Source organism: Manacus vitellinus, unplaced genomic scaffold, assembly GCF_001715985.3.
Source record: "Manacus vitellinus isolate BGI_N305 unplaced genomic scaffold, ASM171598v3 scaffold_12_pilon, whole genome shotgun sequence".
NCBI lineage: Eukaryota > Metazoa > Chordata > Aves > Passeriformes > Pipridae > Manacus > Manacus vitellinus.
Window position 1 is genome coordinate 9,182,345 of NW_021938949.1, and position 72,089 is coordinate 9,254,433.

At 43.1% G+C, this 72,089-nt stretch overlaps 1 protein-coding gene across 1 annotated transcript; it reads right to left on the minus strand.

Moving 5' to 3' along the window:
• Positions 1 to 662: 662 nt before the first annotated feature.
• Positions 663 to 54,188, minus strand: FAM20C (FAM20C golgi associated secretory pathway kinase). The gene is given in 13 exon segments (XM_008928140.3): positions 663 to 1,831; positions 2,622 to 2,681; positions 2,780 to 2,861; positions 4,211 to 4,320; positions 4,899 to 5,079; positions 12,031 to 12,146; positions 13,914 to 14,006; positions 42,994 to 43,072; positions 51,799 to 51,974; positions 53,741 to 53,796; positions 53,798 to 53,835; positions 53,838 to 54,041; positions 54,044 to 54,188. Coding segments are annotated over 13 exon segments (1,593 nt in total). The 3' UTR covers positions 663 to 1,578.
• Positions 54,189 to 72,089: the final 17,901 nt, after the last annotated feature.

The following is a 72,089-nucleotide window of genomic DNA, read 5'->3' on the forward strand; positions in this document are numbered from 1 at the left end:
ATGAATCCCTGAGAAGAAAGACATCAAAAGAAACAAACGGCAGCTTTGAATTATAGTGGTGATGAATATTGTCATAATAAATTCTCTCCTCACCCAAAGGAGCAATAAGGGATTCCTGCTGTACCACACCATGTTTTCACAAGTCAAATAAAGCCACGTGTTCAATTTATAGCTTGCTTTGGGGCTGAAAGTCTCCACACATCTCCCGTGAATGCAGCTGAACATGATTCAAAACTGTTTGGTTAAGAGTATAAGAATAGCATGTTTCTAGCTAATTTAGGCTAAGATTTTCTAGGTTGTGCACGGGCTTTTGCTGCCCAAGTCAGAGGCATTGATGTGTCTAAATCCTCTGGGCAGCATGTCAAGCCATAATCTTTCAGAGGCGTTGCTCTACAGCTTGTTTCTACAGCTATAATTGCAGGAGGAAGGGATGCTGAAATGACAGTCAAAACAATGCTTTCATATGAAAGATTAGCCATTTCAACACCATGGTCCTTATCAGAGTTGCAGTGTATATTAATCACCAATTCCCCACTTCTGCTCCATTTGCTGCTGCTACAAAAGGGGATGACAATTTAAACAACCACTTCTGGGACACTTGGCTGATGCACGCAGCTTTGCTCTGAACAAGATGAATGAATCCATTTACACACAATGGCTACACATTTTGCCATATCTTTATTGCACTTTTACCACGTTGCAAACAATTCCACAAAAATGCTGCAAAAGTAAGCCTAGAGCTGCTGAAAGCAGCTTTTTACCCATATATGTATATATTTACACAAAACTATCAAAAGCAAAATTGAAAAGTAGCAGCTCAGCTATGATAGTCTAGAAAGATAAGAGCTGCCACCTCCTTATGGACAAATAGTACAACTTGTCATTTTACATCACTTTGTAAAACCAACATTCAAGTATTCCTGTCAATGCACAATTAGTGAAATTCCCTTCTGGTAACCACTGTATTTATTATTATTATTATAATTATAATTATTATTATTTTTTGCCTTTAAAGGTTCTTAATGCCTTAACCCTTTAAATGCTGAGTAGCTGGGGGGAAAAAAGCATTCAATTTAAATAAGATACAGTGGATTAGAGCACTTAAAGGGTTAACACAAAATACTAAGTGGACTGTCACCACAAATAAAGTGTGAGTCACAAAACTATGCCATCCCTCTTAGTTAAATTTGGTAGGTAGGTCTGGGGTTTCATAGATATACCATATATAAATACAAAATATTAAGTAAAGGCCTCCTTTCTATACAAAAAAGGACAGGAGGTGTTTTGCTATCAGACTGTTGTCTGTCAATGATCTGAGTATTTTCTGAATCTTTTCATAATCTCTCTTCAGGAACTAATGAAAAGCATCACATTAGACTTATTTTTTCTTAATGAACTAATCCTTTGCAGAGTCTACACTTTACCTACTTTGGGAACAATTATATCTCATTTCTGAATTCACTGAATTCACAAAGTGGCATACACAGTCTTTTGCAAGACTTAATTTTTATTTTCTTTTTCTTTTTCCTCTTTGAATCTTCTTCACTCGGCTGGTAAAAACGTAGTCTTGCGATTTCACTACCTCTCGGTCGTAACAGTGTTAACATCAGTGTTAAAGTCATTTTCAACCACATTGTCATAACCATCCTTTTCTATACAGTCACTAACAGCCTTGAGGACAATCCGTAGCCGCCTGTCCATCGCCTCCAAGTGAGGCTGGTAGAGAATCGGAGCTATTTTATCTTTTAGCAAAGATTCTTTCATCAAGAGACTGAGTTTGTATTCCTCCTTGGCTAACAGCTGTAATCGCAGATAGGTAGACTTCCTTATTCTAGGAGAAAAAGGAGAGGAAAAAATGCAAATCAGTATTTTCATCACCCTTGGTCTTGACAGGGCTAAAAGGCTTATAGTCAGAATTGCATTAATAGTGTAAAAAGCGTATTATGTGAGCTGAAATGATGAGAACCAGGCACTGTCTCAGTCCTAATGAGCAGCTGGCATTGTCACCTGGCCAGTGATCCCCAGGGGCCCTTAGAGGTGGAGAGGTTTTGGAGCACAGCTCGGTGTTGAAGTGCAGGCAGACCTCGTGTTCCTCAGCTGGGAAAGGCACCAACAGGAGCTGGTGCAGCATTCACAGGGTCATGTCCATCTTGGCAATGACACACGTGGCATTGAGCAGGGGGATGGGTGATAGCTCACCCTGCAGGGATGCCCAAGAGACTCCCCAGACACAGAGCTCACCCTGCATCTCAGCTGTGCAAAGCTGAAACTCAAAATATCACCTGTCCTCTCTGAAAACCCTGGCTATGGGCACCAAGGAAAGCTGTGGTGAAGCACCCAAACAAGCTGGGATAAGTTTTGCCACTTGACTTCTGTGGATATTTTGTCTTCAAACCTCTCTTCTGACAGCTCATAGCCACACTCCTGCAAGGTCCTGATCTCAACAGAGCATTTAATGTGTCAATGCCAATGCTCAGGGACAGCTAAAGTCAGGCTCCATGGGTAGGATCACACCATGTCCTCATCTCCATGGTGTACAATTAACAGAATCACTTGAACATTTTCAGTCCTGTTAGTGGAAACTGTATAAACCAGGAAACAACTCCAGAGGTGAAACATACCTGCAGCACTGGTTTAAAGGCACCAATATGGAAAGTTCATCATGGGAATATTTTCCAAACCTATTTAAAGATAAGAGCAAGAACGTGACAAAGGATGTTTTAAAGACTCACTTTTTCTTTTTTTTTTTTTCCCCAGAAAGATTATTAAAGATATTTACCCTCTTCCATTATCTAAGTGGATAATAAACGTTTCATTTCCAAACTTCTCAAAGGTTTCATAGTGATGTCGATCCATGTTACCTATGGAATAAAGAGGAAAACAGGTCATTCTCACCCTGGTTTGCTGCTGAGCCTGCAGGTCAGGGCAATGCAAAGGCCCCAGTTCAATGAGAAGCCCAGTGCTCCTCACACATGACGGTTGTGAAGGGCAGGGAAGGGAATGGATTTACTGAGCTCATTCGCTTCTCCCATGGATACCCCGAAGTGTGTGATGCTGGAAGATGGTGGAAACAAGCCCTGCTGCTCCAGCCTGGGGTCAGCACGGTGTGTGAAGCAGCCACAGCACATGTGATGCGTGAGCCTTGGCTTAGGGAGGGGCAAATGCCTCAAGCAGGGCTGTTAATCCATAGGACTTTGTTAATATTGCATTAAACTCTTTGAATCCTGACCAAACATCCTGGTTTTCCTCTATTAAGAACTTTGCCCAAATTTCTGACTGCCTGGAAGGCCAAAACAGTATCATGGCTCTAACATATGGATCAGGATGGTTCTGCAGTTGTACAGCTGCACAGCCCCTTTGGGCACCAAGGCAGGCAGCCGTGGGACCTGCTCTTTAAGGTCCATGTGCAGAGTACTGGTGCCAAGATGTGAGTTTTGTCTTCATGGCAGGGGTCTGGAGCTACTTATAGATGCCACATATGGCTCCTGAGCTGTGACTTGGCCTCTCCTGCTGCAGCCTATTGCAGAAATCTCAGTGGGGGCAGTGGCAGAGGATATGTCCACGCTGGCATCTGCCCAAGGATCAAGTATGCAGGCTGGCAACTTACAGGTGTATTAGCTACAGCAGAACAGATCTCATATGAGAATGTCTCAGTGTTAACCAATGACTGGGCTTGGAATGTGTCACTATTACCCAGTTGTTAATAATTATTTTATTCTGATTCTGTTGCATAAGCAGATAAAACCTTCCTGATAGATACCACGGCTTCCTTTGTGACAAAGCAATGCCTCTTCCCCCCCTTCTCCCCGACATTTTATAGAGCAAGGAGCAGAGAACACCACTGCAGGATGAAAACAAAGATCCAGTAATGAGCAGTCCTTGCATGTGCCTCCAGGAGCCATACATTACAGTGGTAAAGCACTCACTAAAGCAAACTGTGAAGCCCTTCACTGTTGTGAAGGAGACTGGCCTGACCTGCATTCATCATCACTCTGCATTTCTGAACATCTTTGTTCCTTTAATCTGCACTGATGGGAATACATAACCATGTAAATCTGCATTTTCTCATAATCATCTAGGATGGCACATACACTAAATGCAGCTTCAGCCACGCTTTAGCAAACTGCTGAGCTATGCAAGCAACGTAGAAAGAAATGGTTCTTATTCTAATTAAATGTTGCATTTAATTTTTGAAAGAGATGAAACATACCCATTAGGAAATCAAAAACTGTCATATCCATTATATCCAGAATTCTGGTCCCACTGTCATACGGGGGAGTTTGTTTAACCTCTTCACAATAATCTGGATCAACTTCCCATCTGGAAAAGGCAATGTTTTGATATTTTATGTGACATACAAAGCTTACTGAAAATTACAAAAAAAAAAGTTATTTTTCAAAGATCTAGTTGTGTCATGTTGGACTGAGGGCAGGGTCAGGTAGAGGCAGCAAATTCCTCAGGCTGCTTCCAGCAATGCAGGCAACCGAGAAAGATTGTGACTGATGAAGAGGGAAGAAAACCACAAGATTGAAAACTATCTGGCTAATAGCTTCAGGATTTAGGAGACTAGCTGCACCATCAGTCATATGATGAAAACATCTCAGACTTGCTTAGGGCTGCTGATAGCAGTGAATCTTTCTCCCTCTGATAGGACTTAAGACAGGTCCCGTTGCATCCTGTCAATGCCACTGGAGGTATTTGTCCCATGAGGGAATTATGCCATTGAAGGTCCTTTTGGGTTCAGGACCATAAGCTGGAGCTCCTGGCATATTAAATGCCTTGTCCCTTCCCAGGAGATGGAGAAATACAGACGCTGTCCTAAGGCCAGGACAGCCAGGGCAGTGACTGCAGCACTGGTTTATTTTCCCATTGCCCTCCCTTTGCTCACCACTACTCACTCTGCTTTCTTGCGCTTGTGGTAGGAACGTCTCCAAGGGTTTCTCCAGGTTTTCCTTTTTGCTAGAGACAAATCTGGTAGGAAAGCAGCCAGAGACCCTTCAATCTGATCTGGTTTTCCACACAGGGCGTGCTCTGTTGAGCAGTAGTAGGAACATTCCCCATAGAAGCAGATGTTGTTGGCTGGCAAATAAAGGAAAAGAGTTATAAAACCTACCCTTAAATTAGTATTTGAGAATTCATAAAAGCACTGATGTATGTAGGAGCAGAAATAAATCCAAAACCCTGTTACCACACATAGTTTTCTTCCACTGAAACCACTAGAAAGACATTCATTTCAGTGGCTGTGATCACGCCCTGTGCTGAGCTTTCTGTGACTATTTCCAGTCTATTTATATATTCCAAAACCACGTTGCTTTTTTTTTTTTTTTAAATCCTTCTCTTTCTCCTTTTTTTTCCCCCCAGACTGATACATTCTTTGGGTTCTATCTGTCACCCCAGGCTGGAACCCCAAATCCCACAGCTGAACAAGTGGCACATGCCCAAAATTAAGTAATTTTTCAAAACCTTGGCTCGTTTCTTTAAGAACAGAGAACATTTCATTCATTTACTTGTTGCCTTGTTGGTGTGAGAAGAACTGGCAGTTTTAGTACGGAGAATTATTTACCATGCAGGCTCCCGTGGGGGTGTGTGTAGAAGGTGGAAATAGCACAGATGTAACTCTGTCAGCACACATCCCAAACACAAATTTCTTCCTCCACACCTCACACTACTCCAACAACCGCAGAAAAAGAATCTGCAGCAGGTTTTGGAACTTGTGTTACCTTAAAACCTCCCCAAAACCGCCACCACCTATTTCTGTACCAACAGGAACACCCACCTCTTTACAGGAACACCCTGCCCACAGGAATTCACTGAAGGTGAGAGAGAGCAGCTCATCCCCAAAGCCCACCAACGCTGGGCTACAAACAGGAATAGGAGCACACTGCTGCTCTTGTCAGTGTGCTACAACTCTTTTGACATTGCTTTATGCATATAAAATGTCATTAGAGGAAGAGTGTGCCCTTTCCTCATGGTAATGCATGAAGCTGAGAAGTCACATTGCATCCTAATTCCCCACTAGGCTTCTAAATTCAAATATTATTTCTGAGCTCCTCACTCTTTGGGCAGGCTCAGTATAAAGGAGGCAGGAAGGGCTGGGAAAAGAGGGAGGTGATTTTCTGGCTGCCACGGAAGACCTGGTGGCTCGGAAAGGTAAGCTGGTGGGTTTTCATCACAGTGATGCCCTGCAGCACGTGGCCCTGCACATCACTGGAGGCCTCTGGTCCAAGCTACAGCTCCAGGCCAGCTTCTCCAGGTTAAAAACGTCTGCAGCCCTCAGCTTCTCCTTGTGCACCAGGTCCACCAGCTCCAGGACTGTCTCAGTAGCCTCTTTCAGACTCATCTCATTAATCTAAAATCAAGTATAAAGTCAAACCCCAGACAAACCCAATCTAAGGCAAGTCCTGGGCACGGTGCCCTGCAGTCTAGAACCATTCATGGGTTTCCTTTTCAAAAATGGCAGCTGGTCTTGGCACAGCTTTTGCAGGGCTAACACAGGTGCCTCAGCTTCACCTTTAACCATCCTGGCAAACCCAGGAAGGCTTCGTGTCTCCCTGTGAACCTGTTCCATCATTCAGGATGATGGTAAAGAGTTGTCCAAGCAGTTGTGGGCAGTACTGCTGGCTGCAGATGGGCCATCAGGAACGTTGGGATATTCTCAGCCAACAAAAACTGGGGGAAAACATCTGTGATTTATATCCTTAAAAGAAATTATTGCAGATAAAATATTTCAAGGGGTTCCAAGCTGCCACAAGGGATGATTTACAAGAAATCACATGCAGATGCTGCTTGCTGCAGGCTAAAGCAGAAGAGTTAGGGAATACAGAGATCTCTTCTTTCCTGGGCACCAGCTGCCTCAGTGGGAAGGTCAGGTTTTCCCTGTGCTGCAGCCAAGGTTTGTGTTTCCATGGATTTTAAGCAGTGGGGCTTGGGCTTCAATTCAGCTGTCTCAGCATCACCCCCTCATCTGTGGAGGGAGGGAACCACGTGGATTTATCGTGACCGCCTGGCACAATTTATGTTCCGGGCTATCTGTGACCTGACTCCCACCTGGCAGCAGGAAGCCAATGCTCAGTTATCTGACACCACAACAGTTTTGCAAAGAGCAAAAGGCCCAGCAATGCCCCCCACCCTGTGCCATCACAGCCTCTGCTGCTCGCTATGTAAATCTGACCTTTCAAAAAAGGAATTGTATTAAACACAGCATTTTGCTCAGTGGGAAGATAAATACTGTGTTTAATAGTTTGCTTCTGAATTTAAGTTTGGGAACAATGAAACCCTGCTCTGTGTTGTCAATGAAAGCAACTGGGACTAATCATTTGACAGTAATCACACACTGGTATCCAGATAAATCTCGAGGAAGGCTCGGGGGCTGTGGCAGTGATGGCATTTGCTGCTGCAGAGTGATGCAGGGAGCACGTGTGCTGCCTGCACCATTCCAGCCACTCATCCTGCTCATCCCTGCCAGGATCCACCAGCTACTGATCTTCCCACAGAGCCCCAGTTCCCTGCACCAAGACATCCAGTCCCCCCAGCAATGGCAAGATGCATCCTGTCATTAAGGCAGTGAACTTGCAGTAAAACCAAAAGTGTATTTCTCACCGAGAACTGAGAAGTTTTTTTCAATGGCAAAGCTTTTTCTGCCAGCAGTTATTCTTCCTGTGGGCTCAGACCTAGTCTCCACAGCTCCTGTCCATTTTCTGGGGAGAGTGGAGGTGAAAGGATGCTGTATCTCAAACTACTGCTAATGAAATTAACTGCCTTGATTGATACAAAATAGACATCTTATTATGTCTACCTTAGTTCTTATATACTGGCAGTAAGATGAAGCAGCCTGAATTATCTGTGGAAACATTCATTTTTAAGGTTTCTTAAAAATGTAGGAAAAAAAAAAAGAGGTACCAAATATAGAAACCCACAGTTCTCATTTAAGACTTCAAGGTGCAGCAGCAAGGCTCTTTGAAACCTAAGTAGGTGACCCACATTCTGCACAGCAGGCTGAGGGTGAAATTCCAGCTAGAGACACAAGCCCAGCACTTCATGGCCATCCCATGCTGAGAGTAGGATTTGGCTTTCCCAAGGCAAAATAACAGGGAAAGGGGAGATGAGCTCCCTACTGGAGCATGGTCCTTCTCCTACCATTAAAATTGCCCAAATCTTATGTTCCTCTCACCAGATAAAGATGTTTCTGTATAAGTACACCCACAAAAGGAGAAACAGCCAGGAGTTTGTGCTCCTGCAGAGTGGGTAGAAATGGCAACAGCAGCAGTGCTGGCAAAGCAGGCAGGGAGGGATGTTTATACTTGCTGAAATGTTCAAATGCTGCGAGTTTGCAACATGCAAACTCCTTCTTCATTATAAAGCAAAATTGTTTCCCCAAAGCACTAGAAAGGCAAGAGAATCCCATGTTGCAATGTCTGATTTTCATTATCTGAGGAGGAATGGCTACGATTCATAATGAAATGCATGCAAAAATCATGGTCTGGTGATCGAAACTCCAACTAATTACAACAATTAAGAACCAGAGTGTCTGAGTACTCATCTGCACATTTTCTGGGCATCATCCTGATAGCTGAACAATAGTTCTCAGGAAGAAAAGGAACAAGGGAGGATACCTTAAAGCAAATTGCTTGGCAGAGCAATTCTTTCATTGAGCTTTGCGTGACTGTTAATAGAGGACATTTAGCAAGCCTGTCCAATTGGAATACTGGAAAGAATACTGAATATTTACTAAAGCAATGCATGAAAAGATCTTTCCTTTACCTCCTCAAAATAATAGGTAATTCAGAATTGCTATTGTATGCTGAGAAGGGAAAAAGAATCCATAATCCCTTGGAATTGGTTAATATGAACAAAAATATAATGCTTACTAGCTGTGTAACATTGATTTCTTTAAGCTGCTGCCTCAATTACTTCCAAAACGAAGGCTGACATCATTAATATGTCTCTTTTTTCCTAGCAAATTACCATTCATTTGTGAGAGTAGCAGGGCTACTGCAGTCTGCCCTACTGCAAAGGATGTAAAATTAATTTAAATAATTACTGACCTAATTCCATTTTTCATGTTTAAGTCCAAGCTGCCTGGAAGTGCACTTTTCTGCAATCTGCTTCCTCTCTGAGTGCAGCCTAATGCATCAACTGACCTGCCTGCTCAGAGCCATCACCACTTTCCAGTGGAAGAAGGGATCCTGCTCGGCGCTGTGCTCTGAAGTACAACTGCCTGCAGCTCCCTGGCTCTGATTTCCATGTCTGATGGGACAAGGGAAGTGTCCCAGGAGTGGAAATGCAGTAGGTTTCTACCAACACATCCTCATGCTGGTCCAGGGAATAACACAGTGCAGTGATGAGCATCATCAATGCCCACCCTCTGAGGGTTCCCACTGCAAACCATGGGCTCCCATCCCGAGGGGGAGAGCGTTCTATAAAATCCATTTCATTTAGTGCTTGTTTAATTTTAAGAGAGGTATATGTGTGCATGGAGAGGGAGGGATTGCCAGCACGACCATTAATTGTCACTGAGCACCTCTGGGGATAGAGATGTAGTGACAAAGCCACCTGAAAGGGAGTCCCAGAAGGTCCTCAATAGGTGCACAGACTGTATTTGTGCAAGTATGATATGTCACACTTCAAGTTCTCAGCTTGGTGAGCAGTTCTTCATCAAAACCAACTGCCCTTCATCTGCCAGAGGGGACAAATCAGCCTCTTCCAGTCTTCCCCAGGTTCCCTTTTCCCTCTCCATCCTCACCTTTCCAGACCACGAGTCTCACCCCTGCACCTGCCTCTTCCTTCTCTGCCCTCAATCTGCTGCTTGAGCTGCCTGCTAGGCTTGTGAAGTTGTTTCTAAATGCTTACTTTAGGATCTTTATTATTTTTTCATAAAGCATTAATTAATGTCTGCCTTTTAAGGTCAGTATGAAATACAAGACAAAGGTTGGGCATACGCTAATGAGAATCTGACTAATTAAACTGGGGACTTGTAGGGAAGAACTCTGACAAGTAACCAGCATGATTTAAGCAAAGTATATTGATTTAGGAAACGTAAAAGGGAAAGAAAAAATTAATTGCTTAAGCACTTTATTCTCCAGAAAAGCCTGATTCATAGCTAATCAAGTATTTTAATTGAATTTATCTGAGGCCTCTAAATAAATTTGAATAAAGGATTATGTTTGGATCATCCCTTGGATGTCTGGAATTTCATAATGACAAGATAAAGATCTTCATCTGAACTGGCAGCCTTAACTCTGTGTTGCCCTGCTCTGGCTGCTGTAAGCTTCTCAGTACTTGAGAACAGTTTTGTAATTCTCAGAAATCATTGAAGTTCACCCCTAAGCCTTGAAATATAATGTGGGAAGATTAAAAATCAAGCAAACCTACTAATCCGTGTCTTTCTTACCAAAATGGGAATAAAATTACTTATGTTTTAAATGAGCCAAAGCACCTTGTGCACTTAGACAGTCACAAGATTTTTTGCCATCATTTTTGTGTGATTATTTGCCCACAAAAAGCCAAGTCAAAAAAAAAAAAAAAGTAGAAAGAGAGAGACAGAGAGGGAGGGAAAGCAACTGATGCAAATACAAGAATGTCTGCCCATCAGGTTTGGTGAACACACGCTGTCACCATGTACTGTCACCGTGTACTGTCACTGTGTAGTGTCACTGCTGTCACCGTAACTGTGCCTGTAAAATTGGAGTGCTCATAATACGGGGCAAGACGAAACCTTCTGTAATTATGTAACGTATTTTACAAGGGAAGTTACTGTAATAAATAACTGTCTGCTCAACCGTGTCCTGCAGAGCTGAACACAACTATGAAGCTAAAAATAACAGCCGTAATAATGACTTTATTGGGGATCTGAAAAGTGTGATAAACATTTTAAGAGCGAAAGCACTGCAACAACAGGGCTCTGGTTTCTCACTAATGGCAATAAATTGCAGTTACATTGGGAGAAACTGTAATTAAGTGTTTGGATCTTGACTTTAGGGACCTGGGATAAACAGCTTCTGGCCAATCACACACAGAGCAAGGGAAGAGATCTCTGGAGGTTTCTGCTCCAGATTGCCTCTTACACAAGTCACAGCCTGGGTTCAGCAACACACATTTGCACACAGCTGAAATAGTGTGAGTTAAGCTACTGGAACACAGCACTATGCTTTAAGTTGAATGTTAACCTACATATTCTACATGTAAGAACAAACTTAAGCATTATTTTCGTGCCTTAACTCAAAGCTCTTGTTTCTCCATCTCAACATCTCAGATGCTACAGAGATATTGATATTTTTTCCCACCCTTTGGCCATTTTTCCCAATTCCAGTTGTACCTTTTGGTGAGCAGGGCAGAGTTTTATCCTGTGTTTGTAAAATTCCCACCCTGTGGAGCTCCATCCTTTACTGGGTCCACAAGATGTTGTGAAAGAGTGAAGAGTAATAGAGAGTGGTACTGGTTTCTGGATCAGCCCTCTAAGCAAGAGCGAGAACTGGGGACAACTCAGATCGTTTCTAGTCTGCCCTCTGCCCAGCAGAGATTTCAAGCTGAAGGCAGGATATGTCATGCATCTTTCTTGATTTTTTTTTTTTCAAACTCCTGTTGTAATAAAACCTAAATGACTCTGAGAAAATTAGGTTTTGGTCCTCCAGTCAAAACCAGAAATACATTCATCTGACCAACAGAAGTGACAGATCACACTGCAGTAGGAAAAAAAATCTAGATAACTAATGGGCCAGGTAATAAGGTTTAGGGTAAACTGAGAGCAACAGAAAATTGCTTTAGAAATTGTTCTACATAAAACATTTGTTGAATACATTGCTTTGGCGAACATAAAAGCCTGTCTCTGAGGATAATTTGTCAAGGGGAAAAGGCAGTCAGTTCAAAACAATACAGTCTTCTTTGTAAGCTATGTCTCCACATTTATTTTTATTCAAAGGTCTAGGAGACAGTTTTATTAGAAATATCTGAGCAATTAAGCAATCTACACATCGTTCCCTTAAGTATCTGTTCGGCGGGATAGAAAGAATACAGTGTTATTTCCAAGACTACCTGGTGAGATGAAAAACGTTCTCCACAGCTTCTTGTCACGAGTAACATCCCGTATTTCCCTTGTCATGTTAACCAGTCTACCTGCAACCGGTGGCACACGACGGAAATCCAGGATCCTGGAAGAGAAAGAAAAGAGGTAGTTTATGTAAAGGATTAAAATGTAATGATAGTGTTAGGTCTTAGGAAGCTTCATTACACTCTGAAGGCACATTTGTCTGTGGTCCTTAAGTAGCAAAAAGCCCATCAACTTTAAACTGGATAATCCTTCATATAATATATTACAAAATGTGTCCTGAATGTGATGAGCTCTGACTTGCCTACATAGCATGGAGCAAAATACAGAAGGGTGTGGGGGGCATTGTTCCATGATAAAAATGAAGACACATACAATTCCAGAAATAAGAGACAGTGGAAATTTATTTTTTCACTTTGTGCTACTTCATGATTGTTATGACATGCATTTTGCTCACCAGTTTTTTAAGTGACTTGGGGAATGGGATTTCAGCCTCTTTCTTCCATAAACACCATGTAATTCTTTTTCTGACAGCCTTAGTATGTGTTTGATTTATTTCCTTCTGCTCCTCTCTGTTTTAATACCCTTACACCAACCTAAACAATCTCCCTGAGACTAAAAATTTTCCCACGGGCAAAGGCTGGGAGAAGAGGTTCTTTCTACCCCAAACTCCCCTGCCTTAATAGATCATAAAACTCCCTACTAAGCACTGCTATTAGATACAGTAAAAGAGCAAAGGCCCCATACAAAGTCTCCCCATAGGCGGGATTTTTATATCCACTGTCTGCTGTTCAGATTTTCTACACTGGGTAGCAACTGCTTTTCCTGCTTAGTGTGTGGATATTTAACATACCCCCCGTAGGAGCTCCACTAATGCTTTTTTTCTACAGCACCATCTGCTTAAAATGGCAATATAAAACACAAAGCAGAAGGGATCAACACCGAGGTCAACAACAATAAAATAGAGAAGATCCCTGAAGGATCTCATCAGGATGGCTCCTAACAGCAAACCTACCCTGTGCCACTTGCTGACAGGTTCCCATGCCCCAACCATCATCCCAGAAGGCAGCAATATTACACAACCCCCCAAATAATTTGTTGCCCCAAAGCTTCAAGCTTTCTAAAGGATGTTTCTCAGCACTTCACAGTGTGAGAGACACTTCAATTCTGACTCAGTCTGTGAAATGCCATTGTTCCTGGCCCTATTGTTAATCACTAATTTTTAATTCCCACCCCTAATCTGGGCAGGCTGAGAGGGCTGCAGTCCCTTGCCAGTTTTGGGGTATCCACCATCTCCTGCACTATCTCTGCCTGGGGGGACATTTTCAGCTGACAGGACCATGAGATGACCACCAATGTCCTCTCCTTCACACTAACTTGGGGCCTAAATGTGCTCCTGATCTGGGACAGTCCCAGCTTTTTGCTGTGAAACCAGAACTCCCTTCCCACCTTGATTACTCCCCTCTGAATGCTCACACCACTCCCCACATCTCACTCGGATCTCTGTGCCCTGGAGCTAATTGGGGTGAGCCAGACTCCCCTCACACTTACATGACACATTCCCCCAGAGATGGGTCCTCTCCATATGTACTTCGAGATCACAGGGGAAATTAATTTCTCAGCTTCTCTTCAATATAACTTCTTCTTTTTGAGAATTACTTATTGCCAGGCTTCTCATTCCCAGAGCAAGTCGCATTTCCTAATTATTAATCTACCCTTTCATCATCTGCCATTTCATTTATTCATGAAGTTTGCCCACCTTTGTTCAACTTTCCACTTTTTAAAAGTAATTCAGTTACAGGGCTGGCCAAGTGCAGCAACTTATCACAATATTTCCCCTTTTCTTCTAATGCAAATCCGTTCTACTTGCCTGTCCAGATGAAATGCTGCTATTTCTGCATTATGTCTCTCATAGTCTGAGAAATAAAAAAAGTCAGGCGGGGTTTCTTGTTCTCTGGTTTGCCTGCAAAGGAAAACAAGGGAAGTGTTTTAATGAAGGGTTAGCATTTCTAAGGAGCAGTGCTCAGTCATCAGCATGCTATTCAGGAGTTCAGAATTGTTTGCTTAATGGAAGACCTTTAATACCTCATGTGTGCATTATTTGCCATGCAGCCTTCATTTTATCTTCTTTCTTAAACTACTGTGACAAAAAAATGGGAATTCAAGACTTGTGCACACAGTCTGCTGTCACAAAGCTGTTCCACTCAAGATTCTCGCTCTATTTAACAAGATCTGTTTTATCACTCTCAAACATTTCATTAGTGATAGTGGTGAAGACAATGACATTTCATTAAATTATCATTAATCGTAATTAATTTCCAAAAGTAATAATATTTTTCTTTCATCTTTGGCAGCCATGCACCTCCTATCTAGAATATGCCTCTCTTTTTGTGTTACTTGGAGCCAAAAGTGACATGTTTTTCTCATTTCAGAAGCAATGGGATCTTTGCAGTTTGATGGCCACGACACATGTCGTGTTTCAAAGAACATTAACAAGACTGTGCTTGAGAGAGGGTGCAGAATTTGTTGTTTCTTCAGTTTAAGAAACAATAAAAAGTGTCATTCTGATGGAAATAGAAAGGGTAAAGCTTCCACACTGCACTCCATGGAAAATACAAAGTTCCATGTTAAGACAGAAGTCTCACTTGTGGCAATTTCAGTCCTGATGGAACACAACCCGGGCAGTTGACCAACACAATGTCTGGGTCCCACCTCAACCTGCATTATGCCCTGTTTTGAAGTTTTCAGTGGGAGATAAGCACAGCAAAGCTGTCTGCAGAGCATCTGCAAGGGAGGACAGTTCCCCAGGAGAGGAAAACAAAGCTCTTTTTCATTCCCCACTGCCACAGGTGGCCCAGCTGACAGCTCATGCGTCACTCCTGCTACCTGCTGGCAATTAAAATACAGCTTCTGCATGGGGACCGTGGTGCATCAAAGGCTTTGGGGTGGTGCTGGTGCACAGCTCAAACCTCCAGAGAATTTGCAATAAGCCTTAATTATGGGGTTTGTTGGGAAACCAAAGCTGTGTCCACCCACGACTGTGACTACCAGAGATGGTATCTGCCCACAAACCCTCCTGGGGCTCTCCACACTGCTGGAGAAACCGGGTAAGTCTTGTGGGTTTTGGCTGAATGAAGGCTTTGCTATGCACCCAACAGGGTTTGAAAGCCTGATATTCTTTCTCAGACATTCCTTCTTATATTAACATCTTGGCAAGGCACTTGATCTTGCCCTAAATGATGAACAATTGCTATCATAGAGACAACATCAAGGTATTGTCCAATGTAAGTCAAGGTCAGAGTGGCCTTGAACACCCCAGTGACGCTCTGGCCAAAACAGCACTGACCACAGTGACAGTGGTGGCCACAGAGGTGGCCAACACTTGGCAGAAGTCCTGATAGGGCCCTGCTGTGGCCAAAGGGTTCACAAGGACACAAGCTAAAAGTGAGCCTGGCATAAAATAAAAAATAGCATTTTGCTTTGTCTCCATAAAAAATGCAAAACTGGAAGGAATGAGCACACCCACAAAGAGGAATATGGAAGAGCAGAACCTCTGGCATCCCACACCATGCACCACACAATCAAGGCAAGAGTTAGGAGAGCTGCAACCTCACTGTGCATGTTCCCCTAAAAAAATGAAGGAATGAGCCCTGAATATAAATTCAAAGAAAAAGATTAACAGATTTCTTCTAGGCATAAGATTACACATTTCTACATAACTTTCCCTCCCCTCCAGATTTTAAAATAGTTGATTTCTTCAACAAGTCAAAGAGAGAAAGATTCAACCCAAGGTTTTGCAAACTTTACACATATCAGCACAGCTGATAAGTTGCAGAAAATATTACTAATTAGCTAATCAATGCCATCTGCTTTTTATCTCCCAAATGCTTAAAACATATCACGTTTGTTCCTTTACAAGAAAATCCTGCTCCAGAAAATCAGAGTTGAATAAGGGCTAGATCTCAATCTTGCAAGCACAGCCATACCCCCAGCCCAGCTCCCCTGCAGTCAGCACGTCACTGCCACGATCGTCCGGTCGCTCCAATTCCACTTTTCTCTTTACTCCCTGCCACCCCCGGCAATGGCTGGGGATATTATTCATTTGGGAGTAAGTACAGCTGTCCTGCAGGCTTAGGCTTGTTTGTACATATTTTTCTGCTGTCATAATGTGTTATTAAGTGGTAGCAGACCCTCCTAAGAAATCACGGAATTTATTGTCCTAAAACCTTCAAAACTGGACACCAAATCCACAGTGAGATCTAGACAATGGAAATGCCGGTATGTGAACCCGACAATACACCATGAAACAAATTCCCAAGTTTCTTTGGTGCTTCCCCCTGCTTAGCTACAAAAAACCACTCTCCAGCCACTGTCCACATTGTCCCTGCCCATGTCAAACACATATGGTACCCACTTCTCTGTCTCTTGAAAATACTGTGTTACTCAGAACATAGACTAGAAGGAGGATTTATCAACCCCCAAGCTGCTTTACAATCCTTATGTTCCTTTGCAGAGCTCTGCAGAACTAAGATGTAGCAGATCCAAACACCCTGAAATAACCTTGGAAAACCCCTTCTGCTGACTTCTGACAATATTCCATGGACAGAACAGGAATCTTGTTCCTTGGATCTGACTTTAGCTAGATAGACTTTTATTCAAACAGACATTTATTATTAATTTGATGTCTGCAGCAGCACCTAAAGAGGTTCCTTGGTAAGGTGCCATACCAGAAGGAAACACTAACATGTGAGAGGATTGTAGCCCAAGGTAGACAACTGAAGCCACATGAGCCTAACACAGCTCTGAATCAATGCCATCCATGGAATGTCATGAGAATGGCTTTAACAGGGTTAAAGTGCACTTACATCATAATCTATATTTTTTACTTTAGCCAACTGCATTTATACATAATTTTATTTTATCCACGTTAAAAATTTCTTTTCTGTTTTGTTTTGTTTGTTGTTTGGTTTTTTTTTTAAATGCACAATCTGATCAATAAATTGCCTTGTTTGGTGCTAATTCTTCTAACAATCTATTCTGATATATAAGCATAGAGTTGGAAGATCAAACTGCTCTCAGCAACACAAATGAACAGTCAACAAGTCCTATCAGTTCCTCTGAGTTTAGATCACAGTAGCTGGTCCCCAGTACCCAAGTGACAGCTGGAAAAGGGGCAAGCACTGAGTCCCTGATCAAGTAAAGCATCTTATAAAACAACACTGGAACCAAGCCACCCCACAGCATGTTTTAAATCAGAATTGCATTTTAAAAGGGGAAAAAACCCAACATCCCTCAAGTTAGTTTGGTTTTTATCACCTGATGGCTATTGAAGGTTATTGTCTAATAAAATGACACACACAGTGAGTGAGATATTCGAGCAAACAGACCAATATGCTGAGCCCTGTGCAGCAGTGCACGCTTCCGAGGGACAATAAGTTACAGAGCCAGCAGTGACACCTCACACCGAGCAGGGACAGGTTCTGCACAGGTTGCAGACGGTGGGAGAGGATTTCTGGCGGCGGCTCTTATTTTGCAAACAGTTGGAATCTGGTGATCCTCTCTTTGGAGAAGGATTTGGCAGATATTTATAACGGCAGGCTGGGAAGCTGTGGAGGAGAGACAGATGGAGGTCTGTTGATAGTGCACACAGTTAAAAATTACACAGTGGCACCAGCCCAATTACAGCATGAGGAAAAGACAAATCAGCACGGTAACATGTGTAGAGGAGAAGTAAGAACTAAGGGGAAATCAAAGCCCATGGAGATTTCCCCACCATGACACAACTCACAGAAGACACGGGAAGCAAAGAATGATTTTAAACAGGACAGGGACACATTTGTGTTGACACAAGACAAGATGCAACTGTGATCTGATCTGGTGGCTAGAAAAGCAAATCATGCCTACAAACAGAAGAAATGAAGCTGTTCTCATAAATGAACAGTCACAGATAAGTCCGGTGAGTCAGCTCCATTCTAGTTATGGTTGGGACCACCTGGTTTGGTGTTCAGCAGTATTTGGATATATCAACATAGTGATTTGCATGCAGAAATACTTGCAAAGTCTCAATCTTATCTTAAATGTTTCTGTAAACACTTTTTTTGCCAATTACTTGATCCCCCAGACCCAACATTAACAATTTCTTGTGGCTTTTCTTTTTGCTGTTCATGAACCCCCTCACCACAGGACAACTGCAGACTGCAGACTCTCTGGCATTTCATAAAATGACATTATAGAAACTAAACCTTTAACATGGAAATCTATATTTAGTTTCCATGACCACTAGCATACACCTGTCTAAACTAGGATTAATACCCACCGGGGCCATGTATTACTCGAAAGAATCCTGCTCAGTGCCAGACTTCCTCTGCTCTGGGGGGGTTCTATTATCTGTACAGTAGCCAAAAAGCTAAAAAATAGGGCAAACAGGCCAATCTGAGCTAAGTGTTATCCTGACAGACACATGCTGTCTTCCTGTGCTGCAGTCCAGAGACATTTCAGACACCTTTTGTGTCAGACCCTCGTAACTTAACTAATGAGAGGATGTGCTGCTGATTTGAAAACATCTCCTTTTAAATAGGTTACACTCCTGTTCTGACACATAATCAGGGGAATCAAGCACTGGGATTAGGGATGATTAGGGATCACAACAACGAGCTTTGCTGCAGCAGGGAGTAGGTTTGCTTGGGTCAGGCCATTTTGCAGACAGAGCCCCTGCCCCTCTCCAGCCAGGGGAATTCGGCAGCAGCAAAATCACTATGAGATACAAGCCAATGAGGCTTTGTAATTGCATTGGCAGGGACACGACTGACACTGATAAGAGCATAACTTGGCTATCGTAACAGATAACAGGAGATTAACTGGGTCTACCCACAGCTATAGGTTGCTATTCTTCTCCTTTGGAAAGCAGCTTTCCTCTCTTCCTGTGGAGTATTTAAGGTGTTTAAAATACCTGTCCTGAAGCCGAGTTGCAGGCTCAAGAGTTCACACAGAGTGTTACTTAAATGATAAAGTGTAGTTAATACAAGACTAAAAGGATAGTTAATGCAAGACTAAAAGGTGGCCACTCAGCAGTTAGCTGCTGTTTCAATTATTTTATGGCCTGGAATGGAATTGGGGATTTTTCGCATTTGGAAGCTCCACAGTGGGGCTTTGTAGGCAGCCCCTTCTTCTAACATGCCACTGAGGCACAGATGCTCCATCAAGTCCAGAGAGCCTTTCTTCCAACACAGACAGGCATGAAATCTCCCCAGGCCTCACCAATGAACCTCTTCTTTGTACTAATGGAAAACTCAGACTGGAAGTCCGGTGTCTGCTTGCAAGATTTTCTCCCTCCTTCCCCTCCACGCAACACTTATGTCAAATTGGATTGTGCAGCAGGGGGATCTACAGTGCCCTGAGATCATCTAAAGCTTATTATTCTAAGTGAAGGAGGCAGCCCGTGGAAAAAAAATGGTGTCTCTGAGGCAGCTGCAGTCCTTAGGAGGGTACTGAGATTTTGCATGCAGAGCTGTATCATCTGGGAGGGCTTCCAACACATTTGGCACTGGTTAAAACAGGTGGAAAAAGTGCCACTTAATTTTATAATAGATTTTAGTGGCTTAGTAAGTCCTTAGGAAGAGAAATGATACCGTTAATGCAGCTACATCTACAGTAGCAGAGATATCTGGTGCCTGTTTCTGACTCCTTATGGAGTCTTGGCAGCTGATGGCTCTGGCTTTATCAAAGCATTGTGCTACAAAGAGCACTCCCAGGGACGATAGGAGATGTTTACAAGAGCAGAATATGGGCCAGAAAACCAGTGGCCAAGGCAGGAATGCAAAGACATGCAATTTGAGTGGTACAGAGAGGATGTTTGGCCCGTTTCATCGCCATCAACAAAATGACAATATGGGCCTCTGCAGGATATTCAGCCTTCTCCAGTTTAAGTAGCATTTCTGCTGCTAGAAAAAAAAAGGAGAGAATATTTACTGTGGCAGAAAGACAGAAATTCACAGAGGGATGTGATAGCAATAGGAATAATTAGCAAACTGCCAAAAGGATAAATACCGAGATCATGCTATTGCGTGCCAGCCCCCGAGTGCTTTTCTCCTGAGCAGACGGAGAGAGCTTGACAACAGCACATGCTCAAGGACCAGTTAGCTTAATATAAATCATAAACTTCTTATGCAGAGAATGACAATAAGCTTTTGAAAGAGCATTTGTATATATAAATATCTTATTACCTGGCACAGAAAGACAGTGGGGCTGAGAGGGACAGAAAATCCACAGGGAAACAGCATATTAGGGTGGGCTTTCTGTTTCCAGTGTGGAGTAAAAGAAAAAAGAGGCTCAGGAGGTCACCTAGCCCTATTCCCTGGCCCCAGGGTGAGATCAGCTAGAACTAAACCATTCTTGACAGACGTTGTTCTAACGTGATCTTCAAAATGTCCTTTTATGATCCCATGGCTACAGCCCCCTCATCCTAGTCCCCGTGTGCTGGCTTTACTCTTCTGCTGATTTCCAATCTTGCTTTTCCTCCTGGCAAAACCATCTCAGTAAGACCTGCTGCAGCTGATCCATGTGTCTTTCTGAGGGAATACATGCAGCATAGGCACCAGAAAAACTGGCTCCCACTCCTGAAACTACCATCCCCAAGCCAAGACCTGGCAGTGAACACCTTTAGACTGCAGATTCCTCAGCTCAGAAGCCCCTTCTTTACTAAGCACAATTAATTTATTTTTAATTCATTAAAATCCCAACCAGCCCAGAGCCCTGAAAGTGTATTTTAGGCTTTGCCCTTAAAAACCAACACTGTTACTATAAGACAAAGAAGCTACCTCTAATTCCTCTACATAGATCAGGGCATTTGTGAAAACATTGTGCAAAAACAGCCCCTTGCTTGAAGCAGCACCAGTGGAAGGCTCCTGCCATCCCATGCACTAGATGTATACATATATATATATATAAACAGATTTTCACCTGAGCAAAACACTGAGTTACCACTCCTGCCTACACAAGCAGATATAATATGAAGGGATGAAAAATAAGGGCAAATAATATGATCCAAGAATATGAAAAAATAATTTTATACTCCACTAAACTATAAAAATAACAATAAACCCAGACATTCTCCTCTTTTCTGAGTGCTTTTCTGTTCCTTTCAGTGGTCTGGATTTGGTATTAATATCTCAAAATGCACCCTCTCTATACTGTTGCCTTCACTGACATTGTGCTGACAGTAAAGTCAAGGCATAATCTCACCAATCATCATTTCATTGTCTACCAGCACAGAAGAATAGCTCTTTTTTCATTCACTCTTTTGTGCTTTCAGATGTATAAGACATGAAGAGAATCTCTGATCAGCACAAAAAACGTAAGAGTTTGATCAACCAGGGAAAATTTCCTTCAGCAATTCAGAATATTACTTCCAGCTCTGCCCAGTAAGTAGCTGTCTGTCACTGTGGGAAAAGAAAATGGAAAACAAAAATTAGTGTAAGCACATTTGTCAGGATGTCTTCCCTTTCGGCGCGACAGCCAGCGGTCCCTTCCTGCCCCCAGGAATGTGGGCAAGGAGGTGGGGTCTCAGTGCTGAGTGCTGAGCTCTCAGCCTGGTCAGATCTCAGTTTCACAGGTTGTTTGTGTATTATTATTATTATTATTATTATTATTACTATTATTTAGAAGGTGGCTGAAGATAAAGCAAAATGAAATGCTGTTACAGAGCAGGTAAGCCCTACGAAACCAGAGGAATGGGCTCCAGCGCTGCCCAGCTCCGGATGGATGTACACAGATGCACTTAACATATAATCCAGCACATACAGCAATATCTATCACCACCTGCTGTGGTATGGGCATGATGTGACCAGACAAGTAGGATCCTTCTTTATAACATTTGCCTGTATTTCCCCTGCACCCCGCAAACATCGATGAGCCACTACGATGCTATTTTATGCCTTTCTTTAAAGAATCTTCAAATTTCAGAGGCAGGCGTAGTGTTAGAAAGCATGCAAGACTAAAACACTTGAGGTAAAATGAGTTTTTCCAACATCATGGGGTAGAGGCTGATCTCAGTTATTACGGAAAAGCAGCACCACTGAATGCTGGGGTGAGCGAAATAAAGATGCTTTCCACGACCGCTTTGGAGAGCTGTGTACGGGGCTGCTTCTGTTGTAAGCAATGACACGCACGGCTGATTTTTTGGCCAGCAGTGGGGATTGAAGTGTGTTTTTCTAGAATTAGAAGCTCAGGTCTTCGTACCCTGATTTAAAGAAGCCTGCCCCCTGCCCAGGGAGCTCAGTGGGATGTATACAGTCCATACTGGAACGTTGATTGCGCGAGAGGCAGCACACGGCACGCGGAAATCACAGGGGTGCAAAGGTGGGAGTCGGGCTGCAAATTCATCTTTGTCTCCCTCCTTTGGGATGCTGGTGGGAAGAGGGAATGTAGGACGGAGAACAGATGAACACTGATGCCACAGTGGCTAAGTGGCAGTGCTTGTTGGCTAGAAATGTTTTTCTACCATCCAGAACAAGCAGGGCTTGTACAGAAAAACAAATGAGTCACAGTATGAAAAGAAAGGCAAGGTCTGGGAAGCTCCTGTCACCAATTTACTTTGCAGATAAAAAAATTCTTGACCCAGAAATAAGGTTTGGTTCATCTTTGAAGTAGAAACTTGACTTGACATACAGGAATGGAAAGATTAAAAGGTACTTGACAGCACAACAAAAGAGTTCCCTGTGCCAATGTTAACATGGTCAATGCTGTTGTCACAGCAGGGAGAAAAAAGCCTCACAGAAATTAAATTAAATAAGCAGGAGACATCATTAATGAGGTGCTGCAATGATATTTTGAGCCTTTCTTTAAGATATCTTCATTAAGAAATTATATCACTATGAGTATTTTCTGCCCCTGTATGGCCTAGATTCTTTTGTGCTCTTAAGCAAGCGGTGTGAGCATTTTTGCCATGCCAAGCCCATGATATCTGTCATCTTTCCCCTTGATATATCCCTTTGAGGCTCCACTGTACATTGTCTGCTCACCACAAATTGCAAACATGAAAAATGATACAGCTGCACAAACTATTTTTGAAAAATTGTCAGAGCAGGCAGAGCTCTGTGTGAGCCCAGTTACCTGCAGCCTCCTTCTGGAAAAAGACTGCAGAGTATTTTCTACAGAGGTTTTTCAATACATAACATTTCTAGAGGTCTGAGAGCGCAGCAGGAAAAATATGTGTAAAATTAGAAGTCTGAAGCATTTCTTCAGCCCCGAGAATGTTATTTAATATGTCTGGGGTCATTAAGGGTAGGGATTTAACGGAACAATAACATTAAACATATTAGAAGCATAGCAGAGCTCAAATTTCTCTCAGCTTTTTGGATTTTTTTTTCTTTTCACTGCACGTGATGCATGTGCCACTGAAATTCCAGGGTTCACAATAGGTTTCAGCTCAAAATAGGTTGGAAAAAGTAATTACTGAGAGTCTGATGTATTGATATGTAATTTATTCCTTTTTATTCATGAGTTTCCTTGTTATCATGATGAGAACCACGAATGCTAGTAAGCCTGTCCTCAAAATTTCCCAGGAAGCAGGAAAATATTAGCCCCATTTTTCAGCAAAAGCTGCAAAACATGGAGCTATTAAGGATTCAGCTCTGCCCTAAGCGAAGCACTCGAGCCTCATTAAGCACATGCTTAACTTTGGGCACACATATAGCCAGTGAACTATGTGTGTCCTTGACAGTCAAGCATAGACTTTAATACTTCCTCGGAGCTGTTTTGTGCTCAGCACTTTGCAAGAACAAGCCAGTGATCAGCACCAGATCCCTGCAGCAGTTCTGGCCACTCCCCCATCCACTTCCACACTCAAAGTTGTTTTTTCTTCTTCTTCCTTCCAACTACAACAACAACTTCTTTGGGAAAATAATGTGCTATTCTGCCAAAAGTACAAGTCAGTTTGGCCATGGGCTTTGGTAGATCCCAGATATCACCTTTCAGGTTGACACAGCCTTGGCTGATCATTTATTCCATGAGGAAGAGTGTACTGGGTTGGGTGCTCTTTTTTTGTAGCCATTTCATAAAATAATTGTGCTGTTTTACAAAACTATAAGAAATTTACTTTCTCTCTAAACTTCTCCTCTTCCAGATGTAGTGGAAACCCCCTCCACTAATCTGCGCTTTATATTAAGGACACCACTTGAGTAACAAATTACCTTGGAAATTACACATCAGGGTCCTTTAAGCTTGCAACTGTCTGGATAAAGGGTGGGTTAATGCTCTGCAGTCCACTGGGTTACTCCCAGGGGAAAATCAAGGCATTTTAGCATCTCTTCTCTATCTCCCCTGAGAAGGAGGATTTTAACCTCCTGGCCTCCACACGGGCCCTGCTGCTGGGAGCTGCAAACAGTCCCTGCTCACCACAGAGCATCATCCCTCTCCTCTAATTCTAGTTATAGACAAAGCATTTCAGGGAAAGAAAATGGAGGTGCAGGTTTTGAGGAGCATCACTTAAACAACAGTGGATGCAGGATTTCAAAAGGGCTCAGTATTGGCATAACCTGCTCCATTAAAAAAAAAAAAGACATTGAAATCTCTGAAAAATATCCCATATGAAAAAATCAAGAGCAGAAGGATGTTAGGGGAAGTGCTCTGGTGCACTACAAGGGAAAGAAGGCTCTGGCTGGCTTGGCTGCTCAGAGCAATCACTGTTTTATATAAACATCTCCCATCAAGCGCAGTGCGTTCTGTGAACTCCCACACTCGAGGTGCAGAGGAATATTCACACTTGGTGGATCACAAAAACACATCCACTCAGAGCTGGAGTGAAGATAAAGAAGGGAATCTGTGTGTAAGTGTGTCTCTCAGTGTGTGCCTGTGTACAGGCACAGTGTGGGGAACACTACTCTGGCGAGGCTGTGCTGAGTTTGTGCTCCATGCAAAACAGGTGTTCTCCCCTTCCCCACACTCAGACATTAGTTTCAGCTAATTTAAATTTTAAAGTCTACCTATGCTGAGGTTGCTTGGTAAGATAAGGGGAGATTTGAATAAAGTGTGCGATAAAAGTGTGTTCAATAAAAGCAGAGCTCAGAAAAAACACACGAAAAAAGAGGCAAGAGTAGAGGGCAAGAGAAGGGAGGAAAATACTGCAAAAGATGTGCAGTAAAAGCTTTAGTGAAATGACATTGTTGCCAGATTTTTTTTCTTTTTTTTTATGGAGCTGATTTATGACATGCAGCTGCTTTTCTCTAACAGTGCATGTCTGGTTACCTCTCCTTGAATTTTTAACTGCATTTAAATGTCTACAAAATGTGAAGCTTATCTACTGTATGTACAGTGTGATAGCTATGTGTGTGCATAGCCCACAGGAATTTGGTTTCAAAGACAGAACTATGTTTTTCCTAAAGCCAAGGACATTTGTATTTCAATTTTCCTACCTTTTTATGAGCTGCAAGGATAAGTATATGGTGGACAAAAGTGATCACATAATTTAATCATTTGACTTCATCATCCCATTCCTTCAACTTACTGCTTTCTTCTGGGTCTGATCCAACTTTCTTTCTACACAGTGAAAGGTCTCCCATGAGTTCAAGGTGAACTGGCTCAGGAAAGACAGAACCAGTTCATAATCTGGGACTTCACCTGCCCATACTCAAATTTAAAGGTCAGTGAAGTCATGGGAAAAGCCTCCCACTGACTCCAGAGGATTGTGGAACAGATGCAGACTAAATCAAACAACTAAATGAGCCATCTGTGACAGCAAACACCCTGTCCTTGTCCAGGTGTGGATGAGGGGGACAGAAGACATAACCTCTGGTTTTAGTGTTTAGTTTAAATACGTCCATGGTATCTTCCATAGCTCTTGCTAATATAAAGATCAGTAAGATGTAGGATTAAGCAAGAGCAAGAGTAGAAGAATCTTAAATTAATATTGGAATTTCAACTCTGTCCACAGCACACTGTGTGTCTGACACTTTCAGGACTGAGATCTTGAATAACAAAGAATATACAAACCATCTTCCTGTGTTTTATTACAGGTCCCTCGAGTTCCCTCCTTAAGCAATCCCCAGTAGGCTGCTATTACCAAATACCTGAGTAAATTCCAGTAAAGCTGAGTGAAGATCTTAATTTTATCCCAAATATTGGTAAGAATTAAACCTGCCTTTTTTTTTTCCTGAGAACTGTTTTCCATGCAGCTCACAGGCAATGATTGTATTGACAGAACTTCTTGACAGCAATATGAATGTCAAGAAAATATTACAGGATTAGTTACAGACAGCCAGAGCACTTTGTGACTGAATTGGTTTATTGGTAGAAGAGGAAACCAAAGGAAACAAAATAATGTGGGTTCACTGCTTGCTTCCAGGAAAATGTCTAAAATGACCCAGAGGTGCAAAGCAGGATTAAATTTGACATTCCATTTTCTACACATATACAGATCTTTCTAGTCACCCCTTTGGTTTCCAGCATCACATACACTGGTGTTGCGCTGACACATGGACCCCATTCTCCAAATTAGGGATTTCACCTACACAGCTACTGTGCAGTCTGAGAGCATGAGATGGAGTGCCCCAGGAACGTCAGGACATCACCACCTCCAGCTCCTACCACCTGGCTCTGGCAGGGAGCAGAGGACAGAGCAGTGGGGACACTGAAAACAACAAAAAACCACCACCCTTCCATAAAGTCCTATAGAAATTAAAGACTCAGCTGCTCTGAAACTTTTTCACCCAGAGGAGAAAATAAGAGGACAAATGAAGTGAAATCAAGTCTTTTAGGCCATTTTTTCCAGATACACCTTTTCTTTCCACAACATACAGTCAGTCTTTAAACTACATCCTAAATCCGATTGCCTTTGCATCAGACCAGTAAGCACTCTGGTCAAATAGATCTATTTTTGATATGACCTTAATAGTTAAATCCTCCCATTAGGTACGTGCACACAGCTCCTGTGGACATAGCAAGACTTTCCCTGCATCTTGCAGTGCTGTTTCACAAATGATTAATATTCAGTTCTGCAAGTTTAATGAAGACATTGTTTCCACTTATCTACAGGTCAGATGGCAATTGCAAAACAACTTACTTGTTAGATGGCTGTAGCTTGCCTGCTGATATGTCTGATTATTTATGCATAATATCCATTTGCAGATAGATGACCATGTTAAATTATATGCCTTTGCCTTACTATTTCATGAGTTTTAATGGTTTTCCATTCTTTGTTTACAGGAAAGAAAGAATAACCACATGCTAATGACGTGCTATACCTGTGTTCTACATCTGCATCTTTAAAGTTATTGGAACTTCTTTCTAAAGGCATGTCAAAGACCAATGGCCTGAAATTTTTGATTTTTATGACAATAAAGATGAGAAGGAAGACTGAGGCCTTTTCTTTTTTCCAAAGGCAGCAGGATTTTTTTTTATTTTTTAACTATTCTGAGATCCAGCCAAAACTTTTCACACACGAGCCTCGTGCCCAGCTGAATTCCCTCCTGCACAAAGCCCCTTTGTACCAGTTACACCTAACTCCAACCCTGAAAACTAATTTCTTCCAACACCACTGGCCAAACACATGCACTCCACATGGGTACCACCTTTGAGGGATGAGAAAACCTAACCTGGGTTGCCAGAGAGCAGACATGGTCCACTTCCAGACCAGAGTTCGTGGCTCCAAATTGGCAAAGCCCATCTGAGTGCACTGCAAACAGATGGGAGGGAAGGAGGAAAGGCACAAAGACCTACAAAGCTGCTTTCTGGGAGCTTAAAGTCTGTCTCAGAGCTGAGACTCACTGACCCACAATTAGACAGGCAGCCCTGTGGCACTTGGCATTCAGCTTCTCCTCCAGGGACACGTGGGGAAGCTGAGGTTTGAGATCCAGCAAGAAAGGTCTGTGAATTGCAGGAGAATTTTCTTGCTTCTACATAAATGCAACTACTACTCTAACGTTATTTAACTAAAAATAACCAAGTCAGTTCTAGCTCCAAATGTGATCAGCCCATAAATAGTTGGATAAACTCCTTCCAGGCACATCATGTACTTGATTTCCATTTCCAACACGCACTAAAGCTCTGCTTATGCATAAGTAATGCCTACGAGTGGTAGATGGTAGATTTGCCCTCTTAAACATACAAACCACTCTCACCTTACTGAGCAAAGGGACAGGATGGTGCTTTTCCACACCGTGTGATCTCTGCTGCCTGAACACTGCAAGAGCCACTGCTATTTTTGTAGAGGGGAGTTTTTAACACCTGAATTGGAGATTTCAAAGAGCAACATGTGCTCACAGACAAAAGCGAGTCCGTGGGGAATTTGTGGGGACCTTGTGTTTCCAAAACTGCTTAAAAGAAGTCTCATTTTCATCATGCTTATCAACTGTGGGTGTTTGGAGCGGCAGGGGAGGCTTCAGAGCTCCTAATTTCCCTTCACCTTATTTTGCACTTCCAAGTCCTAACCCTGGGTTGCAAATTCAGAGCCACTTTGATGGATCACAGTGTGGCTGCCATGATGTTAAGTTAAACAACAGTCTCATTCCACGCTATAATTACTGCAAACAATTTCATAGTCTAAGGGGTGCTTTGCAAGGTTATGTATTTGCTAATGCTGCTTCTGTCACTGTTCATCACATGAATATTTTCTTTACCTGCTGTGTCTGTGTGTGCCTGAAAGAACCGTGGCGTTTTTAATGGCATAATTTCCTAGGATGAACTGCAAATCAGCACAGCATGGTTTGCATTATTTATATGCTGAGTCCTACAAATGGCAGGGAAAACACTGTAGATTTCCTGGAAATAAATATATTCATTATCCTGAAACCTTGTGCACAGTGGATGGTATGTCAGGAAAAGAATTTAATTACTACCTCAAAATCATTTTCATTTTGCTAGATTTGTAACAAAAATAGAATGTCTAGACATATTTTAATCCAAAGACAAAGGACTCCTTACCCACCCAAAAATATCCCATGTCGATAAATGTAGAAACATGACCTACTGTTGCTGCTAATCAGGAGAAAATTCTTAGCATTTTTACAGCATGAAATAAATTGTAGATTGAGCCAACTGGGAATGCTAATGACAGAAGCTATAAAATATTTTGTAACATCAATTATGACTAAAGGAAAAGGACTTGCACCATAGATCAGCAGAATATTTTGCAGCCGTGCTTCATTTAAGACCACGATTCCTGAACATGATTTGGGAGTTGATTTGCCAAGAAGAATGTTCAGGAATATATAATTGGCAGCTATGCAATTGTGGTGCTTCTGCAATTCAGTTGTAGCTGCAGAATTAGCTTCGATGGGAGGGCGCAGATCTGTGGAACCCACCTGACAAACCAGACTCCAGAGGAGTTCTACAGATCATATTAGAATCAATAATAAAGCATCTGATTTTGGTTAAGCCTTAAAATGGTTTTGTTAAATCCAGAACTAAAAAGTGATCTGAGAAATAACAAACCCCTCTTTTAAAAATTTGTTTTCACATGTTCCTTATTGTTATGCACAGACTACCTCCCTGACCACACTTCATAGGCAGATTCCAAGGAAATGCCTATTTCTTCTGCCTTTTGACATGCAGGATTTATCAGAGGAGGCCACTATTTTCTGCTTTACACGTCACATATTTCAGAACATCATTGTAACTTCACCACCTTGTCTTTAAAAACCTGCTTCTAAGGATCCTTCCATCTTGATGGAATTGCCATTTTACAGGGGACTGAGACAAGGAGAAAAGTTACATGGAAAAAGCCAAAGCCAAACTTATATTTTCTTCAATTCTCTTTCTCCCTGATACAAAAATTGTTTCCTTGCCCCAAAATAAACCAACCAGTAGATTCTGAATCAACACATTTTGAAAGCACCTGTTTCCCTCCCTGTGCAGAATACATTTCCAGTATCTATACACCACAGGAAAATAATTTCCCACCCAGATACTGCTTTTATTCTTCACACCACGCTTGCTGCAGCTCCCCATTAAAGACAGACAATATTTGGTCACAAGGTGGTTAAATTAAATCTCTCCTCAACACAGAGGAGTTATCCATGTTCAGCCTACAGTGTTCCAGCCAAATAATGCCTTGCTAATGATGTCTGCAGTTAGATGACAAATCAGGCTATTTAAATTGCTTCGGCACATACATCCTTTACAGGCAGGGTATCCAGGTAACCATCCTAGCATGGCTTCAAGGTGGGAGGGAGAAAGCAAGAGCTAATTTCTTCAGCTAGGTGGAAAATTAATCCTGAAGAGATTTGTCTGGTTTGCTATGATCAATTTGAAGAAAAAAATAATGATTATTTAAAAAGGTTTTTTTAAAATACGTAGTTAGGTAAGAGAGGACAAAATCCTTGTCTTTCAAAAATACGGTAAATTCTAGTTCTATTTCTGAAAATAATTAAAAATATTTAAAAGCCCTCAATAGGAACATTTTTTGCACTTTAGTACAGGTTAGTATCAACATGCTTCAAATGACAGGAATTTCAGATGCTGCAGCCAAACACCTTTTCGTAAGTTTAACGTTAACTAAAATTTAGAATAATACATTGTCTTGCTTGTTTTTTCTTTTCCCCTAAAAAAAAGTTCTGTAATACTTTTAATACTTGGTTAAGGAAATGTCATTGCTGACCAGCACTCGATGCTGTTATAGCTCCACTTGAGAGATGTCTGTTCATGTCCTTGAGTGCCTTTGAGAAGGTTTTGCTGCATTGGTGATGTTGGTTCGGTTGGAGATGGGGGATAGGGCACCTTTTTCATGCCCTGGCCTGGGCTGAGGCTTGTTCAGGGTTTCAACACGAGCTTCTCTGTCAAGAAGCCACATGGAGAGGCAGGAGATGGGACAGGCTTCCAGTCTGGGGGCCCTGAATATCTTTTCTGTGATTCTTCCCTTGGACCTCCTAAATATTTTAGGTAGGGTTAGAAGATTCCTCCAGCTGAGATAAAATGCTGAGATAAGATGAGAGATCAGATTTTATTTCCTCTGCAGGCCAGGAGGGCTGCAGTATTTGACCCCACACATGATAAAGGGGTGGGGAAGGGAAGGGACCCTCAGAGCCTGCACCATCCCTGAGTGGCTCAGCCATGGATTCTGCCTTGACACCTGCCAGCTGTACAGGCACTTGCCATTTGCTAAGACAGTGAAACTACTCAGGCCCCTGTGCTGTTCCTCCTGTGGTGCAGACCATTTTTTAAAGTATTCATTAGATCTATGAAATGGGAAAATACAAACATCTTCTGATATTCCCTTTCCTTGAAAACTATTTTGGAAATTATGACTCATTTACTTCTTTTCCAAACAGGAGAAGTAATATTTTCCAGCACTCCCTGAGGATGCATTTAACTAAAAGCTAAGCCAGATGCAGAAATGTCTGCAGAGGTTTTCATTCCTTTCATTAAAAAAAAAAAAAACCACAAACCCAAAACAACAAAACTGTAAAGTAAGAGTTAAAGTATTACTGGGTTTTAAAGCACCGTTGGTCTTTTGATTACCCTCAAAATCAGATCAGATCAGAGAAAACACAGCATATGACCAACTAGAGAAGGTCACATTGCAAAAGAATGCAGGTGGTCTCATTTTTTAACAGCAAACGCCATAGAAGCACAAATCTTCCAGCCACCAAAGAGACTCTCCTGGTCTGACAATTGCCACATACAATATCTGATGAACTCTGATGTCTTACTGCTCAAGGATAAAAACCCAGCATGCAGGGGCTGTAGGAACATCTACACAGTCAGAGGGAAAAATCTTGTATTATTACAGCAAGCACTTATTTTATTCACCAGAATTAAAACCCCTTTGCAGACAAAAGTGGGGATTTTTTTTTTCATCCCACAAAGCAATTTTAGATTTCTATAGAATCATTCAAAAGCAATTAAAATCCTGCTTCTGTTGATGGATTTGTATTCCTTGCTTGCAGTGATGTCAGGCTTTGAAATTCAGGGCTGTTGAGTGTAATTCTGTGGGGCTCTGGAGTCACTGCTGAGTGCCAGAAAATACTTTCTGTAAGTTCACATATATTAAATGGCTTTGGTAACACCAAAATAGTTTTGTAGACATGTAGTTTTTAAAATCTAGAAGATATTGCAATAAAGAATTGGTGAAACATCTGGTGATTCAATACAGTTTTTAGGGGAAGAGAGAGATGAGAGAATCCAATAATCTAATAACAGTAAAGAAGGACCTGGAAGCTTTTCCAAATTGTGGTACTGAAAGAGTGACAGGGAAAATTTAAAAAAAAAAAAAGGGAACAAAATCCTTCACAAACAAGCAAGTAAACAACCCAAACCCAGCATCTACATAAAAATGATTCATAGTCCTCATCCATTTAAAGGTCTGTGTTATTTAAACAAGTAAGTGAGCCTCCAATACAAGTGTTTGTTTTGGCTTCATTCTATAAAACAAAGGAAATTGTTGTTAAAAATGTAATTCAGATGTCAGCAGCAGGAGGCTGTTCCCAATTGCAGAGACACAAAATGGCAGGATTAATACTTCTGGGCCTGGAATTGAATCAGAGGGATGAGCACTGATATACAACCCTGAATAAAAGGAGCAAGCCATGCCAAACATAATGGGGTTTTGGGCACCTCCTGCAATGCAGGTACCATTCTGATCCTTGAAAAGGTCCTTCTCCTGCCAAAGGATGCATCACATAATGGGAAAAGTATAGGGTCAGCAATATTGGATACATAACCTTGCCAAAACATCAGAATAACACTGATCAGTGATTATGGCAATTGGCTTCTCAGCACCAGAGATACTGAGACTGGCATCATGCCAAGAGTCTGGTGTTTGTGGGTAAACAGGGCAATTTCTGTCCTTAGGCCACATTTAGGCTACAGAATTGCTGCATTGTTGCTCTTTGAAAGGGAAATTAGTTAAATAAAGCTGTAATCACGCTGCTGCCTGACACAGGAGATTGTTAGTGGTCACTAGGCAGAACTGGCAGAAGGTGTGGACTGGCTCAAAAATGATGAGATCCATGGACACCAGCAAAGCCCAGCTGAAATCAGCATGACAAGAATTGTCCCTTATGCTGCTGTTGCAGGTGCAGCTCAGCCCTTAGCAAAGTTTGGGGTGTGGAGTGCTGCTGGAAAGGAGGGAATCACAATGGAGCTAACCAGGAGAGGCAAGACTGGTTTAATGTCCTAATGTTGGGCTTCTGTAGCACAACCAGTCTAAAGGGAGGGATGGGACCATCCACACACAGAATGAGCATTATATCACAAACAGATCCTGTGTCTTCACAGCATCACACCCTGCACAGCAGGGAACAAGGCAGGCTGAAAGCAACAACCAATTTTTTTTCTTCATTTTTCTCTTCCCCTAAACTCAGAGTAATAGATACAAATAGTTGCTCTCCTGCAAATGATGTTTGAACTGAGGCTCACAGGAAATGAAGGCAGTTGAGGGGGGGCTGTAAAAGGCTGTTCATTAGCCCTGCCTTCTTTATGAGCTTCTTCTTTCCCAAAGCCATATGGGCTTGGGAGTGCAGCAGAACAGGGGACTCGTGTTCAAAGAAATGACAGGATCCAGGCCTGTAAGGAATTCCTCCCCCATCCCTTCAGATTATGGGGTTAATTAATAACAGTTAATTAACGATGTGTCAATCATCATGCAATGCATGCCTGTGTGAGGAAAGCTGCCCCTCAGCATGATAAGCATTAAGGCCTTCCCTGGAGAAAGCCCCCGTGACAACTCCTGTGAAGCCTCAAAGAGGATGTTTTAATCCTTTTATCTCAGGATTCCCTTCTGGTGAGAGCCAGCCTCTCACAGGAAACCACCTAGCAGAGGTGGTTAAAAAAATAATTGCTGTGCTGTTGTCTTCAAGGTGAGTCTCTGGAGGACACAGGACAGTGCCAGGTGCCAGCTGTCCCCAGCAGGGAGCTCGGGCCGAAAGCATCTCAAAAACCACCTGGTCATGGGTGATGGAGTAGCAGTCACGGGTAGAATGTGAGGGGAATCATCTCTGCTGTGAAACACCCCGTGCCCAAGCCAGACACCCCACCACTGTGCCTGCTCTTCCCATGGTAACTTCAGGAGGAACGGGCATTTGGACACGAGCACGGAGGAGCTCTGCTCTCACTCCCTGTGCCAGCTGAGCATCCCAGGCTCTTGGCTGCCAGGACACTCAGCCCATCTGCTCGCGTGGCACGGTGCCCGCTCGCAAGTTGTCAGACAATTTCACGGGTGCCAAAAGAACCTGGGTTTGAATAGGTGGCCTGGATATGCTGCAAAATCCATCTCTTCTGCATGGCCTCGCTGACTGCTAACGGAGCAGGGCCTGGCTGTGCTCACACCGCCTGGAGCCGTGGGCTCCTTTTGGGCTGGCACTGCCCCTCCCATGCCTCAGCGTGAAAGCAGAGGCTGTGCCGTGCTTCAGGCGAAGCATTAGTGCCCTGAGTACTGCTGAAGCACAGAAAAAGCAGCTTCCGTACCAAAATATCCAGTGTATGCCAAGATGACTTCAAGGCACCGTGATAGCATCAGCAACACAAAAGCCTGACTCTGGGAAGCAAAGGCACGAGTGGAGCAGAAACCCCCGCGGCTCCCCACGGCAGTGACAAGTAGGTCAGGCAGAGCAAAAAAGGGCATGTTTTGGGCTAAAATCCCAGTTACCCAGCTCTCATACCTGGCCTCCTGAGAGGCTGCAAAAAAAAAGATGGTTTCAACTTGGAGCTGGCTCTGGGAATAGAAAAATTAGGCAGACAATGAGAAATGCAGGCTTTGCCTGACATAGACTCAAACAAAATACAAGGCAGTCATACTGAAAACTAAAGAAAATTATACCAATCATTGCTAGATTTCCCATTAAACCTACAGATTTGTTTAATGCCTTCATTTCTTTTGCTGCTTGCTACCAGCTGATCAAAGCAGTTTAAAATCCATGTACAGACTGTGTATAGCTGAGGTCTGTGTAAAATATTTCTGCTATTACAGGTCTCCATGGCATTATGTGTCCTCTGGCCAGGTGAACACCCTGGCATGAAGAACCTGGACTACCAATTATCAAGGTTTACAAAAGGGCCTTGAAGTACTAACAGGATCATTTGGCTGCTGCTGCTGAGAACGGTATCTGGTTTATATGCTGGCTTGGGGTGTTTTGTTATCTACAGCACATAATCCAGCACTTTAAACTGCTTCTATTTACAACAGTTTGGCTGTCCCCCCCTACTCTCCAGCTCCCACACATTTTCAGATGCTACTTACTCTGGGTTTCTGCTACTTCTTCACATGCAAATGAGTCTTTCAGGCTTTCTCACTTTTATTTACCCACATGCAGAACATCACAGCACGGTGGAAAATTGTAAGTTAAGAAAACTACTAGGACTATTGAACTAGACACTGAAAATGAAAAACTAAAAAGTCAGAAGCGTTCGCTGTGCCCTGAAGCTGTGTTGTTAACAGCGATTTTGGCTATTTTAAACACACTTTTTTTGTTTGTTTACAACAGTGAGTCACCAATAGCCCCATGCCAAGGGCGTCATTTGGATGTGTGCTGTGCCCTCTCTCCTAAGCTTTGCCAAAACCTTCCTGTCTCAACCTGCAAGACACTGTTGCTTCAGTTGTGAGTCTGTCCCAAATGCCACACAGTTTTTGCATCGTCACTGACCACGGGACTGTGTCACCTGAACTGGTGACCTGAAGTTGAACGTGGGTCCTCAGCCCTAAACATGCTGTTTCATCAGATCCATTTCACTGCTGCTAATCTCCTGCCCCTTCCAATGGCCAGCAGCCCTAACCCAAGAAACCTGTAGAAACGTTGAGGGTTTAAATGAGCAAACAAACATCAAACAAATCTCAATCTGCATCCTCTGAAGCAGTGGGGATCCCCAGAGCTATCCCTGTGTAAGAGAAAGACCAGGGGCAGAGAAGGAGCAATTTAGATCCATAAAACATCCAAAAATAACTCCTCCCAAGGGGCAAGATGAGCACAGTGCAACTCATCTCCAGGATAAAGCTGTGAGTGCTGCTCCAGAGAGAAAACAACTTCAGCCTGTGGTTTATGCCACAAGTCTTGCACAAATCATTTTCCCTCCCTGAATTTCAGTCTCTTGAGCCCAGTTTAAGGATTACAAATTGTAGAGAAACTGAGACAAATTCCCATGGAATGTTTCAGGGTAGTGGTATCTGCATACGCCACTAAAAACATTTTGGGCACATATTTTTTGCTTAGATTTACTAGGACATCTTACCTCAATGCTCCACCAATGAGTCCCCTGTGTGCCAAGCCCTGTTACTCAGCAGTAAATTACAGATTATGCATTTCATGCCAGCTCTTCCCTCGATAACATTTGCTGCTTTTCTGCACTGTTGATACATGGCAAAATGTGTGAAATAAGGAACAGGGGAACTAAAGTGGTTCTCTGATTAAAAGACAAAGCCACAGGACTGCACTTTTTGGTATGCAGAAAATTAAAGTGAAGAAGTGGTTTGATTAAAATCAGACACTGAAGATGGTTCTTTCCTAATACACTGTGGCAATGTAAAAAAAAAAAAAGTTAGCTATTGTGATAACTGGCTTAAAAAAAATATAATTAACACCAGCATGTCTTTGTTCCCAAAGACTAATTAGCAAGATTCTGTAAGCACCTAGAAGGCATCTAATCAAGCAGAGACAATTCTATACTGTAAAATGTGACTCAGGCCTCCCTTAAAATGGGGATAAGGGGCAGGTACAGGCAGGACCTGTGGTCGTTTGTGTCTGTGTAAGACAAGAACAAATATATTGAGCATCGTGTTACCATCTGCTGAAAGCAGCCCAACAAATGAGTTGTAGAAAAATGCAAGGCTGGAATTATTTGTGCAAAAAGCCACAGAGACAGTGGGGCTGGCATTTCTGGGAGCTGCAGAGTGAAGTCTTCTCCTGTCCAGAGCTGAAGAGATGCCGTGGGGAGGTCTGGGGAGAAGGATATGGGGAGAACTCACCAACAGTGGTGGATGGCAGCTTCCTAGTACTGGGAAGTGGGATGGGGCTGAAGCCCATGGACATGGTGATATCCAGCAAAACAGCCCTGGTTTGCTGCAGGAAGGTCTGCTCCCTCCCACCTTTGGGATGCTTATTATCCCATCTGGCTTAGGGCAGCTCCTGTCTGGCTCCAGGAGGGGATAATCCAGGCTAGGTCGGTTTGGGACAGCACAAAAGACCTGGTGCCCAAAGAGAGGGAAGGAGATTTGTTTTCCCCTTCCTGGCTGCTGGCACAGTGAAACCTGCTGTCACAGACCCCAAAGATCCTTATCTAAACAGACCTTTGAGCTACCTGGACTTGGCAGCCTGGGGTCATTTCACAAACATGTTTGCAGAATTTGAGAATAAACTGTTCCTGAGCTGGACGGGATTGATCAATATTTCAGTCAGCAGTTGCTGAGCTGTGGCAAGGGAAAATGCAGTGCATGGTGACAGACAGACACTGGATTTTACTGCTGTCCAGGGCCATTAGTCAGATTCCATCCTGATCCAGCTACCCTTGAAGTAACCACAAATTTTCCAATCTGCATAAATGAGATTTGGACCAGAGGCACTGCTGAGTCCTAGGACACAATTTGCATTGAAATACTGAAGAAGTCTGATCTGATGAACCGGATTAGTTATAAAAGAGAAAAACAGTTCATGCATAATATAGCAAAAGTTAAAGAACTAAAATACTACAGAGCAACCTCCACTGTCCTCCTTTAGGACCACATTCAGATTCATGCACTTTAAATATCAAGAGATCTAATTCATCCAGTTAACTCCAGATTTATTCCTGATACAACTACAATCAAATCTGCCTATCAGTCTCACTCAGGTAAACATTTCAGCAGGGATCTGGTAGGCAAGGATTTGAATGCCCTTAAAAAGCCCTAAATCTCATGGATGAGGCCCACAGAATATCTGATTACTGATTATTACTTCCAGCAGCAAAGAAAGCATTTCTTCTTCATGATGTAACAAGACAGCACTCCTTGCAATTTTAAAATACGCCTACATAAACTGAATGCTGGGATTATCAGACTCAACCCTTCCAACCAGTTTATTCAATTTTAGGTCTCCAGTAACCCACCTTGCACAGAACCAGTGTTCTCCAGTGACTGGTACAGTAACACAGCTTAAGCCAAGGGACAAATCTCAGCTGCTGGGCTGCACTTTGACCAGTGGCTGCTCATTTGGGTTTCACACAGCACATTCCAGCGTGCCAAAGTGTTAATCCTCGAAGGCTTCTAGCATAGCAGCTACTGGATGCATATCTCACTTCTCTCGCTGCTCAGAGAAAACATTGCAATTTGATTTAATTGCTATGTTGACTTATAACAGTATGTTTATACTGGATGCCTGCCAGCTCACATGCAACAGGTTGGCAAAATGTATTTCCTCAAAACAGCATGAGATGCAATGTAATAAGGAAAGCAATCTTTCAGCTGCCTCGGTTCTGGAGTTCGTTTGAACTCCTCTGACTTGGAAGCAATGCTACCAATTCAGAAGGATTACACCAGCCTAATTGATATGATAATCAGGCCTGGAGGCTGCACTTCCCAGGTACAACAGCCACACTGCAACTTCTTAAAGGGAATATAACTGCAGGAAATGAAAGCGATTAACAGTTGTTTGTATTATGGGGATTGTTTGGCCTATTTAATATCCCTATCAAAAGATGCATTATTTGTTGAACAGTCCTAAAAGGAAATCAAAGAGAAACTTGAAGAACGTTGCTAATCCTTTGTCACTGTAAGTATGACATCTAAAAGCCAGTAAAAAGCTGGGCTTTGCCAATTGAAACAAAAATCATAGAATCATAGAATCATTTAGGTTGGAAAAGACCCCTAAAACCATTGAGTCCAGCCACTAACACAGCACTGCCAAGCCCAGCTGTTACCCCAGCACACTGTGTTCAGCACTACATCACATTCCCAAGTGTCACCTCCACATCCCCAAGCGCCACTCTCAGCTTCCCATGGCCTTGGCTGCCACATTTCAGCCCAGGGGACAGCACCCATGTCTTTGAGCCAAAAGGTAGCTACAGGAACTTTACAGAAACAGAAAGGTGAGTGTGCTTGTTTCATTTCCATAGAGCACCAGCTTTGCCCTAGGCTGTGACTGCCCACTGGTTTTGTGGTTGGCGCTGGGATGGGTCAGGGCTCTGAAGGTGCAGGAACATGGAGATGCTCCCAGTGGGCAACATTATTTCAACAGCAGCAAGTTTCAGGAGGGACAGCAAGGGCAAAAGTTACAAAAAATGTGGTCAGCAGCGTTTGATAAGTTACTGAAGGAGACGACCAACTGTGATTCAAGGGCACTTCATTTTTTGACCCCAAAGTCTCCTCTGGCCTGGTATCACCCTCATGCTGATTGGTTCTCCTTCACTAAAGACTTTAACTTTGAACTTCATCTACTGAAAGAAACAGCCATGTGGCTCTTACCAATACTGTATTGTGACTTATAATACCAGAAGAAAAGAAAAAAGATGTTAAAAATATCCAGTAAAATCTAAAGTTGGAACAGAACTGGCTTTTATCTGTTTCAGCCAAAAGCAAGTTCACAAGATACAGTAGTATTTCTTTGAATGGAACAAATAAACCTCAAAGATTTTATAATGAATACCCCTTCTGCACATTTGTACAAAGCAGTCTATAAAACTGGGAATGAGAGATGACATTCTTAAACACAGACCACAGGACACTTTTCTCACAACTCCAGTAACTAGGTATCATTTTCTATTGGATCCTATTTGGCTTTTCCATAAGGAACTGTAAAAACCTCTCTCAAAATCCTGGCACCAGTGTGTGCAATAGGAATCCTAACACTGGCTATGTTGGAGCAGAATATCCCTCTTCAAGAATAAAGCCTTGGGAGGGAAAAAAATAGCATGTTGGTTTTGTGGCTCAGCCAGCTATTTAACTCCACAAGCTCACAGAAACAAAGGGGAACCAAATAAAACTAGAGAGCATATGTTCCTCTTGGAGAAATGAGGCAAAACCCTTTGAAATTTATGGCTCTACCCATCCCTACCTGGTAAGTCATAGAGAAAGCTGCAACTGCAGATATCAGCAATCATGAAAATAGGTTTTATTATGCTGTATGTACAATACTAGTACAGTTAGACACACTAATCATGGGAGAAGGGGAGGTTGCTATTTTTCTTCTGTCCCATATGGTAATAATTTTGCATGATTGAACTGTTATGAGCTAAATAAAACTACACATTAAGTTAAGATACATTGCAAACACATTAAATCTTCCCTGGAGTTTTAGCAAATACGTGCTTTTTCTATCATGCATTTAGAATTAGTAAAGGAATCTACACTGGGCCATAGGATTTATAAATAGATTTGGCTTCCTCTGCAATACTTTATGGGCCATTATTTCAGAAATGAAGATGCAGAGCCACGAATAAATAAAATAATTGCAGCTGATCAGGCTTTATTTACTGCTATCCCATTTCCCTGACTTCTATGCTTCCCTCCTCTCATTTGCTCCACTATCCTGAATCAATGACCAGATGAAGAGCTGTCAGTTAATGTGAAACACAGAGCATAAAAGATGCCAAAGGCTGATTCTGGTTTCCCCACTTCCAAATCCTGCCTGGGCCTTTCCAGAGCTGGCTTTCTCCCTGGATAAATTCCACGTGGAATTGGGAGGCTGGAAAAGGGCAGAGCCAGTCAGATGAGTTCTGCAGGGTCTCCACCAGTTCTCCAGGGAGCACATTTTGCTGTGACTCCCCTGCAGAAGTCACTGCCAAAGGTCTGGAGACCCCTATTGCCTCTTGTCCTGAGAAAGAACACCCAGCTTTGTGAAGCCTCAATCAAAAGGGTACCCTGTAGAAAAGAGAGAGCACCAGAATCAGCCTGCAAAGTATCTAGGGAGTGAAGAAGATCCTACAAGAAGTCTCCTAGATTTAAAGCCTGGGTTTTTTTTTTATTTTTATTTCATTCTCGGTTGCTTCTTTCTGTATAAAGAAATGATGCTGCAAACCTCTCCAAGAACATCAACCTCAGTCCACAAGGCGGTGAAAGAGGCCAATGGGACCAGATGCCAAAGGAACCAGGAAGATTTACGCTGGGTGAGCATCTGGCTCCCTGTTCACCGTTATCAGAATGAAGACAAATGCTTGCAAACACCCTTATTCAAAATCACTAATGTGTTCAGTGATGCTCAGCACAACTGCAGCAGCATTGCTCCTGTAAGGTCTGCTGACTGGAAAAGCAGATGCTGAGTGCTTCTTCCAGGGGTATATGTGATGCAAAGAGCAGTGAGGAAACAGTGCACTGCTGCCCCTCAAATCAAGCAAAGGGAATGATTAAGACATCATTTTCTGTTGTTGTTCTAGTGGATGGTAGTAATTGCTTCTACACAGGAATGTGGCTACACTTCTATTGTCATCCATCATCCTGCTGAGGCTGTGTATAGCACAGTAGCAGTGGCAAACTTTTGATTTGACCTCATTAGCATTCCCAGAATTACAATGTCATACCAATGATAAAGACTGAGATTATCTGCATCTGAGAAAACAGAGAAGGAGCAAATCACACACTGTGTAAAAAGCCAACAGTGCAACCACGACTCTGCCAAATACTTAAAGGCTGCTTGAAACCCCCTTGGTTCTTGATTTTGCACATGAGACAAGACACAATTAGGAATTGTGCCTATATATATCAAACTTGCAGATAAAGGGGATGAGTTCATGCACTGGTGACCTGAAAATTTGGGGAGAGGACAGGGAGAGGAAGGACAGATGCTGGAGCAGATGCTCTCTGCTACCACCTTCCCTCTGACTTGTCAATATTGTCTGTGCTTCCTCCAACCTCTCCCAGGCAACCAGAGATCCACTGAAAACAAGGAAAAATTTGTGTGCAATTGGAAATAACAAATTTGCACAAATGCCTTGTGCTGCCTGAAAGTTCATAGGATTTCCTTGTGATTCCCAGGACAGATGAACATAGGGAGGGTTCCTGCACAAACTTGGGTTTGAGGGGAAGTGGGACCAATTCTTTGGCCCTTCTGCAAGTCAAATCTGTACTTTTCTGAAGTCAATCTATAGCAAAATCTATAGTGAAATGGCGAATTTCTGAGTCTCCAGCCAGCAGCTTCCCTCTGAGCTGTGCTCCCCACTACAGCTCTAACACAATGCCAACACATATTCCAAACCACTCTTCTCAGTTACTTTAGTCTTTTATGGACCATCGTGGAGAAAATTAACTGAACTTCCCTACAGTGGGAACAAAAGAAGGAAATGGATTTATTATTCCAGTGGTACCCTTGACACAGATACTGAGTAGCTTCATTAAACATTTTGCAGCCCCGAGCATCTTTGATGAACCCTCTACAATAAGCAGAGTCATTTTCCTTATTACAAAACAAACATACAGGTCAGGATTCAGGAGTCATTTACATCTGCTTTGTATTTGAATAACTTATCTCAGTGGGATCTGGGCAGGCACAAATCAAGGCCACATAATCCTAGTCCTTCCCTTTCTCTCCAGAGTCATTACCTTGCAGTTCCACTCTTGGATAACCTCATTTTCACAGACTCAGCATAGCCACAGCCAAATGACTAATACAACCCTTTAACACAAACAACAATAAATCAACTGATTAAATTATAATTTGTCAGACAAATACTATTTAGCTCTTCCCAAAGCTGTTCTGAACCACCTCTCTTGTCTGGCCATGTTCCAGAGGAGCACTGACACTAGATAAAGCTCAGACCTGTGCAGTAAGTTTACATAGGAAAGAAATGCTGAAAACATCTTGTATTTATGATGGGAGATTTCACAGAGATCAGAGTGCATAACATTCCTGACAAGACTGTAATGTCTCTGAAGCCTCCTCAGCATCTCTTCCAAAGACCAGCCTAGCAGAACAAGGTATCAACAGACCCTGAAGCTCCAGACTCGGCAACAAGCCTCAGGAATGAGACATGTTAACCTTGAGAGACACTACAGCAAACTTCTAACAGCTTAGAAAATGGCTATTCCACCCCAATTTCACTTAACAACACACACTTTTTTGACTTACTTCATTGGTTTGAACAATGCTTGTCCATAGTTCTGGAATGTCATGATCAGCTTCAGCTGGGTGCCTCCTGATTTCATCGCTGGGGGAAAAAAACAAAACTGTTTTAAAATGTGACATGTGGATCTACTTAATTCAGCTTCCTTGAAACCAAATCATATCTATTTTGCTCTGTATTAGGTGCAGCACAAAGCAGGGTAATCCTAACTGGACAACAGATTATTAGAGTACAGGGAAGGGCTTTGGGCTGCTGACCAGGACTTAACATGGATTGTACTTCCTGACACATCTTTGTCTTCTTCAACTGGCCACTGTGGGCTCCATAAGCACCCTGACTGAACAGCATGGATAGGAACAGACCATTGGAGTCTTGTTTTCTCCATCTTCAATTGCTCTGGGAGTTCCTTTTAACAAGGGACACACATTGGGAAAGGAGACGGGGTGCTTTCAAAGACATCTGCAGCTGGGATGTACAGTCCAATGCACAGCAGACATCTCCTTAATTAAAAGCACGAGCAGATACTGCAGCAATCTCTGATCTCTGCTGTGATTTTATTAATGGCTGCTGAGCAGTAGAGATATGTAAATTCACCTCCTCTATGCACAATGGATTTGTATCCAGCCCAGCTATTAACTTCAAGGGATCCCAAGGTGGTTCATACATGAGAGTGGAGCTGTGCAGCCTGGCTTGGCTGGGAGGGCAGGAGAGGACACATGGAGGCAGCAAGGACAGTGGCCCACACTGCACACTGAGGGCTATGCTCACCTCCCAGCTGGGAGATAACGGGAATTTAAGACTGATATCTATTCATACCAATCTGAAAAATTTGGACAAAACCACACCAACAGCCAGATTATAGTGTTTCTAAAGTTGGAATGATTTTTCTATATGTATAAGAATTCACAAAAATGCATTTTAATTGATGATAAGGTTACTTAAAAAAAGAAAAACGTACTTTGGCAAACAGCTGCTTTTCTACTGCCTCATTCAAAAGTGCTCTGAATAAATGAAATGACCTATAGCCCAACTCCTTAATGTACCTCTGTGTTGGGAGAGGCAGGGCATGGCTGTCAGGGCTGTGTGGATGAGTCAGGCCTTTAGAGAGGTTTTCTACGAATCATCAGATAATCAATCCCTTTCTTTAGAGTTCTGACAAAACCCATGTCAACTGGAGAACTACATAAATGTCAGGTTATCTTGCTCTGTAAATTTTGGCTTAGAGTTGCCCTTGTTCGACCTATATAGTTTGTATTTTTTTTCTCTAAGTAATGCCATTGGCTGCACATCTTTTTAATTACTCGTCTCTGTGTCTTATCACTGATAGGTCATCAGCTCTCTTTCAGCACTTGTAATCTATACTTTTGCAACAAAATGCTATGCAAATCTGGTTAGAATAATTATACTTCTAGAAAAAAAATCCCTCTTGCCTTGCTGTTTTGCTGATCCCAGCCTTCTCTTGCATTTCCAGTTTATCCCAAAGGAACAAATAAATAATTAGAAATTAAAGGGCATTAAGCAATTTGAATTGACCAGGTAAAGCAGAAGCACGTGGCTTTCATGGATTAAACTCCTTCTCTTGTGCAGAACAGGTCAGTTGTTCTGCACCTGAGGGGAGAAGGAGCACTAGGCTTTTTCATACCCAACCCACAGCCTGAGGGCAATGAGAAGCAGAAATCCTCCAGTCCAAAACCTACGTGTGGTGCCTCGGGACCATCACACCCAGCTGTGCACTCTGGAAACACCCCTGGTGAGTCTGGGCAGCGAGCAGGCAGCTGGAGCTGCCCTGGCCTCATGCCCACAGGGACACACAGGGCAGTCCTGACCACCTTCCCTGCCCAACCACTGCCAAAGGTGCGGGATTTCAAATAAAACATGGAATCACACAATGGCTTGGGTTGGAAGGGACTTTAAATATCAACTAGTCTAACCCCCTGCAATCACAGCAATGCAAAGAAGAAGAAAAAGGGATGTTTCATCACACCCTTTTCTAAGCACAAAGTTTTGGACATGCTAAGGCGACTGGTTTCCCAGAAAGTTGAAGCCACTTGACAGATAATGATTTTGTTAGCAGCCAAACTCCACAGCGAGTATGTCATCACCAGGCAGGGAAACGTATGAAGAAGATTAACAATTCAGAGTAATTCTTCCATGAGACACACAAGCCTGGTTTCCTGTCAGAAGGAATTGAGCTGAAGTAAGACAAAAGCGTCTCCCTCGTCTTTTTGGATCCCTCGTATTGTGTTGCCTTAATTGGTTGCACCCGCAGCCTCCACCCAACACAAATTTTGCTGGCACGTTGCTCCTCCACTGCTGCGAGGAGCAAACTTTGGGCCCCTCCAAGCCAAAGGGTGACACTGGTGGGAATGGTGTCCCATCGTGCTCTCTAGCAGGGCATGCTGGAACCCACGTGCATCATGGAAAACAGCCCGTGCCAGAACTGCACCTCGGTTTCCCGCCCCATCATCCAGACGTGCAGATATTCCCACTTTGTCTGCCCTGCCAGTGCTGCAGATGTGCTGGTCAGGCTGGGGGTGATTCAAGGCCACCCTCCAAATGCAGACTAGTTAGAACCCAACATTGTAATCCCTGCAGAGATGGAAACACCTAAACTGAGACTGTTCTTTTAAACTCAATAAGACCCTTGCTGTACCTGTAAAATAAGCAGGCTTGGGCGAAGTCCAGGGTGCCCGAATTTTGGGGTGGCAATGCCAGAAAAGAGAAGATCTCATTGGAGATGATTCACTCTGACCTCTAGGTCAGATCACTTCCCTTGTCCCGACTTAGCATCACATCTTCATACTGGCTTCCCTCTCATTTCCTGAGCTGTATTCCTCCAGGAACTCATTCTGCTCAGACCTCAGTTAAACACACCTCTCTGGCCATTTTGGCCAAATAACGGGAGCCCTGTCATTTTCCAGGGGTTTCTCCCAAATGAACATTGCTTGCTCATCTGGAGATATCCTTGTACCTTCATCTACTGCCCACAGGAACATTTCTGAGGAATGTATAATACCCAGAAGCAATGGATCCAATTCTCCAAGGAAGTGGATGATGCTACACCATTGCAGTCTGTCACGTCTGATCAGCAGGCTTAGGGATTTTTACTAAGGCCTTGCAACACAAGGCTGTATTGACTCCAAGGGAACCACTAGTCACTCTCTAAATTCACCTTTCTTTTTTTTTTTAAGGTTTTTTAATATACTGTAACATCACAGGTCACAAACAGCTCTGTAAAAGGCTTTATAAACCTGCTAGCTCACAACAGGCACTTCAAATCAAGTCTCATACAGCTCCTGGATGTACTGGCACACTGCTACAAACAAATCCCAATACTATCATTACTTTTCATCTTCAGGCGATTCAAAGCCTCTCTTTTCCCCCAAAGTAGAAGGAAATGGAAAGCAGCATTAACCTTTCCTGTTAACCCCGTGTAAGGGCTCTCGAGTGTGATCAGAAATCTTCCAACTTTAGGAGGCTTTGCAAAAAATTCCCTAAGAAATCTTTTTGCTTGAATGACTGGGATTAGAGTCTTGTCCAAAGATTAGTGAAATTGGTGGGATTCTCTCTGTTTTCTCTGTTAGATTTTGGATCAAGCCTGCAAAAATCCTCACTCCATTTACATCTAGGAGCCTGCTGTCATGACCACATTCCATGTCTGCTACTTCCCCACCTTGTCCCCTCACCAACACAAGTCCTGAATTCCCTCCCTGAGCCAAACACACCAACCAATACAAGGTACCCTACCTATCAGCTCTCAGTCATCTTTTTATAACTGTATGCCACCGGGTTTCTGGCTACCATCCAGTACTAACTCCCAGTAGAGATACAATCCTGCCCAAAGGGATCTGACCCAGAAGAATTTGGAATTTCAATTGTTCTGTCTTTCCAGCTCCTCTGGTTTACTTCATGATAGCCCTGGTCCTACCAGCCTATCTAGACCATATGGTTTTCTGATGGAGAGTGAGAGTCCCAACAGGATCTTTGAACCTTTTCTGATTCTTTTGGTCAGAATCCAACAAACGTTTTAAAATATATTTAATTATGCAGCGCTAATGCCTGAGAAGTGAGATCCAGTCCCAGCTTGGGATGCAATTAACATCTGAAACAGAGGATGTTCAGATCCATTTTGGATTCCTATTTATAGATCAAGCTTAAATCTAACATAAACATGTTGATTGGCTTTAACAAGTAATGCTCTGCCCCAGGCTAGAGACATGGCCCTGTACGAACTGTAAAGAACATATTTCAAAACAAATTCAAGCCCTCATTATCTCTTAATTTGTCCTTGTTCAGTCAGTTCTGCTAACTTGTTTTTAAAGGACTTTCTTGGTTTAGTCAAGAAAGTAAAAGACTTCTGCAGAGGAAGAGATCTGTGAAATTATTCTCAGGCTTTGTTGTACATTTTAAGTCCCCTCCTTTCATCTGGAATTGTACATTAAATCAATCTGCTGACTCTTGGCAGATTCATTGTTTTCTTATACAGTAAATCAATGGTGCTACATTTCATTATGTTTTTCACAAGTTCTCAAAAGCACTTTTTCCTTTCTTTTGGATGAGGTTTTTATACTTTTCTTTAGAACCAGAATTTATGTTCAATATTTAGCGTCTTGTCTTTTTCTTCTCCCCCCCCCTTTTTTTTTTATTTTGCCTGCCTTGAAGCAGAGTCCACCTCGGGTAATAGCAGCATTTATCCCCCGCGTGAGTAATCTCGCACGCTTGCTTTCTAATTACTGCCTGAACAAACTGAAGGCATCAGAGGTTCAGAAATTACCTCAGTCAGGTTATGTTTCCAAACCTTTACAACCAGAGGATTTAAAGAATCAAAAAAATAAACCCTACCTAAACAGAGGAATCACAAAGGCCTATTCTGCTTACAGGCACAGCACAGCTCCTCTGGACAGCAATACAAGCAAGACCAAGCCCATGCTGCCCCTACAAAGCACCATGCCAGAGTTGGTGTTAAGCTGCTGACAGTGCTGCAACAATTATGCACAGACATCTTGTAAATATGCAAGAAAACAGCTAACTATGGTTATTTATGCATGCAATAAACAGTTATGAAAGGCAAAGGAAATGTGCAATTGCCTGTGCATGTACTTCTGAAAACCAGGCTTCAGTGTTCAGTGGAAAAGCAATTCTCTCTAGGCTCCTATTTATGGCAAGAGGAAATTTTCAGTGAATTAAATCAAATTAAGAGTTATCCCTTTATGCTGAACAAAATGAATAGAAAATATATATATACTGATGCAGGGCACAGAATTCATCCTCAGCCCGAGAGCCTGGGTAACCCTGTCCTTTTCCAGGCCAGCTCTAGGTGTCACTGTGGGAGCTGGATGTGATGTTCCTTCCCATCCATGGAATTGTTCCATTTAAACTTTAACATCAAGAAAATGTCACCTTGGTGCTCCCTGCTCTTGGGAATTGCTTCTGTCACCATTTTCATTTTAAAATACCACTGTACGTTTCAGAGTCATGTGAGTGGTTCTAATAGACATGGGAGATCAATCTGGTCACCACTCTCCCCCATAAATAATGCAAGCTGAGCAGAGAAATCACAGTGTGGCCAAGAAGGCTGTTTTGCTGCAGTTTGGATCTAATTACTGTGGGTATCAAGCAAAGCATCTAATTCTATTAGAGCCAAACTAAATCTGAATACTGGGAAGAAACTGGATAAAGCAATATCCCATTTCATCTAATGCATGTAACCCTGTATGTTTAATTGTCCTGCTCGCTAAAAGAAGCCTGAAGACTGGGCAATGTAAAGGTTTCAATTTATTTTATACTCCTAAGCTGATATCTTCCCAGCTGCCTTAGAGGAAAAAAAAAAACAACAAAAAACTCAGCAAAAATGGACCATAAGGAAAAAAACAAGACTAATTAGAAGATATGCAGGAGTTTGCAAAGAATGTAACAGACCTATAAATGTCCTTTGGTCAAATATATTACCCTTTATTAATCAGCTTAAATGCTTTTGAATCCCTGTGCTGCTCTGCAGTAAAGCTGAAAACTGGCAGGGATTACATTAAAACATGTATTTTTAAACACTCAAAGAATTTGGAACATAAGAGATGCTGCATTGTGTAATAAATAATAAAAAAAAGTATATTAGCCTCCAGTCTCATATTAAAAAATGTTAACAATATGTTCTTTCTTTTGTTGCAACCTGACAAAGCTCCCGAACCCCCACAGGGACAGACAATGAATGCTCCCACCAAAATTCAGATCCTGGCATCTCTACATCAACAGAAGTCCCCTTTCCATTTCCATACACTTGATTTTAAACTGGGATTTATGTGTAGGAATCATTCTCTGTCAGTTACCACAGTGGCCAATACCAACACCAAATGTACCTCATGGTTTAATTTATGGAAATTATACTGATTCATTGCTAGAAACCATGGTCTGTGTTTTTGTTAGAGGCCTGAAAGGCCCTACCATGCTTTTAAGAGCCTTGTTCAAACATTAACAGAGACAATCCCAAAGGGAATAGCTAATAGCAACCATAAATCTTCCTCTGTGGTCCCATGGCCCTTTCCCCTCGTTGATCTGAAAGCTCTATCAAAATCAGAATTAATGGAAACCCCATGACACATCCATATGATACATTAGGTGAAACCACGGCCCCAGGGAAGCAAATGGCAAAACTTCCACTTACGTCACCAGGGTCAGGATTTCACTCCTATGTTTTATGAGGATAGTGTTTTGCTGCTAGGATAATTGAAGCACAGACTGGTGAAGCCACATGCCCAGAAGCACAAGTGAAGACCAAGCCCAGATGATCAAGTGAAGAGTGAGGACTAAACTATTATTTCTTGCTCCTACCTCCATTTTTCTCCCACCAGCTTCTATGTCCCTACATCAACCTTAGCCATCCCACTGCTCTGAAGAAGTGACAGACTTCGTGGCTCAAACACTGCCAAGTTTGCTGCAAACACTGCTCTCCTCCTGCACAGACAACACAGCTGAGCTCTGAAGGGTTGAGGAGGTAAGTAGAGATCGATACACTCAGCAGCCATGCAGTACAAAACACTGCTACAGCCAGTGCACTTGGTGCAAGCCTCAAGAGACGGGCCAGGAGATGACTTGGCTGAGCATCACCTCTGCACAGTGCTGAGGACACTGTGCCTGGGCTCTGCTGCTCACTGTGGGGATGGGAAAGGGCACAGACTGCATCTTTCCCTCCTCAATGGATGTGCCCAAAGAGCAACGTCAACATGTGTTACAAAGTGCTGGCTCAATCCCCATTTGCACGTGTCACTAATATTCCAAAAATCACTTGGTATTGAGGGGCGAGGTCAGGAAAGGTGAGGGCTGTATCAAGGAGAAAGCCATCCAGGCCATGTCCATACAGAGACTGCTGCTACCTGCAGTGTCACCTCTGAGCTAGGGAAGGGAAAACACATGGTTTAATTGTCAAACCCAACCTCCTTAATAAATCACTCCAATCCAGAATTTTGGGGACAGAAAAACCAGCACAGGTTAATAAATGAGTCCATGTCTGTCATCTTTCATGAGTTACGTGTCCACTGGATCCTTGAATCCAACACGTGGGATGGCACCTGGATACCACAAAGTGCTGTATTCAAAATGCTGCCCCAGCAGAGCAGCGTGCTGAGCACAGCCACCAGGCAGCAAGATTCATGGAGGCAGAGCTCTCCTGTAGCATCCTGCATTTTACATCTACTCCATCCCAACCAGCTAAATCAGCCCACTCTTGATGACCAAGGATCTCCTTTATTCCTGCTCAGCAGCCACTGTGATTCACACAATGGAAAATGTAAACCTTAGGGCTGCTTGAGCTATTCTTGCCCAGGTCATTTCCTGCTGAAGCTGGGGAAATTTTTGCCTTGCAGGGTTAAAGACCTGCTGACCTCATCCCACAGTGCCAACACACCATCAGCACTTTTACAGAGCTCCTGCTATTTCATCCCTCTGAAAGGGACTTTGCAACTTTGTGGTCAGCACAAGTAACTTCATTTTCTGCGTGGTGGATGGAAACCACTGCCTGTGCTGCAGCTCCCTACCTCTGGAAACCACGGGGTGTGCATTTGTTTAGTATCCCAGGGCTGTCATTTGGGGCTGTGTCATTTTTTTCCCCCCCGTGCAGCTACGCGGCTAAATTCAAGGAGACACACGTTGCCATTAAACAACCCTGGAGAAAAGCCCCGAACTGTGTCACCTTGTTTAACCAGAGCCAAAGGTTGACACGGGCACATCCCCGCCGTGGATTTACAAGCCGAATAAACAGAGCTGAACTCTGCTCAGCAGGAGGCTGGCTCGCCTGGAGCTCCCTGCGCGATGCCCAGGGAAGCTGCAGCTCCGGCAGCCGCAGAGCCCCGCGGTGCCGGATGCTCCCGCGGCCATCACTGCAGGGCTGCAGGTCAGCCGCCTCTCCTTCCTCGGCAACACGAGGCTGTGCCAGACACAGCCTTTTCAATAATAACCAGCCAATAATACAAATCCAGCTCGTGCAAGATGCTATCTGCTTTTTGCCATCCTTTTTTTTTTTTTTTTTTTTAAAATATCGTATTTATTTTAAATAACCGAATAGGGCACTTTCAGCCTGATTGTGACTGAAAGATCTCTGAAGTGAATGGGGTTTGCCTTGCTGGCAGACTTGGCAATTATTCAGGTCATACAGAGCTGGCAATATCTCCTTATGTTTAACAGGGAAAATGAGCAGAGAAGTAAGGAAGCAATGTTGTAGGGACACTAGAGAGAAGCCATGCAAAATATTTATATTCAAACGAGGAGATCCTAAACAAAGAGCAAATAATAATAAACAAATAACATATATCCAAACATACCAACACTGGTTATCTTTTGGGAGACAAGGTCTTGTAGTAAAGCCTCAATTGCAGGATTATGTCTGGAATACAACTCGTACCGATTAATGCCAATGTGGAATTTTAACCAGTTTGGGTAGGAGTCTATGGAGGTTTCTCCTGTTGGCAAAAATTCTTCATGATGATCTTCATTTTGCCTACCACAAAAAAAAAAAAAAAAAAAGAAAAAAAACACAAGACCCAAAAATTGAGGAGAAAGAAATAATGTTACAGTTTGTAACATACATCAAGAAACAGGGTTTTAGAACGTGACAACTTGGAAAGGCAAAGCACTACAGAGGGGAGAGAGGTCCCAGGTTTCTCCCTGCACCAGCTCCATGCCAGGAGCAGGCTCCCACCTGGGGTCAATGGGGAGATGGATTCTCACCTCCACTCATCCTGCCTGACTGAAAGGCCACCAAAGTCAGGAGCAAAACTCAAGAGTGACATCACTGAGTGTTGGCAGAGCCCCTTATACAGCAGAAACACAGAGCTCAAGTTTTACCTTGTGTTTAGCTTGTATCATGTTACACAGAGCTTTTACAGGTCTGACTCAATGGAGAGCATCATCCTGAATCTTTATTTAACAGGGACATGGAGCTGGGAACCCCAAGTCCAGCAGCAACCTGACCTGTGGTACCCAATGCTCCCACTCTCTCTCTTCTTTCTTAAATAGAGAGAATGAGAAGAAACTGGATTGCTCAGAACTGGTTGCAGAAGAACTGGCTGGTTTTCCCCCTTCCCAAGCAGTGGGATATTTCTACAGGAAGGAATTGTTTAATGACTATTACCTTCTAAATTTCATGTTAGTTCTGTGAACTTTGGCTGCAGCCACTATGGAAAATAAGTACAACAGGCAGCTGCATTGTGAACATCAATGATGATTTCACTGTTCACCTACCAAACAGACTATCCCATATTTTCTATCCAGAGTTCTCTGTGTTTACAGTCATCTCCAGATGTTCAGGCATTTGTGACTTTTTTTCCTCTTTTACTCTCAGAGCAACCAGAACTTTTTCAGGTTGTTTCCCTTCACAGTCAGTTAGGATTATTAGATGGAAGAGGCCTGGACAATTCACATGCTCATGGGGCGGAAATCAGAATTATTTATCCTCTCTTTCTAAAGGTTTAGATCATGCTGGCTGCTCTGCAGCTTGACAGAGCTTTTGCACGGTACAATGCAGCTGTTTAAACATTACAATGTCAGTGTGTTTGGAAGAGGGTGCTGTTGTATTAGACAACCCTTTTGATTTTTCAGTCATTGAAATTTCTCAGCATTTCTTAGGAGCCAACAGGGCATACTATTCACAGAGGCAACTGGCTGCTTTGAAGGCTGGAGAGCAGCGGAGGTGTAGGGCACTGGGAATTAATTGAGGATGAAAAATGTAGCACAGATCTGATCCCGAGAGTGGAAATACCTGCCAGGAGGAATGCCTTTGTGGTACTAGACTTTGCTTTTGAGAAAAGTTAATGTATTACTGGTTGGCCTCACTGCTCAGCCCCTTCACCTCTGGATGGGAGACTGGGAAGGTGGGAAGGTGCTGGAGAATAACGCTCACTATGAGCTCACCCTCACACCGTTGTTCTTGCAACATCTGCCTCGGCTACAGCTGGAGATGGGGTAGACGGACCCTTCGGCCCCAGCGCTCCAGCCTTCTCGTGCTCCTGTGTTTATTCTGTATATCATGGCATTTAATTTTTGAAGGAACACGACCGGGCGAGCGTGCGAATGGTTTCCCTTTTTTCCCAGTGACCCCGAGTCGCTCAGTTTAACCCTCTACCCACTCCAAACCAGCCACGACACCGCTCCTCGCCAGTGCCCGGCTAAACCCCGCGCTACCCAACGCAGGGCAGCGACACGGACACCCCCGTATCCTGGGCACAACCGGAGCCCCGTGCGTGTCCCTCCCCCGGGGGCACTCACCACTCGGGCTGCTCGGCCGCCCGCGGGTTGAACCTGATGTCGCTGTTGACATTGAAGGAGCAGGTCGCCGTCGGCCAGCGGGGGCAGGGCGGCCTACAAGGGTGCTCGAAGAGGGCGGCCAGGCGGGGCGGCGGCGGCGCGGCGGCGGGGGGCGGCGGGCGCGGCGCCCCGGGGGCCGATCAGCGCCGCGTCCTCCCCGCCGCCGCCGCCGCCCCCGCGCGTCCGGGCGCCTCCACCGCCGCCGCCCGCTCCGCCGCCGCCCTCCGCGACTGCGAGGAGAGGTTGGAGGCCGGCTCGGCGTGAAGTCCTGCAGGATCGCAGCTGTTTCGCTGGCCGCGCAGCGGCGCGGGCGGCGCGGCGGCGGCGGCGGCGGGCAGGAAGACACCTGGGCCCGGGCCTCAGCGCGCGCAGGCAGATCATGATGTGAGGTTGCGCGACGAGGAACCATCAGGATCAGCACCCGGATTTGCGGACCAGGAGCATTTTCATGGCCGGGGCGGCTGAATGAATTACCGGGGGAAGGGGGAGGGAGGGGAGGCGGCGGCGGAGAGAGCCCGGGCGGGCGCGGGGCTGCCGGGCCCCCCCCGGGGCTCCGGGTTGCTCCTCTCGGGTCGGGAAGCGAGCGATCAAGTCAATAAAGTTACCTCCATAGGCGCCGAGAAATAAACAGGCTAAACCCGATAGGTCCTCATTTCTCAGTATCATCAAGAACTTGGGAGGGGGAGGGAAAAAAAAAAGAATAAAAGAAAAAAAAAATAATAAAAAAAAGGAGCTCCGGACTGAGCCTTTAAAATCAACGGGAAAACAATGCCAGCGGCATGGCAATATAGAAAGCCATCTGTTCACGATTTCTCCTTCTTTTTATTACAGGGATCACAACAAATACCGAGAACTGACTCTTGGAGAGAAACCGGCATCAGACACTGGCGTTGATTAAATAAAATTTAAAAAAAAAAATACGGGGAGGAGGAGGGGGGAAAGAAAAATATTAAGAAAACCTGTGCGGAAAGGCGACAGAAGAAAAAAAATCATCCATAATATTTGGCTGCGCTGGAAACGCTGACTCCCTTCCCTTGGATTTGAGCAGTGATGCAGCAGAAGCGCTCTCCGCTCGCTCTCGCTCCCTCTCTTCTCTCAGACTCTTTAAGAACATTGGCTGGAAAATCATTTTCTTAGAGCAGTTCCAGTTTCTTCGTCCATCGCGTCCAGTGCTCGGGAGAGATTAGTATGTTCAACTGAGATCGAGTCTGGGTGGCTGCTGTATCCGAGCTGGGCTTTTGCTTTGGCTTGTGTTGGTTTTTTTTGGCTGCAAAACTGTCTGATGGCACAACTGCAACATAAAGGTTAAATATGGCACAGAAAAAGAAAGAGGGGGGAGAAGGAAGGATTAGAGGAAAGAAACTAATATAAATCAGTAGAGGTTCTTTTTAGCGAAGAGGTCTTTGATCTCTGCTGGGTCTTACAGATCTGCCTTTTAGAGAGAGAGAGAAAGGAAGAGAGAAGGGGAGAGAGAAGGAAAGAGGGGGGAGAGATCTTTGGCAGGTGCAGAGTGAAAACCTCTTTCAGCTACACTGAATTCTGGAGACTGGTTGGACTAGTAGCTCTGCAGCTCCAGCTTTCAGTGGGTGTGTTAAATATTATGAGCGAGCCATGATTCCTGCCTTCCTCACGTCATAGTTAGGAGATTGGCTAAATAAACGCTACAGTGATAGTAACAGGAAAACCTCAACCAAAAGCGGGGTTTTTTTTCCCCTCCTCTCCTCCCTTCTTCCCACCCCCCTTTTCATTCTACTGCAGCTCCAACTGGGGCAAGGAGAGGGCGTCTGTTCCACAAAGGTTTGGGAAAAAAAATATATAGGAAAAAAAAAACTCGTAGAGGAGAGAGGAATCTGCACTAACAGCACTGCGAAGCTGGAGCGCGGTCCCTGCCCTGCTGGGATCAGCGATTCTGCTCCGTCATTGCCCGGGCTGGAAGTGGCGCATCGCCCGCTCCCCTCGCCCCCAGCCCCGGCAAGGTCAGCCCGTCAAACCATGTGCTCCGCTCCCTCCCGAGGAACAGCCTTTCCTTCTAATCCGCGATCCTGCGGGCTGTGATAATCCGGGAGTGTGCTGCCCTCTCTCCTGCTGCGTTTGCTGCGCAGTTGGCTCCGTGTCTGGGTGGCCTAAAGGCTAATGGAAGTGGTGGTCTTGGAGCCAGGACAGCCCAAGGAGTGCTGTTGACGTTTGTCTAAGGTTGAGGGCACTCTGGAGGAAGGAACAAGCTACTCCTGATCTTCAGGTGATCAGGCAGGGATGCTCAGAGCTGATGATTTTTGGTTTTGGGCAGGGGTCTGCCTGGATTTTATGGTCCATAGCAGGGCTCAAATGATTGTCAAGTGGGGCTGCAGGAGAAATGAAAAAGGTAATGTTCTTCCTCCAACCCACCACCACCTTTCCACAGAATCATCTCAATGCTGAATGTGCTGGTCCATTTTTCCCCTGCATTAAGCAGCATTAAAGTATTTATTTTTCTCAAAAGATATTCCCCCCCTGACAGGCTTCATCCAGCACTGTTCCCTCACTAGGTGTTTCTGCAAAGCCCTGTGCTCTGCACTCCTCTGAAGCACATCCATGCAATGTTACAATGTTTTGCACAGGGGAAATCACTGCTCTTCCAACAGGAAAAGAAGATTGATGAAAAAAAAAAAGACCCGACGGGGTCATGATCCTATGGGCTGCTCTGTACCTTGAGTAGAAACACTTGCTGCCCTAGGGGGACCTTGTAGTCCCAGAGGTACAACTCCCTGTAGATTCAACACCCATGGAAGCCATTATGTCACTCTGGATCCTTCAAGTACAGATGTACTTAATTGCAGCAAAATATTTTGCTACATAGCCAGAAGCAAGGCTTTCCATCTTTTTGCACTTTTTTCACCAAAATCAGCTTAGGCTTTGTGGACAGCTGACTGCAGACAGTGACAATGGTTCCTTGTTGTCACTGCCTCCCACTGCTGCTAAATAGCAAGTCTGTATGGTCCTGCTTGGGAAATCGAGTTTGGTTCATAAGTTAACTACCTCCCCATGCAGTGAGCTAACATTCAGCTTATTTTAATCTAGTTTAGGAAGTTGGTATTTTAGGCCCATCAGGAAGAGCCTTGAAGTTTTGGTTCGGCTGGGGAACCCACAGCTGCTGGGAGGGGATATGAGATGTGATGGGTGCAGTATGAATGACATGTGGAAGACTATCTGTTTCATTTTGGGGTTCTTTTTTTGCCTGCCTGTGGCTGTAGCCTTTCTCCTGCTGCTGTCTCGTTGGGAAATCAGCTGAACTGAGTTATCAATCAAGCCCAAGGGTACAAAAGGGGGCAGGTGGATGCTCGATCCTGTGCCTTGGGGAGTGGAGCGATGGAGGAAGGCAGCCAAAGGCAGTGCTCTGGAAAGAGTGAGTAAAGGGCATGTGTTGCTTGTGTTACACTCTTTGCTGTGACTTTTTAAAAGAGATCTGAGTGAGATGTGTGTGAGGATAGATAATATGACACATTATCTGCTTTAGTATGGCACAGTGGGGTTTGTAGGCTGCCAATTGGTTTTTTTTTCTTAGTGTTTGCCCTACTAAAACTGAGGACTGTAGTATTAGATGGGGGTAAGATGAAGATAAAGTTGCAAATTACTTAAATGAGTTCTTTAAGATAAAATTGTTTGCATACATCTATTACTTTGCAGTAACAGAACATTGTGTCAAATGTGTTGTAACTCCATGTTCAAGAGTTATATAATGAAAGTGAGACTACCTTTGAAATACAATATAAGCAACTAAATGCAATTAATTACATGACTTTCAAAAGGTGAAATAACAGTACTGTGAACAAGTAACTGATTCCGTGAAACTACATTTTTTTGTTCCCATCAATGTGACCTTTGGTGCTTATTGGCTATTCGGTTAAGTATGGTTTCCTCTAAACTGTGTCTGCCTGAGAACTCAGTCTCCCTAACTCTCCTCTATGAGCTGTTTGTTCCTTAAGCCTTTTAGATATTTGAGTTTTATCTAAAGATGGGACACTGGTGGATGTACCCTGTTCCCTTCTGTACATGACCTTTGTGGACAAGTTTTGCTGCAACAAAAATGCCCTAGAGATGTGAATAAAAGAGAACTCTCTTATCTGTGCATTTCTCACCTTGCCTTCTTTCTTCTCTTTTTTTTTTTTGATTTTTTTTTTGTGGGATGCAGAAGAACTGAGTCTCACTTTTTTGAAATTGTACTTGCTACTTTGTAAATAGCATCCATACACTAGCAAAGGCAAAAATGTTGAAAATGTTGAAACAGCAAATGTCGCCAGCAAGGGGTGGCTTGTGGTGAGGAAGCCACAGATTGTTGATGTATGAAGCCATTGGAATATGTCAGGAGCTGGGCTGCAGGTCAGGATAGCCTGGAAATTGGGCAAGAGGTACAAGAGAAGGGGCAGGCAGACTCAGGGACCAGATCTAAGGTATTCCAAGGTTAGTGCAGCTTCCCAGGACAACCTCATTGCTGACCCTCTGTAAGTGTGAGCTTGGTGCAAGAGAGCTTTTGTGTTTGTGCTGGGATGTGGAGTGTATGTGACCGACCCTTGGTAGGAAAAGGTTCCCTTTTCCTACTGTAAAGGAAGAAATGGGGATTTGTTTCCAACCAGCTGGATTTCGGCCCTCTCTCCCTGTCTATGTACCATGATACCCTGGCCCTTTGGCTTTCAGTGCAAGTGCAATATTTGCATACAGGTTACCTCCCATGCTTCAAACATTTGCCTTCAAGACTTGAATAGATGAGAAAACAAAAATTTCTGTTAACTGGTGACTGTTGTTCAAGGTTTTCTTCAAGTAAGCTTTTAAGCAGCAAACTTGTTTGTGTAAAGCCACAGGGTCTTTGTAATAATGCCTGATGTGGGTAATTTAAGAAGTTAGTAGTTTATTATTTTACTTCCCGAGGTCTTGGTCTCAGTAAGGAAAATATAAATATTTCTCCTTAACTAAACTCTGTGCTTTCACATGGAATTCCAGTATGTGGCAAAGAGCTTTTCATTTCTGCTGTGCTGTGTGTTGGACCAGCATTACCCCCATAATTGCTGGCATTATGTAAACAAGGACATAATAAGTTCTTAATGGAATATTATTACATTAATAAATCACTGCATACAGCTCATTTCAATAATTTAAATGAAATCAAGTCCCTTACATAGACTCTTTATTTTCTTTTTGGTCATTGAATTAAAATCTTTCCCCTGTTTTATTGAAGTATTTGAATGTCATTGGGAATTTCACAATGAATTGCTACAATCACAAGCCAAGATTGCTTTGGATCTAACAGGCTTTTTAATGCGGTATTACAAATTAACACCAAGCACTTCTTTACATGTTCTACCTTTGCTTTTATTTAACAATACAATCAAGAACTCGGGGGGTGGGGTTATTGTCGTATATCCTGGCATTTCCTCATTGTTTTGTGTGAGAATTAGTAGCTTATCTGCTGTTGAAATCTGTGTAGATGTTTATTTTCCCTGGTTTTGTCTGCTTGCCTCGCTGAGCAGCGACAATGGTCAGTGTACGTGATAGTGTATTCAGGTAAATAAATGAAGCATGGGTTGGGGTGAGTAAACACACCCAGCTATTATTTGCTGTTATAACGGTTTACAGCCTTCTGATGTAAAACCTGAACGCAGCAGGGCAAGCTGTAAGTCAGGCCTGATTGCACATTTTCAATCAGTGTAATATTTTTATTGTTACTTCTAATAGAAAAATGGATTTTCCTTTCTGAAAGCCTCCATCTATGGTGCTGGAGGTCCTGAGGGCATTCCATGCCTCGCCTGGCCCCTGTGGTGATGCTGCCTAGGGTGCTTTTCCTATTCCCCCTCTCTTTCCTCCCTCTGAAGATTCATGTGCTGACCTAATTTATTGGTGCTTTGCCTTATAAACACAAATCACACTGGCAATCTAGTGGGTACAGCATATTAACCTCCCACACTGCCAAAATCACTTCTATTGCTAAGGAATATACTTGATAGTGAACAGGAAGTAATTCTGTAAGCTTGATGTCACTGTTAACGTTTTTTGTGTATAATGAATCAGTGATACATGTTTGAAGTGGTGTGCTCATTTTTATTTTTTTTTTTTAACAATGCATACTAATATTGTTTTGGTTGCCTTCTGGCCCATGATTTTGTTGGATATTTGATATTTTTTTGAACAAATGCTGACCAAATCTCCACCCCCCCAATTCAAAGAGGCAGCGTGGTGACTTGCTCTTTCCCATGATGGTTTTTCTAAGGTTGACTGGAGGGGCACTGAGCTGCAAGCCTGAGATAAATAGTGCTGAAAACAGAGACATGTGATGGGCTGCCCATTACCAGCAGGCCTGGCTGGTACTGCCAAATCATCAGAGCTGGGCAGAGGGAGGCTTGTCCTGGAAATTCATCACCAGCCTCAACTGATTTCAGAAAGCTTCTAACTCGAGCCTTTTGCTTTGAAGTGTTCCCATTCTTTAATTTGGGATACAATATTCTGGATTATCTAAACCCTAAGGGATTTCTTGATAAACCTGTTGAAAGCACTGAACTCATTATTATATTAAGGCAAGGGAATGGGAGGCTTTTCCCTGCCTGTTTGTTACTCCTCAGCTGTTGCTGCTGCAGATCAAGGGTTGGCTCCTCAGCTGGGATCAGCTGGCCCCCATTTCAATGAAATGCCATCTAATTATATCAGCTGAGGATCTGGTCCACAATGCTTAATTCTTCCACTCTCTGGAACAAAGAACTGCCTGGCCATGCAAGAACAAAAACTGTTCTTGTCGTTGCCAGAGCAAGGGGGTTGGCCTGTGGAGGGATCACATTTGCTGCAGTCATTCAAGTAGAGTAGTGATCTTACATATAGCTGCTACATTACAGAGGGGCTGAAAAATTACCTTCCTAAGTGGTGGGATGTCATAAAGAAAATTAGCTCTTAGGAGGTTGTGTTCTTATCTAAAAATTATCATTGAAATCAAGTCAAAACAGATTACGTTGGTGTGCATGACATAAAAGCATGCACTGCTTGAGTTATCATAATTTCATCTTCCTATAGCAACTGATTCCTTCAAAAATAATTGTGATCAAATAACCTGTATTCCTTGTGGACTTTCTGAGTTAGTACATGAATCTTTTTTAAGTGTATAAAACATGGCTTGCTAAATTACACATGAAATAATTTTGCTTTTTTGTTGAAATTGAGGGAGCTACATGATTTATGTCTGGAGAAAATGTGTCCTGATGCTAAAACAAGATGTAGTTACACATGCACATAGGAAGCTTCTGCCTACTGCAGTGTGCAGTCACACATGGACCCATTTGAGTGCATACAAAAACATGAATGCATGCACACATGAACAGCTTAATTGTATACTGAAGAATCTCCTTTGGGAATTCTGTTTTTTATTTTTTTTGTTGCAGTCTAATTTTGATTTGCTTGGATGTTTTGACATCTTAACTTGAGCTTTTTTTCCTCTTGGCTGGCTACATTTTCAATCAGATAATTTAAAAAAAACCCAAAACAAACAACTGAGGAAGTAAGAGAGCAAACCACAAGACATTTTAAACATGCCACAGCCTGAAATAGAAATGAAAATACTAATAGAAACCCTCATGGGAGAGTCTGGAAACTAGGCAGTGTAACCTACACAGGCTGTGAATTCCTCTGCCCCCAGGAGACACCAGGACTCTCCCCAACCTGGATGCCTCTTCCCAGTGTGATTGGGAAAAGTTGCTTCAGCTCCGTTTCCTTGTCTGATGGGAAGGATAACCTGGAGCATTTTGAGATCTATTAATAAAATCCACTACAGGAGAGAAATGGTGGTATTTTAGGTCTTACTTCTTTGAAGAATAATTTGTACTCCTGACTTTAGCCCCAGAAGAAACACAGAATCTTAAGAATATTTTTTATAGGAAGGCCTGAAACACTTATACTTGGGGTGAGTCCTTGAGTTATGAAACCCCTTAAATGTAATAGTGTCCTTATTTATTGGCTTGGTGTGATCTTCCTTTCTAATGAATTGCACTTGCCCTGGCGTTCTCATTCTGGTGCTGGAGCCCTGCTAAGGCAGCTGCTCTAGTCCCAGCCTGTGCAGTTCCTGCTCACAGCCTTGAGATCAGAATTAAACCATCCTAGTCTGGATTAAGGTGGGCCCAGAGCTGGCTTGACCTTGATGAAGATGTGGGGAGACTGTTGTTGGCTTGTCAAGGGAGGTTCTGAGGCTCTCTGGTGTCTCCCCTTCCCATCAGCAGGATGGTGTTTCCTGGAACTGTTTTGTTGTAAGTGATTTCCACTCTAGTTAGCCCTAAATTTGTTTGTTTCCCTAAGTTTTTTTTTTTTATATTGTTTCACTTTCTGTATTATTCTATCAATATGTTGCAATAGTAAATTTTAGTGATTAGATATGGCTATTTTGCATTTGCTGTTGAAGGTTGGAGGATGTGTGTGTAGCCCTTGTGGTAAAGCAGCTGTGCTCTTATGAGGGAGGGATGATCTATGAGTTTGGGAATGTGTCACGGTGCTGTGGGCAAGTTTGTTTTCTGTATCTATTATTTCTTGTTGGGCCTTGGGCTCCTCCAAGGCATGGGTTCAAACACTTGAGACAGTTTAGGTGCCTGAGCTGGAGATATAATTGCCATAGACTCCCTTATAAGTCAGACCTAACTGCCTTTGGGTTTGTCATCCAGTGGAGAGACCAACACAGTTCTCCATATATAGGTTGGAGTAATAAGACTTGATTTATCTGCTCTGTCTCTTCAGAGTGGGATGCTTTGAGGCAGGGTGTCTCCTGTATTCTGTATTTGTACAGTGCCTACAGCAAGAGAACTGTATCCTCAGGTGGAATACAGGTTAGAAGAAGGATGGGGATAATATACATACACAGTGCCTGTAATCCAGTGGTGAAAGGAGTTGCTCACTTACCTTCACTGCTGGAAGATACAAACTTGGGCAGTTGCCAAGAAATGTGTCAAGGTTATAACTCTCAGGTGGGCTGGAAACATGAATGTCAGACATGCAAAGTGGAAGTGGTTTCAAGCACAGGCTTTTGCTTTCTCTGGTCCTTTGAAGACGGAGGTAACTTAAAAAGAAGGGGGGAAAAAAAAGGTTTCCATGGAAATTTTTGAAACCAGAGGAGTGAATATTGGTGTGTGCTTTGTTCTGTGTTCTTCACAGCTGATAGAAGTCACAGTGTAAATGGACTTAACTGCTGAGTGACCTTTGACAAAGCCAGAGAGGAAGTCTTTGTTGTTGTTGTCAGGGATGGTAATTTCTTTTTTTTTTTTTTTCGAGGTAAGAAGTCTTTTTCAGTGAGGTGATTCACTAGTTTTAACTGAAACTTTGAGACAGAGGCATGGTGACAAGATAGCGATTGCAGTGAGTAACAAGGCTCAGTCAATTATTGACCAGCCCATCTCAGCACCTTTCTTTTATTTGCTGACAAAATATCACAACCTTTATACAAAGAGCTGAGCTGGCAGGAACCCAACATTGCCCATTCCTGGTGTCACTGTGAGAAATGAATGTTTTCTTGTTATAAAGTGAATTGAATTCTCTCCTTGCAAAGCTCTTCCTATTATCTTTTGGATTAGTGCTCTGTACATGGCTGTCGGCTCTGATTTCTGTCCTTTCTCATAGGAAAACATGCATAATAGGTACAAGCCAATGCAATAACTGTTGTCTTGTAAAATATTTCAGAAACCCAAGTAAAGTTAGCTAGAGCAGGGCTAGTATGGCCCAGATCTCAGCTGGAACCCTTTAGACGTGACTGCCGTGCATGCAAATGACAATGTGTTGATTCATATTTCTGAATCCTCCCTCAGATGGCATATCTGCTATTTGTACTGGAGCTAATCATTTCAAGAGCACGTGGGCTTTGTAGTAACAGTGGCTACAAAACTCTGCTGTGCTCACATTTTGCGGTGTGAAGGTGTGCAGCTCCCTCCATCCTTTCCAGTTGTCTTCAAGTATAGATCATGCCCTTCTGTCAGGTTGGTCAGGGCAAGGGGGGGGACTTTTCTGTGCCTTTTGCAGGGGTGCTACTCTGTTCAGCACTGATGTAGCCAGAAAACTCTGAAAAAGGATTAATGCTTGTAATCCCTGAAGGGATGGTGCCATGCCCCAGAGCCCTTTGCCTTGATGTGATGGAAAGAGGTTTTTGCAGTTGAGCTTGTTCCCCTCAGCTTCAGGTGGCAGCAAAACCTGGCTGGCCTCCTTATTTGCTTACTGAAGTCAGCAGAAGTTTGACATTCAAGGACTGAACAGGTTGAAGTGAAAGGCTGGAAAAGCCCCCACTCAGCTCACAGTGGAGACCTTGTGCATAACACCAAAAATGTGAGTAGTGGTCTCAATTCACTAATAGTCACCCCTTAGGACTAAGTTTTGCCAAACTGGATTTCAAAACAATGTAGACTTTACCATAATGTAAAGCCACAGAGGTTTTTTTGCTTGTTATCCATAAGATACACTTTAGAATTCCAGTCTACAAATGGAGATGAGGTTGGGCAAGTCAAGTGCTAGGGGTTAATAAAATGAAAATTAAATTTACTAGTTATATTTAAGATGTGTAGTGATGCAGAAAGCTTCGTGGCATCTGATTACTTCTGTGCCACGGATACCTTATAAGCCAGCAAGAAAAATAAAAGTTACATGAAGAGCAAAGTAGCAGCAAATCCAAAACCACATCAAAGACAGCCCATTGAAACTGGCAGAGTTTACAAAAGAAAAAAAATGTTTTTGTAAAACAAACAAACAAACCCAAAACCCAAACATTAAAAGGATAAAGGTCAAAGGAAGAGCAAAAGGAAATAGGGACAAGTAAATTAGACAACAAAATTATAAAACAAGAGAGCAAAATGTCTTATACAGGAGGACTGAAGATGAAGGACTCAGAAAAATAATAAAACAAGGGAATAACCAATAGTAAGATGCAGCTTTAAGTATCATTTGCATAGGTGCTCATAGTCCAATATGAACACTTCCTTTATATGGGTCCTATTTTATTTTATTGTTTCTCAACCCAGATAAGATAATTCTATGTTCCTTCTAATAATAATTACAGGTAGGCTGTGCCTTCTGCCTTTAGCCTGTAGGGATATCACAGAAATAGCACTGTGGGTAGTCAAGACCTTCTTGAATGCTTTGCTGTGTACCACTGGCAGAAGTGGGTGGGGGCTGCAGATGGCAAAGGGCAGAGCACTGGAAAGTGCTGGAGTTCGGGTAGGACTTGGGGGTGTTCATGACAGTAGGGTGAAGGATGGGGAGGAGGATGGGAAGGAGTCTTTGATGGAGGTCTGACAACGTGTGACTTGTCCCATCTGCTGCCTGGGAGTGGTGCACAGGAACATCTGAAATACCACTGCCAAGCAAGTCCATAAGGGTTACTTCGTGCATTAAGATGCTATTTCCCAGACTCTTGGCATGTAGCTGTTGGTTGAAAACTTGGTGTGGAAATCAGCATATAAATTAGGGTCAAAATGTCCTGCTGTGCAGCTGCTCCCAGTGTGCTCCCCCTGCCCTGATGCCCAGGGCACAGCACTGGGGCGAGGGCCGAGACTGCTGAGGGTGTGTGTTGTGTAGCAGATGCCCAAGCACACTCCAGGGTGAACCCATTACAGAGGCAGCACAAAAGTCACAGAGCTTAATCACTCTATTTTCCACCTGTTTTGTATTACAAACCTGTGGCAAAATGGGAGTGAAATGGCCAATGGATCTCGTGAGTCCAGCAGACCCAAACCATTTTCTTTGTAAGGGACTCAAAAGAAACCAGCTGAACCTTCCCCTCCACACTTAGTCTGGCATTTTGGTTTGTTCTTAGAATGGAGACACTGGCATTGCTGCAAAACAGTTCAGGAGGGGGTAAGGGTGCTAGAAGGCACTGAAATACAAATAGTCTGTGGTGACTTGCCCCTGAATGGATACCAGGTGACCACAAAAGCTGCTCTATCCTTCCCCTCCTCAGCTGGAGAGGGAAGGATTGAGAGTTGGGATAAGGGCAGAGAAAGATCACTCAACAACTACTGTCACAGGCAAAGGATTCTCAGGCAAATAAGTTTAATTTTTTACCAGTTAAATCAGAAGGATGGTGAGAAGTAAATCCAAATCTTAAAAACACTTTCCCCCTGCTTCCTTTCTTCCCAGGCTCAACCTCATTCTTGTTTTCTCTACCTCCTGCCCCCAAAGTGGCACAGGAGGGCAGGGAATGAGGGTCACAGCCTTCAGCATGGGGTTCTCCACAGAATGCAGGTGGATCTCTGCTCCACTGTGGACCTCCTTGGGCTGTAGTGGGACAGCCCCATGGACTGCAGGGAAACCTCTGCTCTGACATTTGGAGAACCTCTTACCCCTCCTTCACCAACTTGGGTGTCTGCAGGGTTGCTGCTCTCGCATGGCCTCACTCCTCTCTCCTGACTGCAACTGGGAAGTTTTGTGGGGTTTTTTCCCCTTCTTGAATATGCATCCCAGAGATACATCATTGCTGATGGGCTCAGTGGTGGGTCTGTCTTGGAGCCAGCTGACATTGGCTCCATTGGACACAGGGGAAGCTTCTGGCAGCTCCTCAGAGAAGCCACCCCTGTAGCCCCCCCACCAAAGTTTGCCATGCAAACTGAATACACAGCCAAACCCCAGAGGGAAATACTGGCAGTTTGTATGACCTGTAACCTCTTTTCTGCCGTTAAATTTATCGAGGCTGTGTTCCGATGCAGCAGCTCATCTGCTCCTTCACTGCTGTGGCAACAAGAAATGGGTGAAGACTGCAAATGTGCTCCTGGTTGTACCCCACAGTAAGTGCCATCTGAAGTAATTTTGTTCTTCACTTACTGGCAGAAGGACTGAAGAGCAAACTACAGAAAAGGATAGAGAGGAGAAAAAAGGGCTGAGCCTTAGAGAGCTGAGAGACACAGAGTGGCAATAGCTTTTGAAGTCTTTTAAGAGAAAGGTCTGTGGAAAATTATTTTCCCCTTTTATTTGCTCTCCAGATCCCAGCATTCAAAGGGCAGGCAGTGACTCCAATTGCTGCCAACCAGGTCCTCCAGAAGTGCCATTCTTTCAACTTGGCTAATGCCAGTAGTGGGAAAACTTACCCTGGGTGCTGAATATTCAGATTTGCATTTTTGAAACCCAAGCTGAACTTTTATTTAGTCTGAGTCATGATTCACAAAAAATAAAATATGCAGAAATCAGTAGTGAAGAAAAGCAGCAGAAGTGGCTTTTTTGGCACAAACATATGCAAGCCATATTTCTCCAACAGTAATTTCCCATAGATGTTTAACCTCTGCAGGACACTGAAGTTAAATTGAACTGTAGGTTTTGTAACATTAGATGCTATTGTCAGTCTGGCAAGCCTGACAGCCATGGAGGAGTAACACAATATGAAAGAAATGGTACACCCATCTCTAGAGCAAAAACAAGGAGCTTTTCTCAGAGTTGTTATTAATGTTGCCATCCCTGTGTGACTGTGGCCATGTCATTTAATCTCATTGCATCATCTGAAAATGGCTGTGAAATTAGTCCCATATGCAGCCAGCACATAAAGGCTAGGGGAATAAATCATAGTGAGAGAAGATCACATTGTCCTTAAAGATGAGAACTTTGTGCACATCCGAAATAACTGTACTTTCTCATTTGGCTCATGGCTGAGTGGGCACATGGGCCCTGCTTGAGGTGAGGGAACCCAGTGGCATATGTGTCGTGATCTGCCACAGAAAGTAGACCAAGCCTGTAGCTCAGCCCTTTCCACACTGGTGATGGTCTGGGGGCTGGCTGTGCCTGGGATGGCCTGGCCAGCCAGATGTGCCTTTGCTAGTAATAACAGGAATTGCCCTACGAGCAAGGCTCCATCTGGGCCGCTTGTGTGAGCTGCAGGGTATTGGCTCCTCTCCTCCAGGATAGGTTATGCAATCGCATCAGAAATCAAATATACAATTTGGATTTCACCTTTTTCTGAACATCTGGCTGTTCACGTTTTAGGCCTGCTGATTCCATAAGGAACCTGGCTAGAAATGGGTCTCTTCGCATGCAAGCATGGGAAACAAATGCTGAAAGGTTGCCCAGACAGTGACCTTGGAATTAATTTTTGAATTCAAGTGAATATCTTTATATTTTCTCCACTTGGCTGAAAGTTTCCTTAAGAGCAGTGCTGTGGTGTGACCTCTCTAGACCTAACTCAGTGCTTATTTGAAAGAGCCCCTCTTTTCTCTAATGCTGCATTGGTGCCTTTGAAATCAGCAGAGGGAATGGCACTGCAGCCCTGCAAGGAGATAAAGCTGGTGACCTAAAGCTGGTGGCATCTACAAAAAGAGTCCAGTTGACTTCAGCAGGCTTTGGAGTGAGCTCATAAAAGGCTCCTGGCAAGGCACTCTGTGGTGCCCTCACAGTATTTTAATTTCTTCCCTTTGCTGGTCTCAGATAGTCTGAACCTATTGACCTCTGGTGCATGCTGATCATCTTCTCTTTTTCACCAGGGAAGCAAAGCTCGGGACAAGTTTTGCTGGAGAATTGTCAGAGAAGTGATTGCGGCTTTTAATTTGCTTGGCTTACTGGCTGAGGTCCATGTTGGCAGATACTTCAGTAGCTTGTTATTGTTGGAGGCTTTTCTCAGTGTGTGTTCTTTACAGCTCTGCTCAAGGTATCTGGTAAACCCTGAGCTGTGTCCCCAGTTTCAGAATCCCCTTCACAACTAAGTAAAGTCAGTGGGATTGTGTGTCCCAGCAGCAGCATGTAAACATAAAGAAAGAAAAGTTTAATGGCCCCCTTCTTAATGTTTTTGAGTCTCGGGACTTTGAGGAAATGAGAAGATAAGTGTGATAGTCTGTTCCTTCAAAGTCCCCGCAGCAGTTTTAACTGCATTTCTGATTATCATAGTAGATAATAAATACAATACATGCTCCCATGCACATAAAACAGCAGTATTTTGTGCTTAGTCCATGTGTTTCATGTAGAAATTTGGATGATGGCCAGATCAGTAAATGACTCTGATTTTTAATGGAAGTCAGAAACACAACAGATGTACTGTATACTGAAAAGAGTTAAAAATAGCTGTTTGCAATCTCTGTGCTTGCCTTTAAGCAAAATACATGATATAGAGCAGTGGTGGTTTAGCATATGGAGGCTTTAACATCCGATATTTCTGAGAGTTTGCCAGGTTTATGCAGGGAGGTCTTGAAGTTAATGGCAAGTTTCATGGACAGGATTTCTGACATCTTAACACTCTCTCCATGGTCAAACCCTTCAACTGCTATGAGCTGTGAAAATCTTTATGACCACTTGCATGTTACAGTAACTTCTGTGTAAAAATGAGCACACACCTAATAGAAGTTAGTTCCCATCCCTGCCCCACTGGAGAGCTGGGTATTTTTATTTGGTTTGTATCTGGATAAATTGAGAAATTAATTCTGGGTCACACAGCAAAATGTTTTTAACGCTGGTGCCTCTTTCTTATGACTGGTACCACTTCTTTCTCATTACAAATCAGAATAACTAGTTCAGCATTACATGGAGGATCGGCTGCATCTGGCAAAACTGGATTAATTCCAATGCGCTGCATAACTTCAGACTGACTGCAATCCTTGGGAGAAAAAGATTCGTCTTTACGAGTTAACTTAAGTGTTATCCCAGTGTGTACATCTTCCAGTGTGCTTGGCCTCATTGCAGCTGCCAAATGACTGGGGAGCCTTTATGTAAATCATTTTGACAATACACATTTGTAAGCTGGTGCAAAGAAAACATTTTCTTCCCCCATGAATGTTATATAGTGGAAGAGCTTCATCTCCACATCACACTTATGCTTTAATACACAAGAGCTCTTAATAGTCTCCATGTCAGATGCTCTGTGTAGACTCAGAAATAAGTTTTAGGGAACCCAAACTACCTGAAGGGCTGATTTTTTAATTTCTTTTTTTAAGAGGACTTTTACCTATTTTTGCCAACTTCTGTACAGTATGTTTTTGATTCAATATATTGTTCTTGTTTTCCCAGAGTGCTAAAAAAAGCCCTTTGAAACACCACAAGACTATAGTGATGAGCTATGCTACAGAAACCAATATTATATATTTCATCATTTGTCTGGTGTCCTTGCCAAACTTCTAATTTAGCAGCACACAGTAGTGCACCAAAGTGAGTCATGAATTCTTCAGTATAATTACCACGCAGTGCAAAACCAAGGCTACAGAAGTCTGAACCTTTTCCTGTCTGTCGTTTTCCCCTTCTACTCGCTTTTCAAATACCATATGCTGTGCAGGAAAGCTGTGCATTGCATCACAGCCTCAGCCCTGTTCTGAGCAGATAGGATTCAAAGCTAAATTTGGAGTTAATAACTAAAAGTTCTTTTCTGTGGGACAGTCACAAAAAAAAAATGTTTTTGTGTTATTTTTGTAGCTAAAATGTGAGGTTTTTTAAGGAAAACATCCTGATAGAAACAACCACTATGAAGTTGTAGGGCTTGATATGAGATCTGAGTAAATGCTGACAGATAGTGTTGTTGACATTTTAAGATTAGATTTCCCTAAATTGATTTTTATATCCTCATATTTGTCTTGCCCATGCATTTTTAGAAAGTATCCTCACACGAGTTTCAAAGGAGAATTGGAAACCTCATGTGTTCATTCAGGGTTCACTCCCATGAATAACTCAATTAAGAAGGGTCCTGATGACTTTCTGTATTATCAGTGAAATATGAAAGTTCACCTGCAATCTAGAGTTTCAGAATTGCTACTGTGTTGAAATTCATGTGCACTTAAGCATCTTCATTTTTACCTATTTTTTAAATGTGTACAAGGGCTCAAATTCTACAAGGGCATCACAAAAGACAAAGATTCTTTGCAGAGTTGCTGACAAATGAAGTCTTTGTTCAGAAAGACCCATTTCAGGTTGCTTTTGAAATTTTACATCATCCAAGTTGCTGCACATGACTTACCTATTCCAGACTCCAGTTGAAAGTAAGGCCTTAGAAATTCAACTTCTTTAATACTTATGTTTCTTCTCGGTAAGACTCTGCAAGATGATGAATCCTGTTTGCAAACATGCAAGATAAAATATGTTGATATGTTAAATATTATCTCTGTGTTTGAATATTTCCTGCCTCCTTGTCTGTGTTACGGGGTTGTTTTACCAGAGCACAGAGAGATGAGGTGCAACAGCTCTGAGGGATTTCACTTCCTTGAGCTGCTGTGAGGATGGTCACTGTTCAGGGACAAATTGTTTCTAGGTGTTGCAAAAAGCTGTTTCCTCAGCTCTTAACTGCAGAATTCTGCTTCCTGCAGAGGTACAGGAAAATGTGGTTGCATTTCTAAAGGCACAATTACATTTCAGAGGGCTACTACAGAAATATTGACATTGCCAGTTCTGACTACATTACCATCCCTAACTCCTTCTTAATATTTCCCTATTTTCTAGGGAAATGTGCCTTTCAGGTCTAAGTCTACTCAGCAACTATAGATGAAAGATGATTATTTTCTAACAGTGACCATGTTAAAACACAGTGACAAAAGATACAAACTCTCCTTGGATTTCTGGAAACTTCTTCCCCTCTTTTCCACTTACTATTTTGTTTGCCATACCTTGATTGTGGCTTGTGGCTCAGCCTCGCACTTGTTTCATGCTTGCATAAATGGAATTAAAGCAAAGGCCTTGCTTGTGTGAGTGGGGCTGTACAGATGCAGAACACTCTCACTTTGCTGTCACTGTGCTCTGCCCACACTCCTAACACAGCTCTCAATCACCCTTTTTCAATAATTGCATTAACTGAGAGCAATAGTCTGACAAATTCCCAGGCGTGTCATTTCTTTCCCTTTCATAACCGTGTTTATAGGAACACGCTGTGGTGAGAAGTTAATTCTACATCCACGCTGAATTAGTTGTGTTGGTTTGGGTTTGTTGTTTGGTTTTGTTTTGTTTTTTTTCTCAAATGGTCTACTTCAGAACTGCAATGTTGCTCATATAGGGGTGGACCCAGTATTCTTTTCCGTGTCAGCTGAACAATAAGTTATATCTCTAAAGAGGGGGTTATTTCAGGTTATGGAGGTGTTAGGCTTCTCCATTATGTGACCTGCTCTCTTTAGCTGCTGCAGCATCAATAACACTTTTCCCAATTCATTTTTTTATAGATCCACAGATGCATAAAAAATTGCAAAATGTGAGTAAAAACACTTTCAAAACGAGTCCACAGCCTAAGCTTGAATGTACATAAGAGGAGATAATAGCAAGTGATAGAACACGTTTGGTATGAAAAACCACGTAACTATGTAGTGTAATCATTTGGAGCAGGTGAACAAATCAGTTGTTTTGATGAGGGCATGTTGGCTGGAAAACTTAGACAAGAGTTGCTGGGAAAGGGCCTTAT